This window comes from Solanum verrucosum, unplaced genomic scaffold (assembly GCF_900185275.1).
Source record: "Solanum verrucosum unplaced genomic scaffold, falcon-dt-bn FXZP01000051.1, whole genome shotgun sequence".
Lineage (NCBI taxonomy): Eukaryota > Viridiplantae > Streptophyta > Magnoliopsida > Solanales > Solanaceae > Solanum > Solanum verrucosum.
The window spans coordinates 2719550-2779156 of record NW_026020110.1 but is presented as its reverse complement, the minus strand read 5'-3'; the positions used below and the strand labels follow the sequence as shown (position 1 = coordinate 2779156).

The following is a 59607-nucleotide window of genomic DNA, read 5'->3' as shown; positions in this document are numbered from 1 at the left end:
TGTGTAACCCAATAAATACTTTAGATTCCTCTAATAGACACTAGGTGCAGAAGTTGTTCAATCACTTCTTTCTTTGCTTTATACACTTCAAGACCTTTCTTTGAAATCTTGTGTCCTAACAATATGTTGTTCTTTACTAGAAAGTGGGATTTCTCCCAATTTAGGACCAAATATATCTAGCAATAAACAAATTTAAATTTTGAAGGCATGTTTCAAAGAAACTCCCAAAATCTTAAAAATCTTCCATAAATACCTAAACAAAGTCCTCCGCCATTTTTTAGAAAATAGTCATCATGCACTTTTAAAATGTAGTAATGTGTTAGACAACCCAAATGACATGTGCTTGAAGGCATAGGTGTCACATTCATATGTGAAGGTTGTTTTCTATATCTCTTTCAGAGATATTGCATATTGATTATACCATGAGTATCCGTCAGAGTAACATAATATTTCTATCATCTTAATTTGTCCAGCATATGATCAATGAAGGGATAAGTATCAATCATATTCTAGTGGAGTGTTCAACTTTCTATAGTTAATGTATATGTGCCACCATATAACAATTCTTGTATAAACACACTTATCATTCTCATTAGTTATCACTTCCATCCAACCTTTCTTTAGGACATAGTGAACATGGCTCACCCATTTACTATCTAAGATTAGATATAAGATGTCAGTATATACCCATTTGATCACTTATTTATTCACTATTTCCCTCACAATGGGATTCAATCTCCATTGATGTTAAACATTGGTCTTGTCGTCAACCTCTAAGAAATTTGTGTCCATAGTTGATTTGCATCCAATTTTTTCTTCACGTTCATTGGCCTATGGCCGTATTCATAGAGACTAGTAAGTTAGCCTCCCGCATTCGTGTGTTGTGTATTGTGTTCATAGATAGTTAAGGTCTTGGGTATCACGATCGTGTGTGGCATATGACATTTGCAAATGCCAGTGATGGTTGTCTTCTATGTCCGCATGCTAGGTGCCACATTCAGAAAGGCCAGTGGGGCTGACCCACGATATTTGTGGCCCCTTCCTCCGCATTTGCAAAGGTATGTAGACTGGTCTTTTAATTAAAGACCAATCGAGAATCAGCTCGATCCCATTTAGTGTTCTATCGATTTTAGGAGCTAGAGAGTTCCAAATTGGGAGATTTTGAGTTTTCGGTGTTTGTGTTGATTGTGGCTACGCATTTGAGTGTTTAGGGGAAGTGTGGAAAGCATCATTTTGAGGTAATTCTCACCCCCGAGGGGATGCCTTGTCTCTTTAATAGTGAGTTAAATTGCATGTTCTCATTTAGACTGTTTTGGGCATCAATTTATGTCCCATTTTGGGACACATGACCGGTAAGTAAATTAGGATCTTTTAACATAGTCAATTTTTAGTTTTTTTAGTGTGGGTCCATATTTCAATTTTGATTCAATTATTGGTCCATCTCAAATTATTGTGAATTTGGTGTATAAACGACCATACTGACATTATGATCGATAATTTGTTAGCGTGGAGGTGATCGAAGGTGCTTCAAAAGCAAATAGATCTTGTGCGGTGAATTTAGAGTACGTGTGATCGGCTTTAAGGTAGGCTTTGGGCTACTTTTTAAATTGGGCTTTTAGATAAGGTTTAACATGAATTGCACATGATTTAGGACTATATTTATTGGGTATTAGCTCTCTTACTACTATTCTATCTTTTCGTGAATCCCATATGAGCGTTGGGCCTATTGTGGGTGTCAGGATCCTTAGTTTAGGCTTGTAGTCTTGCTTGTATTATGCCTTAGAATGTTTTTCCTTGTTAGGACTGATACTTGTGGCCTTAGGCTACGGTTGAGCCTTAAATGTCTTAGAGTGTGTTTTATCGCCCTTATAGTTGTGAGTTGCTCCTTATAGGGCTTGTATATAATGTGTTAGTGATTGAGATCTTAGTAGTTCATCGTAGTCATATGTTGGTGTTAGTTGTGCTCAGTCATAGACGGGAGCGGTGTGATTGAGGTAAGGCGTTGTTCCTTGAGTTATTTCTCCCTTTATTTAATTCAAAAGCTCTTCTTGATCCCTTCACGTGTTGTTTAGTGGTAGGCCTATTGTACTTTATAGAGTTGTTGTAATATTATTTGGCTCGAGGCTGTGGTTGAGGACCAGTTGGATTCCATGTTAGTTCTCTACCTTGGCAGCGTGGTAGGGTTGGTTTTATATATGTGATTGCAAGTGCCTTGTTTGAATGTTGGTGATGACATGCATTGAATTGGTTGTTCATTCTCACGTGTTTTGTGGTTCCATCCCAACTCATGCATTGGTGCATCTTTATCATTCATGGAGAAATACAGTTTTCACTTGGCTACTATTCCAAACTAGTTTTAATGGGGCTTGTACCACCTAGATCACTTGTTAAACTGGTTTTTGAGATTTATGGGAGTCAAGGACATAATCATTTCCTACTTGCAACTTAATAGGCATATGGGATGTTTAAAGGAAAAAAATATTTGTCAAAAGAATTATAAAAATAAAAAATATAAAAAACATAAATAAGTAAAAAGAAAAAGTATAACCTAGAAGAATAATTAATTTCCAAGTCCCCAACAACGGTGCGAAAAACTTGTTGCTCTCAATTGCACACGCAAGTGTACGTGGTCGCACAAGTAATATAGTGGCTTTAAAAGAGACAGATTATCGAACCCAAAGGACTTGTCGATTAACTATTTTACTAAATTATCCAGTCTAATTATTTATTTAAGAGTGCCAAAAGTGTTTGATTTTTATTTGTAAACAAAAGAATGCAAGAATTAAATAATAAAATTAACTTACAATGTTTGGGACAATTCCAGAGTTGCAGCATGCATAGGGTTTCATATATCGCATCTCATGTAATGAATTAACTAAGGTTATCAAATTACTGATTTACAAGGTTGATTTTATGATCATCATCTCTCAGCCTCTAATCGCCTACTTCAATTGACTGTCTAACTACATCATTGAGCGGGGATCAACACACTCAATTGGCGAGCATTTGTATTTCATCTTGATTCGTAACCAAGCTTGGTGTTCATCCGACTGTCAATCCTGAACACGAGTCTAAATAAGTGATATGAAAGAGAGATCGAGATCTTTGTATTCTTTGTTCTATCTACCTCTTGGTATCCCAAGTTCAAGAATAGACTATTAAGAACAATCCATAAAATTCATGCTAAAAAGGGACAAATACAAATAATAAATGTGAGGCAAATAATGATTAAAAATATATTTTTTTGGTCTCACATTAGGATGTGCTCAACTTTTACTTAACTAGCTGATACATTGACGTTATTTCTTGCATGGTTTTGGCTACTCATCCTCTAGTACGACAATGGATATGACTTGTTGTAAGACCTGGATTCGGGCTCAGGCAGTGTATACAGACTTTCTGCATCCCCTACGAGTCCCTCTAGCCACGTCTTTCATTGTACAAAATAGGGGAGTTGCATGGGTCCTACTTCGGTGACTAGGACAATTAGGTGTATATACTTGGTTACTGATGGTTACCAATGGTTTTATTGTATATCCTACATTCATATGCATCACCTATCACCAGTATAATTGATTGTTGTTTACACCCTCCGATTTTGTGGGGGCCGATTGTGTTATGTTTGTTGTTTATACCTTTTGGGCTTATGGATGTCTGGTTAGGTTATTGTTTGACTATATTTTGTACTCATATGTTGTTGATCTAATAGTTAATAGGTTGTGATCTTATATTTGTGGATATTAGTCCTCCTGACCTTGGGTAGCTGACTCTTGTATCATAGCTTGCTTGCGAGTAGGTTGTTGGCTTGCATTTCCAGGTACATTCTTGACTCAGTTTCTTATTCTTTGTGTCTGTTTCTGCTCCGTATTTCTTGTCTAGCTTATTATATCTCATGTTTAGTTACTTCTATTGTACTCTCCTTATTGCTTGTTAATTATACTTGTTTTTATCTTGGAGCTCAGTCAGCCGATGCCTACTGAGTACCGCTTATTGGTACTCATACTACACTTCTGCACCCTGCAAATCATAGTATAGGGTTTCGACATTTACTTGAAGTAGTGTGGAGTAGCTTTGGGAGTTGGAGACTTGGGTAAGCTCCTAGCGTCTGAAGTTACCGGTTTCTATTTGTCTTGGCTAGGAAAGTCTTTATGTTGTATTCAAAGACAACATGTACTTGTTTTGTATTTGTAAAAGCTTTGTACTCTTATTTTGATTAGATGCTCGATTTCTGACCGATAACAAGTCTTGGGGATGATTTCTCATAATATTTTTGTTGATCTCTCTTTCTTTTCTTAGTTTTTAGATTTTGATTCTTATTGAGTATCCTCTGTGTGGTAGCCATTGCTTATGCCTCAGATCTAAGGGTTAGACTTACCTACTGGTGGAGTCTAATAGGTGCCATCATGATATGAGAAATCAGATCGTGACAATTTATTGAATATAAAAAAATTGAGATGTTTAAAATGGTTGTTGAAAGTATGATTGAGAAATTTAATATTTTTATCTATTACTCAAATTCATTTAACTTTTATTCTACTTAACCATGAATATAAATTACGTGGCGCACAAGCACTTATTAAGAAGATTTTTGTGAAACTTGTACTATAAAAATAACATTAAACTGCACACTAGATTAATGTATGACACATATATATTTATGGAAACAAATGAACAAATAGGTGTTCTTCAAAGTTCTAAGGCTAAAGAAGATAGTCTTTGTTATTACGTGTGAGCGTATTCTTCAAAGTTCTAAGGCTAAAGAAGATAATCATAATTAGTTATTACATGAGAGGGTATTTAGATCTTGATTCTTCTAACTAATGTGATTTTGAAGAAATGTTTATTAGAGATCTTTATCAGAGATCAAAAAATCTTACGAATGAAGAAGACTACTTTTATCTTTTAGCATGGTGGACGTTCCATGACAGTGCATTTCCAAGACTCAGTAAGATTGTTCGGAACGTACTAGCTAAGCGGATGAAGAAATTTGCGGATCACAAGAGGCGTCCCATAGACTATAGAGTTGGGGACAAGGTCATGGTAAAGTTTAACCCAAGATAGTTCAAGAACTACGAGGCATGCACCACAATCTATTTCGCAAATATGAGGGCCCATTAAAGATCATTTCCAAGGTGGGTAAGATCTCATACAAGCTTGACATGCCTCCATATCCCCATGTTCCATTCCAACATGCTTAAGTCATACCATGAAGACAAAGATGACCCACGCAGAGGATAATCGAGTCGTGCACCCATTACTATCACCCACCACCTCGCATGGTTGAGAGATAAAGAATATCATGGACTATCAGTGTAGGCGAAAACAAGGGCAAAAGGCTACTGCCATGTTTCTATCACTACAAAAAGCCACATGGGAGCGGTATGAAGACCTGTTGCAATTTAAAGATAAGATTCGAGAATTTATGATATATCAATGCGCCACGGTTGTCGCCACATCAGAGGGATAGTGTGATGATCCGCCACATCACCCCGCCACATAGGCGCTAGGTGAAATAAAGTTGTGTATGTGGAAACTTACACGATAAGCATTTATGTGGAGATTTTAGAGCCATGGAGAGTTTCTTGAAAATACTCTAGAATATCTAGGAAGAATTCCTGAAAGACCTTGGAATATTCTATGCATGTAAAGAACTCTAGAACAAGGGCTTGTTTATAAATATGTAGGGGCTTATGTAATAATTATTATTTGCATAATAGCACTTAATTTAGTAGTATAAATAGAGGGACAACCATTTATAAAAGGGGAAAAGGTCTGATATATCCTCAACTTTGTCATTTAAAACTGATATACCCCTCGTTGTGAAAGAAGCTCATATATACCTTATTATTATACAAATGGCTCGCATATACTATTACTGTTACAAAAGGAGTTCACATATATACCTTTCATCTAACAGAAGTGAAAAAATTAGTTTTAAATTTATTTTTTTTACTTTAATTTTTTTTTAAAATCATGTAGGGGTATATATATGATTCTTCTGACAAAGTTCAAGGTATATTTTAATCTTTTTCATACAAAAATTATTTTTTGACTTCTTTGATTATCATTATTTGAGTTACTTCTTCTTTTCTTTTTTTAATTTCATTCTTTAGTGTAAAGAAAAAATTTAAAACTATTTTTTTCTGGCTATATTGTAATTTAGTCTTTGTATTTGTAAAAATAAAATAAAACAATATGACATCTATAATAAATTTACAAGAAAACTAGTGAAACATAAATAAATTTGACCATCAAAATAATAAATTTAAATTAGTCGTTGAAACAAAAAAGTCAACAAAGAAAACATGTGAGGAGGATTAAATATACCCCATATGGATTATATTTTTTTCAAAAAAAATGATTAAAAGATTAAATTAAATTTTTTTTTTCACTTCCGTTGAGGGAAAGGGTATATGTGAGACATTTGTGTAATAGTAGGGGTATATATGAGTCACTTTCATAACGAGGATATATCAGCTTTAAATGACAAAGTTGAGGGGTATATCAAACCTTTTTCCCTTTATAAAATCAACAAGCAAAAGCAAGCAATATTCCAAGCAATATAGAAACCATGTTTTCTTCATTACCTTAGCTATCTAATATTAAAAAGACTTACTTGAGCTTACAAAATCATGAAAGATGGTGTGCTTAGTAAAAGTCTAAAGAGTCATTTGTTGTGATGGATAAAGAAAAATAATCTTGGAATAACTTTTTAGTACCCCTCAATTATTTGTTTGGTTACAAAGTGTGGGATAACTTATCCCAAGATTAATAATTATGACTGGGATAAGTTATCGTACTTGTGGGTGAAATACTAATTCTGGGATAACTTATCCCAGGATAAAAATGTAAAATAATAAAATTACCCCCTTAAAAATAATCTCAACATAACTAATTTCATCATAACTTATCCTAACATAATTTATCTGTCATAATTAATTTCAATATAACTTATCTTCAAACTAAAGGGAAAAGACATAAATTTCCCCTTGAACTTGTCCCGAAAAGTTAGTTACACGCTTAAACTATCATAGTGGCCTATTACACACATATACTATTCAAAAGTGAATTTTCTTACTCCCTAAAACTGACGTGGCAAAAAAGTAAAACAAAAATAAAAAATAGGCGCGTCAGTTTGAAATTAAAGTAAAAAAAAAGTTAGAATCCTCTTTTCCACCCCCACCCCCACACCTCTTCTTCTTCAAACCCCACCCATTGTCCTCTTCTTCTTCATTCTTTATTTTCATCACACTGCTTTATTTTTTATCACAATCTTAAAGCACAATTTTTTTTTATTCACATTTAGATTAATTCTCATAGATTTGTTAGTGAATAATTGTATTTTATCTAGAAAAAATTTGATTGATGGTTTCTATCTTTTTCATTTCTTTTTACTTTGTTAAAGAATTTTTTGTTGTTAATCAATTTTTCGTTTTCGTGGTAGTATCAGCTTTATGGGTTTGGTGGTGATGGGTGGCGGGTGACAAACATTAAAAGAGGTAATTGAAGGTGGTGAAGAAGAAAAAATTGATATTGATAATGGTGGTGGTGATATTTGGTGTTGGGTGACAAAGAGGAAGAAGAATTGAAGGTGATATAGTGGTGGTGAAAAACAAATTCAATAATGAAGGTGGGGTCGGATATGATTTTCCAATGAAATGAGAATTGAAAATGGGTGGAATTAGTGATGATGAAGATATAATTATTAGAGAATTAAAACAATTAATTAAGGATTAGTTAGAGTAAAATATAGTTAACAAAAGAAAAGTTAATTAATAAAGAAAAGAAAACAAAAAATTATAATTTATGGCATGACGCTGACGTAGCGCTGATATGGCAGCGAGTGTAATACACCACATAATGTGAGAGTGGTGTTACAGTTACACGTCTCAGGGTGGTAATAAATTCACTTTTGAGTAATTAAAATGTGTAATAGATCGTCATAATAATTTAAACGTGTAACTGACTTTTTGAGACAAGTTAAAGATATCTTTGTCCCTCAAACCAAACGAGGTTTTTGGTTTACATATACACAATTGATGAAAAGAGTGGGTCCATGTTCAAGGACACGAGTTAGGCACATGTGTGTGTGGGAGGAGAGGAGTTAGGAACATGTGGAGTCTCTATCACTATATATAAATTCAGTGTGTACCCTCTTCCTTGCTCTCTTCTCCTTCCATAAATAATTGTAGATCTTTCCACATTACTGAAGCAGAAGCAGCACAAGGTACATAGGTCAAAAATGGCGGACGGAAGAGGTGGCGATTGCAATAGTGATATAGCAGTTAGGCCGATTCGGAAAGTGCTTCTCATTTCCGCTGGAGCTAGTCACTCCGTTGCTCTTCTCTGTAAGTTCACCCTTCCATTCTCTAACTATATTTTCATTTCTTTCTTTCTTTCTTTCTTTATACAATACAACTTAAAGGAAAGGAAATACTCTTGTATCAAATTAGTTTATATTCCAATTGGTTAGCTTTTTTCACCCTTTGTTCGTCTGTTCTGCAAGTAATGTAGTAGATGCACAGAGAGAGATGAAGAAGAGAGAGAGAGAGGGGGTGGGGGGGAGGTTGAGTGGGTAAGGCGTTTAGAATTTGCATGGACAATAATGGTCCACGTTATTAAATATACTATGGGTAAAATGGTAATCTCTGCTCCCACCGCTTTTATTCATCTACAACTACAATTATTCCTACTACAACACCCATCATGCTAATTTATTTCTAATTTCTAAATCAAAACCTTGTGCTAATTTTTATAATTTAAATGAAAAAATATATTTCCAAAATAGTAACTTACATAAATATACCATAAATAAAAAATATTTATCATTTATAGCAATAACATTTTCTTTTTACTTGATCACGTGTAATACATTTATAATACAGTTTTAATACATATTACAATGAACAATTTACTATTCACATATAATACAAGTTTTATTAATGAATAATACATTTATCACACATTTTAATACACTTATAATACAATGTGTCAACTTCTTACCAAACAAGCATAATATATTTTTAAAAATAATTATAATACATATATATTGCATACTTAATTCACTTTTAATATATATTGCAGATTTAACATAGTATTGTTATGTATTGCTATAAATGGTAATAAATAAAAAGTATCACTAAAATTAGTAATTATTTATTAAAAGGCACTCATCCAAATATTTTTTTTCCTTAAATTAAACTGCTATTTGCTCAAAAAAATTATAGGGGGTCACAATGGACTAACAAAAGGTAAAGTGTTAGAATGTTTTCTTTCAAATAATACGACTTGTTGAAGATTCTTTTTTCTCAATAAACTATGTAGTAATATAAATGGAATAGATTAAAAAAAGGGGCAATTCGCTGCACCACAAGTAAGGTCTTGGAAGGGTCATGCAGATACTCCAAGGGTGTGTGTGATGATCTGGGGAAGACCCACATAGTGTCTTCTGGGTGCTCGAGCACCCATTAACCTCGTCTCGAAATATATATATCTGTGTAGAAACTAAGAGGTATTTGTATAAAATTAACATAGAGCATACAGGGACCAAATGATTGATTTGTCCATTGGCTCTTGGGTGGGTGCTTAAGGCTCTTTGTTGCTGAACCCAAGATTGAATCTCACTTTTAACAAGTCTTTTTTATATTTTTGACTCGAGCACCATAATCTTAAAATCCTAGATCGGCCACCCGTCAGTAAAAGTGCCCACCTTACTATTCAATCTCTTTAGTATTATTCCCTTCTACAACAGTGATCTCACATTTTTTTAGATTGATTTTGAGTTCTGACACAACCGAAGTTAAATAAAATTCTGTCTGAAGTAATCTAGTCAGGAACCTCTGCATCAAGGAAAATCAAAGTATCATCAGTAAATAAGATATGTGTAACCGTCACATTACTATGCCCTCTAAACAAAGCATTGAAAATCAGTTCAATAAACCTCCAATGACCGTCAGATCCATCATTTTGCTGAATCAGATAAAGGATGATGGATCTCCCTATTCTAACCCCTCGAATTCCCAAAAAACCACATGGACTCCCATTCACCAAAGTTGAGAATCTGGCTGTAGAAATGCAAAATTTGATTCATCTCTCCACTTGTGGTATAATTTGCTGCCAGGAGAAGCAACCCAAATTCCTCTAGCCTGAGTTCCCAAATGTCTAGCCTTATTTTTCCCTAAATGAGAATGGTAAAGACAACGTCCTTCAAGAAGGGGTGCAATTGTTATGCTCATGCTGTTATGCACCATTACAAATTTAAGTTGCTAAGGTTGATTAACAATTTTTTTTTTAAATAGCCTCATGGCCCAGTGTAAGTTACAGGAAATTTTTTATTGGACAGTTTCCTCCCTTATGTTTTTGCCCTTCTCAATTGAGAGTTGAGTTTGTTAGTTTTGTTTTTTGTTAGGACAATAGTAGACTAAAGAAAAGGAGAAATAAAAAGATATGTGAAAATTCTAGGTAAAAGAGAGACACGAATTTGAGAAAGTAGTTAATTTTGATTTGATAAGATCCAAGTAACAACATATTGATTATAAAAGGAATCAAACGCCTTTCCTTGATAAACAAATCAAAGCATAGATTTGGATCTTGACTGCTTCTTCAGTAAACATTAGACAACAATTAGGAACGGATACTAACTGCCTTCTAAGAATACCAAAAAGCAATTAGAGATATCAAAGAAGAAATTATCTTACTATCTTGAACTATGAGCTAGTTTAGACTGAAACGATAAATCTCAACGTAAAAGTCACCGAAGGATCAAAAGAACTCTCAAAGTAATATCATTCATCAATTCAAAGTATCTCACAATGAGAGAAATCACTCCTACTTATAGAAGTAAAAGGTGGCTGCCAAGCCTTAAAAAAAGAAGCTAAAGGCTAGAAACTAGGAAGGGCGGCTCAAGCCTTAAGGTGGCCGATTTGAGTCTCAAATACCTAGGTTTTTGAGCTCAATTTGGGCTAAGATTGAGCTGCATAGGGGGGGGGGGGGGGGGGAGTCCACCTCTTTGTGGACTTCAACTTGGACCATGAAGTAATTGTAGCACTTAAGCAACTCATTTCGTTTGAGTTTGTTCTCTTTCTTACTCAACAAGTTGCTTTTTAATCTGTGACTGAAAGTCCATTGTGCTTGTTTTGAGACTCCTTGGTTTGAGATTGTATCATGGGTCTTCTTGGAGCTTCCAAAACTTCATCCTTTTACTTATTGTTAAACTTCCATGAATGCTATCAAAGTGGGTAAGGCATCCAAAAACTTATTTATACACCAGTCTGCCACCTAAAGGTAGATATTGTCTCTTCCAATTGGATAACTTTCTCTCGAATTTCTCCAGAATATTGTTCCAGATGACAATTGACTTGTGTTTGTAGCCCGATGGAAGACGCAAGTATGGGGAAGGCAATGATCCTATATTACAACGAAGAATCTCCACCAAATTGTGGACTATTTATTAGCGAAAACAATTGACTCTTCTGCAGGTTAATGCGAAGCCCTGTGACTGTTTCAAATAGCATCAAAACGAGTTTTAATTACAAAACCTGCTCTGCCTCAGTATCACATAAAATCAATGTGTCATCAGAATAGAGAATGTGCGAGATAAAAGGTCATTCTGGTTTATTACCCTGAATGTGAAGACCCTAATCAAGTTTTGTTCCGTAATGAAATGAAGGATATTGCTGAGCCCTTCCATAACCAGGATGAACAAGAAATGTGAGAGGGGATAAGCTTATGTAAGCACCCTTTGTGTTTGAAATAAACCTTGAGGTGTGCCATTAATTAATACTGAAAGCCCGACTGTAGAGATGCAAAAGTGTATCCAGATTATCCTTTTTTCTCCAAACCCATTTCCCTCAACTGATCTAACAAGAAGTTCCAATGTATGTGATCAAAAGCCTACTCGGTGTTGAAATTGCATAGAATTCCTGCTCTCTTTTGCTTGTGCCTACTGTCTAAGCATTCATTTGCAATGAGCCAATGAGAGCTTTGCGGTTATCTGTCTTCCTTTTATGAATGCCATTTGAGAGCTTCTGACCAACTTATCAATGACTTTCTTGGGCCTCTCCACTAGTAACTTAGATACAATCTAGTAAAAACAACCAATAAGATTTAATCACGGACTGATCATAGTCCAATACTTATGAAAGAATACCATAGTGAATCACCCCAGCGTTTTATCAGATGCACATTGTTGGATCACCTCGAGAACTTCTTCATCCACAAATTCTTTCTGTAAACATTCATTATCATCCCTTGAAATGGCAGGAAGTTTCCCAGTATCCTAGAAAAGCTTGTGCTGAGATGCTTTTGAATATAAGCCTTCATAAAGCTGCAAGATCTCATTGCAAATTCTTTCGTTGTCCTGAATAAGCTCCCCATGGATCATTAGCCTGTCAATGTGATTGTAACGTTTGTGTGCATTGGCCTTTTTGTGAAAAAACTTTGTGTTTTTGTCCCCTTGTTTAAACCAAAGACACCTGGATTTTTGTCTCCAAGAAATTTCTTCTAAATCCATGGACAAATCAGCCTTGTGCAACAGTTCTCTCTCACTGTATTTCCTAGTTTCTGCAATTTTACTTGTTGAATTGATTTTAATGCCTTGGCCTTTCTCTTTTCCAGATTACCATAACAGTTTCTGTTCCATTCTCTCAATTCCTTTAAGCATTTTCAGCTTATTTGCGAAAATAAAATCTGTCTGACCCCGAATCTGGAATGAAATTCACCACCCATGTACCAATTCCACAAAACCTTCTTCTTCCTATCACATGTTTTCAAATTTAAAATAAGACCTGTTATGTTGCCAATGTCCAGCTGAAAGAACACTAGGTGTAAGGTCTAAGAAAGGCTTTGGCAAGACAATGATGCAGATTGAGGTTGAGGAGCATCCAGTACAGGAGATAGAAGGTCATGGGAGGTGTACCTCAGGCTTGCAAAGTGATACATAGCCGTTAAGTCAGTTAAAAGATCATTAGTTAAATAGACAGTTTAGTCCTCTTTACTTTCTTAGCTCAAGTTATGTTATTTACACATTAGACCCCATAATTACTAGAAGGGTCCCTATCCAGTCCTTTTACCTTTTTCTGCAGAATAGTACTTTACCTTCTTTATATCTTAAGGAGGAGCATGGTGAATCATCTAGGGTTGAGAATACTATATATTATAATGGTCTTTGTAATGGATTTCATCTATCAAATATACCCTAGCTGTAATTAGCTAATATTAGCCTAACTTCTTATATTTCCTCTGCCATTGTAGTTGCTGTTCCATTGAATTTCCTGCTCTTTCCTATTCTGCATCAGACAGCTTGTCTGATGGAGCAGATCTGTCATCCCAGTCAGCCGAGAACAGACATCTATCCATCCGTGAAGCAGTGGTGGTGTTTTACTCCATGGACCAAGTGTTAGAGCCTTCGTGAAGTGGCGGATCAATTGATTCAAGTTCCTCTATGAACTCAGAAATTCTTTCATGCTGACTGTAATCCTCTGGTTGTACTTGCGTTCATAAGGAAGTCTTGTGACATCGAAGTCACCTCACACGATCAACAGATCATCTAATAAACCCCTTACTGCTGATAGTTCAAGCCATACATTGCTTGTCTGTTTAAAGGAGCATAAAAACCACACAGTTTCCATTTTAAATCATTGTTAAGGCAGGTGAAGGAAATGGAAACCGAGTCAATTCCTTTAAGAAGTTCCTTGCCTGACAAACAACTCTTGTCCCATAGAACAATGATACCTCCTTGAGTTCCATCAGCCTCCAAAACTGCATAATCTACCCACTTCCGAATCAAAGACCTAAGGACTCTTCTTTTGTTTCTCCATTTAGACCCCTAACATTCCATTATATGAGCTTTCCTCATCTATAAGTAAAAGTCGGTATGTTCCTTTGCCTCTACTACTGGCATGGTCAAAATTCACGAGAATCTCTAAATTTGTTATCTCCATCTTCAATTTGTTTTCCAGACCTGATACAGATTGAATAGCTGGTTGTTTTCTGATTGCAACTTCCCTCTGCTCCATTTTCATCATATATGCAATGGTATCTGCCTCTGTTCTGGCAAACTTGATGCATAAAAGTTTCCCCATCTTCCCACTAATACATGCTGATGACTTGGTGTTTGACTACAGTAGCTAGCTTCAGGTAGCTCTTCTGGAGTACTGATTAACCCAAGCATAACTAATTAACTTAGATTGACTCAAACTGGATCTCAAACATGTCTCTTTTAATTTCAGCTGGTTTCAAAATGTTTGTTATAACAATTCCAATCAATTAATTATGTTTTGTTGCATGACGCCTTATTTTTTAATTTAAACTTGGAGTAGGCTGTATTATTTTGCTGTCATTGTTTCATGCTACCGTGCTTCAAATTCTTCTTTTTTCTTTCGAGCCAAGGGTCTATTGGAAACAGGCTCTCTACCCCCACAAAAGGTAGGGATAAGCTCTGCAATCTGCATACATCCTACCCACTTGTGGGATCACACTGGTATGCTGTTGTTGTAGTAGGCAGTACTGCATAATAGAAGAGCTTGATTCAGTACTTAAGCTGCCAACTCAAATTATCATGCTTTTCTGTGTGATGGGTAGTTGATGTAATCAATGTAATTGCAGCTGGAAATGTTGTTTGCTCATGGGGAAGAGGAGAGGATGGACAGCTTGGCCTTGGGGATGCTGAAGATCGATTTTCTCCAACTCAGGTGAGTGCATTGGATGGGCAGGAAATAGTATCTCTCACTTGTGGAGCTGATCATACAACTGCTTACTCGGAGGCCTTAAAGCAAGTCTATAGCTGGGGATGGTAGGCTTTCTTTCCATCAAATATTTCTATTTAATGTATTATTATGATGAAATGAAATTTAGAATCTGTGTGAAAGTTGATAACTGGTAAATTCTTGGTTTGCTATTAAAAATATGTTGCCTCAGGAATTTGGCTGTTAGAACATACATGACAATTCTTAATACTTTTGTGGTTTGGATATTACTCCCTCCTGTCCATATTATATGGTGTTTTTAGCTTGGACACACCCTTTAAGAAACACTCTCTCTTAGAAAGCAAGAGGTGTTTTCCCTAAATTACCCTTAATTAAATAATACTCCACCAATTTAATATGGTATCTTTGTTCTTTAAAAATCCACTCAACCCTTTTATGCCTTCGGCTATTACCGGCTGGCAAGGCTTGGCCCAACATTGGATTTGTTTGAAAACTACCAAGGTTTTTGCCCAACCTAAATAAGGGTAACTTTGAAATATATTATTAACTTTTTGATCAGGTAAAAAACCATCAACTTTGGATTCAATATAAAAATTAGAAATATCATATAATATGGAGTGGAGGGAGTAAAAGATCTTATCCTAACTACTGCCGTTTTATACACAACTTGAGGAAGCTATTCATGGAACCACCTGTTCTACATATTGCAAATTCTTTTTTGAGCATGCCGAAGAACTTTACCTTCTTAATGTTAATTTAAACATAAAAGTTAGCCAATGTGAGAAAAATCTCTAAATTTGTAGAAACAAGCGAACATGAAAAGATAAAGATTATAACAGCACAAAAGATGCAAATACAAATGCAGATTGCGACAGTTTGATTGGACATCTAAAGATGTGACAATATATATTGACTATTAAACTAATAGAATGAAATAGGAAGAAAAGAGTGGTAGATGTCAGAATTAGACCTCAGGCTTCGAGAATGATGCTTTATTGTGAGAAAAATAGGACAAGAAGAAAAAAATGAGCAAACACTCAGCTTGATTATTTCCTCAAGCGATTGGGGTTTAAATAGCTAAAGTGTACATATTCTAAGAAAGAAAAGAGAATCAAAATACATAGTTACAAGGAGTGAATCAAGCTACTATATTTGCAAAATAGTGGTGACCATGATTTCTAAGCCATTTCAGTTTTATTTTAATGGTGACCATGATGGATGAAAAGAAGTAGAAGCCAAATGGTAATCTAGGAATTTTGATGGATTCAAGAACGATGATGGAAATTTTATGCTGAAGTTTTTAAATAACATTACTCAAGCTGCAGGACCTCGGTACAAAATTTAGTTTGCCATTCATTATCCAATATATGTAGATTCGTGATGAGTGTTTTACCTATGAATAGTGTGTCTTATCTCTGAACTTGCTTTTAGTTTTCCCAGACAACAATCTTAGCAACTCTTCATGGTTTTTACTGAGACAAGCAGAAATGTGAGTACTCTGTTCTGCTCTGATTTGACCATAATATGCGTTTGCATCGTGCCAAGGATAATCTGTGTGATGGAAGTATGAAGAACATTAACCTTGTATGCCGGATGCATGTACATTTTTTAATTGTTATCATGCATTTGGACCAAATCAGCAGACGTTGTTTCTTTTTTATTTGGTAGGGGTGATTTTGGGAGATTGGGTCATGGAAACTCCAGTGATTTGTTCACTCCTCAACCAATTAAAGCACTTCATGGTATACGCATTAAGCAGATTGCATGTGGAGATAGCCATTGTCTTGCTGTTACCATGGAAGGGGAAGTGCAGAGGTTGGTTGCTGCTGCTCTTGAGCTCTAGTTTTGGTGGATCTGATAAACCTTATGCACATTTCTTTTCTCTTTATTTTGATAAAGACTTTATGTTCGTTTTGTTTCCTTAATAGTGTTGCTATTACATTTATCCAATTGACATTAGGTGCTTCAGTGATTTTTACCATCTTCGTCAATCTTCTATCAATACTTGACTCACAGGTTTCTGGTCTCATTTTTTTGTTTATTTTCCTTAAAGTGCATTGGTCGCTCATCAACCCTTCTACTTTCAGATATATCTGCAAACTTGGGGCAATCTTTTATTCTACAAAATTGTGGCTCTCATCTCACCTTTTGCTACTTTAAGTTAAAAATTATTAATTGCCTGCAAGAATTTAGCCATTTCTAGAATGAAAAGAAAGGTGTTTAATTGTTTTCTTAAAGAAAAATTTTGATGGTTAGAACCACTTTTTTAAAAGTTGGAACAGAAGAAACTACATGTAACATACTAGCTAGCAGGCACAAATTTCCAACTTAAGATTTGAATCATAAAAAGTAAAACATGACATTGAAGTTTTGGAGGGAGTCTGAAGCTCTCTTATTTGATGAACATAACAAGTAAGAACTACTAGTTAAAACGGAAGAGTTCTCGTAAAACTTTCAAACAATAAAAAGAGAAAGTTTGAAGTTCTCTATTTTGGCTTATATTATGTTTACTTAGGGAAAGCATACAATTCTTTCTTGCACGTTCTCTTATATTATACCCATTTTTATATTGCCGTCTCGTCTTTTTCGTGACTAGTTTCCGAACACTTCTTATGTATTTTCTGAATATATGATATAGCAATCTAGTTTGCATAACTTTGGACATGCTTTCTTAATATAAGAATTATTTCTAAAGCTGCTTCTTTTCATCTGGAAACTGGAATCCCAAGTATTAATACTATTAGCATTCAATTTCAGTTGGGGGCGAAATCAAAATGGCCAACTAGGCCTTGGCACCACAGAGGACTCTCTTGTGCCTCGAAAAATTGAAGCTTTCAAGGTATTCCTTGCTAATTGTTTGTCAAGTTATGTAGTTAGTATCGTTGTTCTTTCACAAACTTTTTGGTAGCATTTATAGTAACTTAAAAAAGATGGTATAATTCTTTGCCAAGTGTATGGATTCACTTAGCTTATATGTTTGGTATCCTAGTAAATTAATAGCTTTATTCATATAGTGGTAATAAACTTCAAATTGCCCACGTAATGAGAGAATATTTCTCTGAGATTACTTGATTTGAGTTGTCATTTCTTTGTTGCTTTTCATTTTGCAAAGATCACTATGTAACTCCAGCCGAAACCTGATGTAGATGATATGCCTCTTATTTATTAGTGATCCAAGGGTGGACAGTTGATTTTGTAATTGAAATTTTTGGTTTTTCTTGAATGGTAAAACATGAATCATTCTGGATGAATGGATTGATAAGAATTTGATTTTCTTTGGTTGGTGCATCACATTTGATTTGGTACCAGAATATATGAAATTTACTTGACTCACAACACACTTTTGCAGGGAATACCTGTAAAGATGGTTGCTGCTGGTGCGGAACATACAGCTGCTGTTACAGAAGATGGTGAACTTTATGGTTGGGGTTGGGGTCGATATGGTAATCTGGGGTTAGGTGACCGAAATGATCGCTTGGTTCCAGAAAAAGTTTCAGCCAATGTGGTAGGCATCTTGTATGGAATATTTCTGTTGATTACTATCAGGCTATTTATTGATTACTGTGACCACATTGTACTACTGAGCTTAGACTTTGTTTTGTGGTAATCAAGAATCTGTTTAACGTGTATCTGTTATTGCTCAAAAAGATGTATTGCTGGCAGCCAACACAGTTTAATACTTCATTTGTTTCAATTTATTTGTCTTTCTTTCTTTCTTAGTCTGTCTAAAAAAGAATGCCTCTTTCCTAATTTGGCAACTCCTTAATTCCAACGTCCCACATGACATGTTAAAGGGCATTTTGTTACATTATACTTGGTTAGCTTAAGACCACAAGATTCAATAGTTTTTTTTTACTTTCTTCAATTTTGTGTCAAGTCAAACTAAGACAAACAAATTGTAACGGACAGAGTATTTGCTTCCAAAGTTGTTTTTGTATCAGAATTTTTGTTCTGCTCAATGTTCTTCTGGATTTGTGGAGAAAAATATTATCCAATTGAGTATCTACATTATTACATCGAGACCTTATTTATACACTATATTGGACTCCTTTTCCAACTAGGATTCCTATTCCTATTCTAAGTAGGATTGTATATACTTATTTCTAACACTCCTCTCAAGCTAGTGCATACAAATCATATGTACTTAGCTTGTTATAGATGTAATTAATACGAGGACCGGTGAGGGACTTGGTGAAGATATCTGCAAGTTGATCATTAGACTTCACAAATTTCGTAACAATATCTCCTGAGAGTATCTTTTTTCTAATAAAGTGACGATCAATCTCAATGTGCTTATTCGTTTCATGAAACACTGGATTTGATGGGATTTGAAGGGCCGCTTGATTATCACACACAAGTTCCATCAGACCAATTTCGCCAAATTTTAGGTCTCCCAACAACTGTTTGATCCAAACTAGCTCACAAGTTGCAACAGCCATTGCTCGATATCTAGATTTCTGCACTAGATTGAGCAACCACACTTTGTTTCTTACTCTTTCACGACACCAAATTACCTCCTACTAAAACACAATATCTGGATGTCGAACGTCTATCAGAGGGTGATCCTGCTGAATCAGCGTCTATATATCCAGTTATATGCTCATGATCTTGATCCTCGAAGAGTAGTCCTTTACCCGGAGCTGACTTTATATATCGCTTATAGAGCTGAAATATTGAATTTTGCTTATAGATCTTTTTATGTTGAATTTCATAGTGAACTATTCTGTTTGCTTTGATTCTTGAGATAGGTATTCAATAACACTCTGTACAGACTGTTGGATATAACCTTCTGCAGTCTGGTGGCACTCCTTTTTACCCGTCTACTCATCTGATATCTAGATTTACAGGGAGAAAAGATGTTCATTGTTGCATGCGGTTGGCGTCATACTATCTGTGTCTCCTCTTCTGGTGCTTTATATACATATGGCTGGAGCAAATATGGTCAACTAGGACATGGCGATTTTGAGGATCACCTCTTTCCTCACAAGGTTCAAGCTTTGCATGAAAGTTTTACTTCTCAGGTACTTTTTCTTTTATATGAAAACTTTCTGCTCAACATTTTCTGAGATATAGATGGAAAGTTTTTAATGGGAACTGTTTCACTCTATTTTCTGCTTTTCTGGGGAATGCTGTTGTCCCTCTTTACAAGTTATTGTTTTATACTTTATAGCTGCATAATCCAAACAATATACCTGACTGGATATCATTGCAAAATATTTGTATAATGTTCTCAAATCCTGCATTGACTTTGACTGAAATTTGACATCTCCATGGTTAAAAGCGCCTGGCTATAAATTTTGTTAGGGGTCGTTTGGTTTGAATATGAGTTATGATGGGATAAGTTATGTTGGGATAAGTTACGTTGGGATTAGTTATGATGGGATAAGTTGTGTTGGGATTATTTCTTATTGAGTGTTTGGTTTGTTGTATTCAAAATAATATATATTGATAAATTTTAAGAACAAGTTGTTTGTTTACAAATTTACCTTTCACTTTATTTAATTTTTTTTTATATATTTTCTTTGTGAGCTTTAGTTATTCATTTTTTAAAATAAAACTTTTATTTTATTTAACTTAAATATTTTCATTTATGTATTCCCATGTAAGGTAGTGGCAAGGTCTGCGTACAATTTACCCTCCCCAGACCCCACCTAGTGGGATCTCACTGGGCATGTTGTTGTTGTTGTTGTTTGTATTCCCATGTAAGTACCATGCGTATTTTAAAATATAACTTTTTTCTTATTTAGCTTAAAAATAGAATTTCCCTCTTTAAGTTTGTTAAAGAGAAGAAAATTTATGAGAAATCAAAATAAAATAAACATAAGAATTAGTCAAATAAATTTATAAATAAAAATATATTTATATAGTGTCATTTTTTAATAGAAAAATATGAATAATTATCATAAAAATAAGGAGTAGTAAATTTCATTCTCAAAAAATAAAAATAAGGAGTAGTAAATATTATTATACATGGCATTAAAAATAATGTAAATATACGTAAATGTGAAAAATGATGTATAAAAAGGATTTATAGGGATATATTTGTCATTTATCTATTTTATCCCTGGATAAGTTATCCCGAGATTACTATACCACCCAATGTGAGGGATAACTTATCCCGGTACTAATTCATAATCCTGGGATAAGTTATCCCAAGCTTTGCAACCAAACAAGGAAATAAAGGGTACTTAAAATTTATCCTGGGATTAAATCCCCTTATCCATCACACCAAACGACCCCTTAGTTTATCTGCATGGTATTCACCATTTTTGAACTCTGTTTTTTAAAAATACTACTTAGTAAGCTCGGAAGCGTTGCATTATAGTTCCCCAATTTAGCTATTGTGGAAATAATAAATTATAATTGATGCATATGTCCAGTAATAGATTTTAGGTACCCGGAAATTTATAAGAGATGAAAGGCAGATGAAAGTGTACATGTTAATTTCAAGCAAAAATATTTGACAGTCCAATGAAATCATGACCTGCATTCCCAGAAGAGACACTTTGTTGACTACATATACTTGAGGAGTTTACCAATGAAAGACGTGAATAGAAAGATGTGTCCATAATTTGCTTACATAGTAGGATTTTATTTGGTCTTTTCTGTGCATGCTTGAGATGTGGGAGCCAAAATCTGAAAACAGGTGATTTTTGTCATTGCTTACATGCCTAACATGTCCCAATTCGCACTCTGGAACAACTGTTTTAAGGAAAATTATTTTCCATGGATATATTTTGTTGCACTCTCAATGTATTCATAATGTACTCCCCATTATCAGGAAGTACTTGATCTACTCTGGGTTGTGTAAAAATCAAGAGTTAAAAATTTGAAAGACTGTTAAATTGATTAGGTAAGAAGTGCTTAAAATATGACTTCCAAAATATCAATCCCATCATCATTATTGATCTTTTAGAACAAGCCGGTTGACAAAGTAACTTTATGCGTGGAGATGTCCGTTGGTTCTGCATGAAGATGTAAAACATGGACAATACGAACTAGACTAGAAATAGCTTGAATTTTGTTCTCCTTCATTTATTATCCTTATAAGGAATTAGATAACTCACTTTTCCAAATGGAGAATTCTAGAACAACTTTTCTTCATTTTTTTTGGTTGTCAAGATTCCTGCTTTACACTTGTAAGGGACTTTTTTCATTTGATGTTCATGATAAGACTAGATTCTGAAACGTGTTTTCTTTTAATGGTGAGTTTCTTCAGCTCCTTCTTTATGTCACAGATGAATTTTTTATTCAAGTTCTTAATACGTGTCTTTTTTTTTACAAAACAATTTTGAGGTCCATGTCGTCATCCTCTTCTAATTTTCATTTCCTTGAAGGGCAATACTGGCAGTGATGTAACATTCCTTCATCAGTATTCACTAGTTCATATAGTCTTTTAATAGTGACTAGATGTCCTATGCGCTGTCCTCTGTTTGCCTTTTCTGATAAGTAGGGATGGGTGGATGGCAATGGGATGGGTTTTGGGCTTGCTGCATGCGCCTTTTCAACTGTATCATTCTTGAGTTTTATTTAAAATGTTTGGTTTAAGGATCTATATTTCTTTAGAACTTCAACACTTTTGGATATTTCTTACATAACCTGGATTAGCTTTAGGACATAAGTTTTAGGGTAAATTATAACCTAAAATCATTAGTTTATATCTTCTTTTTTTCCAGTGCCATTTAAAAACTAGTATTTGGGTGTGAATATAACCCTTGACCTGAAGCTACGGGCATGACTCACAATAGGCACTTTCAACTTTTTTAAAAAGTTACTGCAATTCATTTCTTCCCTAGTTTCTTTTCTGTCTCTTCTGTGTTCATCTAGCTAGGTTTATATTTTTTCTTTATGTTGAACTTGTGTTTTGATAGTTTGTTTTGTAATAAACTTGAGTAGAGTTTACTTTACGTGATGGTGTAACAGGTTTAAGTTTGGTTCCTTTTTTGTTTCAGATTCTGTAACTTCTTGCTTTAGAGTTTACTCAAACTAGGGGGGACACTAAGACAATAGACTTTTCTTCAGTTTGCCTGGTCAAGGTCTTGTTTGCTTTCTATACAAAATCTAGAAAATTGCTTGGGTATATTAATGGAGAGGAGAAACAACCTACTGCATGTGATATTGGTCAATGAGATTTTGAGAATTCACTTGTTATGACATGACTTTTGAACACTCTGCACCCATGATTTTCCAGATAGCATTTATAGCTTGACACAACTGAAAATCTGGAATTCAACCAAACATACCAACTCTCGCTAGGGAGATGACGCATAAATCTTTGAATGACCATCAGTGATTATTATTCTGAATGAGTGGGTTATAGAAGGAGATATACTATTATCAGTCTCTAAGAGCAGTACTGAGGTCTGAGGATGCACTCCTATTTCAAGAATTAGTTGAATAGCAATGGATGCATGACTTTCTGGCCAGTTTGAACCAAAAGTATGACAAGATGAGGGTTCAAGTTCTTGTTCCTTCCCTTGAGGATACATACTCGTATGTTTAATAGGGAGAGAGTAGATGAGGTGTCATGCTTTATCAGGCTCCAACCAAGAAGTCTGGCTTAACCGCTTAAGTGTCTCTGATGAACAACCAATGGTGATCACTTCTAATATATATCTGTGATTATTGTGGAAAGCCAAGGCATACAAAGGAGACATGCTGGGAACAACATGGCAGACCGGGCGAGGGAATCTTCTTTCTGTTCAAGCTTAGACCTATCTTCCATGAAGAAAGGGGCTGTGAGTCTGGCCAACAAGAGGTCATGGGGGAAAACATGTAGGTCCAGCAAGGGATCTGACTGATATTGCATAAAATGGGGATACACTCAGGGAAACGCCTTCAGGAAAAACCGCTTTCGGATGGAATTCAACATTTTCGCCGACTCCTAATCAAACTTGGCTTACCTTCTGTTGCCACATCTAATTGTTTGTAATCGGGTATTGTCTTTACTGCTCACCTTAGTTCTTGGATTGTTGATTTTAGTGTGAATAGACACATGACAGGATCCTCTAAAGACTTCCAAAATTACCATCCTAGTTTACTAATCAGACATTATCCAATAGAGTTCTTGGAAAAGAAAATTGATAAAATTAGAAGGCAGTTCCTATGAGAAGGTAATGCAGAAAGGAGAAAGTATTATTTAGTAAGATGAAATATTATGACTAAATATAAGAAGGAAGGGGGTAGGAAATTAGAAACTTCAGAGCTCATAATCGGAGCTTGTTATGTCAATGGCTTTGGAGGTTAAATGATGGGACTAAAAAGCAGTGATAAGATGTCAAATTTGGGAGACAAGGTTTCTGTGAACCTAAAGCAGTTAAGACTCCGTATGGAGACAGATTTGCTGCCTTTGGGAGGAATTCAAGAAGTATGTTGGCTTGAGGTTGGGAAATGGGAAAAAGATCAAATTTTTGGATGGATAATTGCGATGGTTCTGGTTTGCTGAAAGACCAATCCCCCAACTTATATTGACTTGACAACAGTTCTGAAGTCCTCCTAGCAGATATATTCTTTGATATTGGATGGAACTTTGAATTTAAAAGGAATTTTCTTGACAGGGAGACGTGGGAAGTTCATGTATTTATTCAAAAGATGCAATCTGTTAAGTTAATTCTAGAAAAAAAAGATTGCCTAATCATGTGAATCGGTGGATTATATTTTTATGCACTGTGATTTTACCTGGCAGGTCTGTTCCATGTTCATGGAAAATTTTGGAATCCAATAGGCAAGTCTAATGAAATTCAGGAATGTAGTGGAAAGTTTGGAATCTGCATGTGCAGAAGCATCCCTACAGAAAATGTGGAGAGCAATCCCTCTATGCGTAGCTTGGACTATATTGAAAGAAGAAACATTTTGAAGGCAAAGGAGAGCAGCTACAATCTGTGAAATATACAACAACATACCCAGTGAAATCTCACTAAGTGGGGTTTGGGGAGGGTATAGTGTACACAGACTTTACCACGAAGTGGGGGTTGTTTACGAAAGACCCTCAGCTTAAGTGCATCAAATTCAAGTAAAAGAAGACGAACACATTGAAGAAAGCATAGCAGTTAATAACCAAAGTAGTGTAAAGTCTACAAGAAATAAACAATCACAACAACAAAATAGTGTGATAATCGAAATTCAATAAGTAACATATGACAAGAACTACAAGAGTACGACTAGTACCACGATAGGCACTAACAAGCCAAAACCTTCGCAAGGCAAGACAACACTCTACCTCTACTTTAGTTTCTACCCTAATACTCGACCTCCACTTCTTCCTATTTAAAATCATGTCATTGGTAATATGAAGTTGCACCATGTCCTCTCTATTCACCTCTCCCCAATACTTTTTTGGCCTACCTCTACCCCTCCGCGCACTCCCTACAACCAGCCTCTCGCACCCCCTCATTGGGGCGTCAGCGTACCTCCTCTTCATGTCCAAACCATCGCAATCTCGTTTCCCTCATCTTGTCTGCCACAAAGGCCACTCCCATCCTCATCTCCGCAACATGTATCTTCTGAACGTGTGAGTTCTTGACTAACCACTACTCTGTTGAACTTATCTATAAGTTGAGGTGGTACCTTCTTATCACACAAGTCACCAGAGGCAAGCCTCCATTTCATCCATGATGCTTTGATGTGTGAAATATAGTTGTCTACATTATCTGTACTGCTGGAAAGATGGAAATTTTGTTATGGATTTCATAATCTATTAGTCCAAGACTCCAGGATTTTAATGTAATCAAGTTAGCTTTTTCATTGTAATCTCTTAGTATCATCTTGATACTGTCTTCAAGAAAATCATATCTTACAAAAAATAATGTGTTGTGGATCTTTTTTTTTTCGGGGGGTGGGGGGTAATTACACTGATGAAGATGATGTGAGTCAACTGTGAATAATTACTGCCTCTTCCGCACTTATAATCCATTTTTAGTAGAAGGGGATACTAAGAGAGCCTTGATAATGTAAGTCGTTTTATATTTATTGGGTGAAGTTGTTCATATCTGAATGTCTTGTGAATCTTTTGTTTTGTTCGGTGTAATTACACTGGTTAAGATGATGTGAGTCAACTGTGCAACAAATAATTATTCCCTCTTCCCTAACTTATAGTCCATTTTGACTTGATGTGGATAGTAAGAGAACATTGATAATGTAAGTTGCTTTATATTTATATTTATCGAGTAAACTTGTTCATATTCTCATCTTACATACTGTTCTAAAAGATATCTTTTATGTTGACATCATTCTAGTACTTACTAGAAGGAAATAGGACATGTTTTGCAACCGAGGGAATACTAAGGATCTAGATAGGTTTTGCATTTAATTATTTAGGCTTTTGGTTATTATTTCCACGGATCCAATTATTAAAGAGATGGGATGAAAATCCCTATAGTATTTCTAAAAGCTTTTTCATTGAGGGGTGATATAACACATGTATTATGTACTCCTATATCTCTAAATATCGTAAGAGTTGTCATTTTCCAGATATCAGGTGGTTGGAGACATACCATGGCACTTACTTCTGATGGAAAACTTTATGGTTGGGGTTGGAACAAGGTTTGGTTCTTGTTTCATTAGCCTTGTAGTTGAAAAACACTCATGTCCAATGCAACTATGTTCAACTTTAATGCACTACCTGCCTGTGTCTGCACTTTGCTGTCTGTTTTCATTCATATCAGAAATGTAGTCATTCTTTCTTACAAGTTGGTCAAAATAATTCACTCAGGGCCTTCGCTTGGTGCATTGTTGGACATATCTTATAGTGTTTGTACACACATCTTCAACATGTAATATTAGTGCTGTCATGCAAATTTTTGGTACAATTTTTTTTATCAGAAGATAATTTTGTAATTTCCTTCATGCCATTTTGGTTCCTTGTGCTTATATGGAATTTTAAGCAACTGTAGCTGGTTAGCCTTTTTATTTAAATGAACTCGACTCACAGCTATGATGTTTTGTAGAGAAACTGTTCTCCACAATTGGCTTGCTGCAGACAGTTGGATAATTGAATGGTAAATGTGTAACTAGGAAGGCACCCAAAGGGGTTTCAACCTATGTAGAAAAATGAATGAGAAAACTCAAAGGGTGTATTTCCAGAATATCAGTGCTCTTAACCTTTGCAATTCTATATCCTTCGTACATTAACATCGCTATTAATTTGGAATCTCATTATCCAATGTCAACACTGCTGTTATAATACTTTATACTGCATTTCAGGCATCTTGATTGCTTTATTTCCTCTGTGGTTTTTCTGCCTTTGGCATGTACCCTTTGTTGCTTCCCTTCAACCAGCTTTATTTGACTATAGCGATAAAGCCTTTGTGTAAGACACCATTTCACATTCAAATCTGTTTTGTCTTATCAGACTTTTATTTGCTAGAGATGGCCAACATAGTTTTACTTGGCCAACATAATTTTACTATTGTCACCGCCTGTTTTCTTATCTGGTAATCAACTTGATTGAATTGAGAAGATCTGTTTATATGCTTCATAATCATTTTCACTTGATCCTCAATTCAGTTTTTCTCTATCATACATATCCTTTGCATAAGGCAGTATTCAGTGGCTTGTTGCTTGATGCAAACATCCTTTTAGTATCAGATAGAGCTTCGTGTTGGTTTATCAATTGAGTTGGTGTCTTGTTTTGCATCATGAACAGTTCGGACAAGTTGGTGTTGATGACAATTGTGATCACTGTTCACCTGTTCAAGTAAAATTTCCACATGACCAGGTACTGGTATGCTAGTTCTCAGCGGAAATGAGCACTAGTCTTTGCCTTCTGTGTTGTCATTAGCGTCTTACTTGAGAGATCTTGGGGGAACAAGCAATTGACATTTTACTTTTACTAAAATGGCAGAAAGTAATTCTGATTTCATGCGGTTGGAGGCACACACTGGCTGTTACAGAAAGGCAGAATGTCTTTTCCTGGGGAAGAGGTACAAATGGTCAGCTAGGTCATGGGGAGTCTGTTGATAGGTAATAACTGCAGACATATCCAGTATTAGAGTCATTGATAGAGATTTAAATCTTGTGGTCTTAAATTAAAGATATGTGAAATGTTCCAAAATACCCTTTAATCTTGTGGTCTTAAACATGCCATGTGAAATGTTGGAATTAAAGTGTTGCCAAAAAGGGGAAGGGACATTCGTTTTGAAACGGACTAAAAAGGAAAGAAAGCAAACATATTGAAATGGAGGAAGTAACATTTAAGGCATTCATTGGTCCTAAACTTCATTAAATCCGGTACATATTGACTTCCATTGCTATTTTTGGATTTTACTTGTAAAATAATTAACTTAGACAATGTAGTTTCTGGGTCAGGTATATTCAAATGTATTCTAGTTTGTGGTTTTTGAGTGCCACAACATTACAAAAAGTACGATTATATTGTGTTTGTAAATGATCCAAACCAAGGACTAAGTTTTCTTTTGTGTTTCAGGGTTGACATAATCACATAAATAATTTTTTTTCTAAATCGTACACCTGGTGTATTGCAAGTTCTTTAGTTGGTAGACGACTATTTTATTTTCCAAGTATTTAGTATCACAAAGTGAAGTCCTCTGAAAAATTTGACACCCTCGTGTCATCTAAATAGTGTAATCTCACCAGCTAGGAATTAAATATAGTAATATTCTATATGTTAAAGTAACACCATGGATGATGGCATCTGTTCTCCATTTTCAACATTCTGCTTTTAGTGAACTAACACATTTTCATGCTACTTTCAAAATTGAACTTAGTGATTTTTTTGAGATGTGAAGGTATGTCCCAAGGATTATAGAAGTGTTAAGTGTTGATGGATCAAGTGGACAACAAATCGGATCTTCAACATTTGACCCATCAACAGGTATTACGTCTGCTCCACCTTCCCTCTCTCTCTGTTTGCCTTTCACTGAGTTTAATGATACCATGTATCTGATATTTTCTTTAAACTATTTTTCAGCTGAAAAATCTTGGGTTTCACCTACGGAGAGATATGCTGTTGTTCCAGATGAAAACGTAAGATCACCATTTAAGCAAGCTTTATTTTCTCTAATGGTCTAAAAGAGTATTAAAGTTGTCCAATTAAAATTATGAGAAAATACTCCAAATCACCCTTGAACTTGCCAGCAAAACTTACTTTAACACTTTAAGTACACCGGCATTTATTTACCTCCTAATCTTATTTGAAGTGAATTTAAATGCACCCTTAAAGGTTGACATGACAAATAAAAATAAAAAAAAAGCTGAGAAAAAATAACTGGGCCTCCTTTTTTCTTTTCAACCAATAAGTTTTCTTCCCTTCTTCCTCATGCACCACCATCCCGCTGCCCTTAGCCACCATCATCCCCACCCCTTCTTCTTCCTCACATTCCACCACCCCATCGCCCTTAGCCACTACCCCCTTCTTCTTCTTCTTCTTCTTCTTCTTCTTCTTCTTAGAACTTCCCACCCTCTTTCTCCTTCTTCGAAATCCCTCATCCCCACCCCCTTTCTCCTTCTTTGAACTTTGCCGCCCTCAGCCACCTCCTGCCTCACCCCTTTCTTCTTCTTCGAACTCTACCACCTTCTTTGTCCTTTTTTGAAACATTGCCATTGCCACCCATATTCCCTTATAATCAGTAAATGAAAGAAGGTTGGGATGACCAGGGAACAAATGGAAAAGCTAAAAGCTAACGGGGAACAACTAATTAGAACATTGATTCCGGAAGCTAACACCTATTATTCCCTTTAAATTCACTAATTATGGCTTTGTTAATTTGTTGATTGGGATGAACTTAAATTATTTGAAAAATCTATAATTTCTTCATCTCAAATTTTAATTTTCACTTGTTATTATTTATTTATTTTGGTAATGTGTCTTGAAATTTGAATGTTTTTTTGTGAGGATGATTTTTGAATGTTTTTTTGTGAGGATGATTTTGTGAATCTTGGATCAATCTTTCAACTAAGGAGTTTGATTCATTTTTTGAGATTTTTTTTAATTTTATAATCTTGGATTAATCCTCATTTTTTTCTATTTATTCTCCTTTCTAAAATTGTGAATAAATAAAAAGAAAAAAAAAATTAAAAAAATCAAAATTTAAATAAACTTTGACATGGATTTGATGTGGTGCGTGTGGATTGCACTTGCCATTATGAGACTTGTATTATAATAATTCACTTGAAATGAGATTAGGGCGGTAAGGAATTATGTAAAGTTAAAGTGCAGACAAGTTTAGGGGTGACTTGGTTTATTTTCTCTAAAACTATCCATTTGTGCAATAGGTGTATCAAAATCTATTTGGTGCAGTGCATGGTTAGATTAACATTTGGTTGATGCAACTGCATATGTTTGTGGGTAGTATAATGATTTCTTAGTTAAGGAATGCCAATTTTGATTCTAGTTGGGAGAAATATTTGAACTTTTGAGTTTGAAATCACATTTTCTTCCCGATGAGTCGGAGGTCAACCATCAGATTTCCTTGTCTTCTGAAATGTAATCCCGAATGTTATGCTGTATGTGCAGGTGCCAAGACAAACAGTTATTCCAGAAAGAGGGACTGGAAACGATGTAAATGTGCCGGAAAATGATGTGAAAAGGATCCGATTATGAGATTACTAGCAGTCTGGTGGACGTTTTGGACTGATATCTTCTATTAAAACAGTAGTTGATACCTCTTATCTAAAGTTGCAAATCTTGTATTTTATTTTTGGGTGTCATAACACTTATCATAATCATGGCTTAGCTTCACGTTGTTGTCGCGAAAGGACTGATTTTGTTTCACTAAAGTTAGAAGGAGAATGACTATTTAGACGTATCTCCAATTGTAACTGATTGTTTTAGAACAATTAAAAATTCAAAGTGCTTACATGAAGTCGCAGTTTTAATCACCAAGGTGGTTAGTTTTTGAAGGCTGATAAATTTTGACCTAGACAAGGAAGGTTTGAGAAATGCACTAATAATTTGGGTTCTTATTTAATGAAAAAGCTCAAATATGTCATCAAACTTTGAGAAAAAGTTCATTTATGTCATCAGTTAAAGTTTGACTCATATATGTCATTTCTATTCGAGAAAAGTTCATCCATGTCATTATTCGTTAATTGAAATGGTATGGATGAGCCTTTTCTTAAAGATTGATGACATATTTGAGTTTTAAAAAAAAATGATTAAATTAATGATGTGGTCGAATCATAATTGATCGTAAAAAATGGTTTTACAAAATTGAAATTTTTTCAGTAAACAAACAATGGCATGGATGAGTCTTTTCTCAAATGGGAATTGTATAGACGAGACAAATTTTAAATGGATGGCATAGATGAATCTTTTCTTTTATTTATAGGAGAAAGTAAAGATTAATATTATCATGAAAATTTGAGATGTAGCTATGTGATAATATGGTAGGTATGCAAGAGCCTATTTGTCCTCATCGACCACAATGCATGTTGGGATTCTGGATCTCAAACAAAGCATCATAAGCAGAGCCGTCAATATGGGCTAGGTCCATTGGTCGGTCTAGCCTAATCCATAATTTGATAAGGTTGGGCTAAGATTTTTGGAGTCCACTTAAGAAAAACGTTTTTTAGCCCGGCCTGAATAAGCCTACAGATTTGGTGGGGCTTGAGAAATATGGGTAGGGTCAGCCCGTGGGCCAAATAAAAATTAATTAAAAAATAAAAATAAAATAGAGTATTAAAAATAACAAAAGTCCAAACTCAAAATCTATTTAAAGTTTTAAATATTAAACTCTAAATACAAATTATGTTGGGAAAATTACACGGAAAAAGCAAACATTTACTAGTTAATTAGCTAATATAGTTATAGTTTGAATTAATTACGGCTCGCAACTTAAATTTAGCTTCGATTACGTCACTTGTCCTCTTTTATACATATACAAATACAAATTATACACATATATAGACTATTATATGGCATATATACAAATATACATGCCGTAGTGTTTGCACTAAAAACTTGGAGACATTACTTGTATAGTGTTGTTGTTGATGTGTTCACAGATCATAAGAGCCTCCAGTATGTGTTCACCCAGAAAGAATTGAATCTTCGTCAGAGGAGATGGCTTGAATTGCTTAAAGACTATGGCATGAATATGCTCTACTATTCGGAAAGACCAATGTAGTAGTTGATGCCCACAGCAGACTATCCATGGGTAGTGTAGCACGTGTTGAGGAAGAGAAGAAAGAATTAGCTAAAGATGTTCACCGGCTTGCTCACTTAGGAGTTTTCCTTATGTACATATCAGATGGTGGTGTAATAGTTCAAAATGGGTCAGAATCTTCATTGGTAGCGGAGGTTATGGAAAAACAGGATAGCGGTCCTATATTACTTCAGTTGAAAGGTACAGTTCATCATCAAAGAGTAGAGGTTTTCTCCCAAGGGGGAGATGGTATACTTTGTAACCAGGGTCGGTTATGTGTTCCAAATGTGAGTGAGTTGAGGTAGCAGATCCTTACAGAAGCCCATAATTCTAGGTATTCTATTAATTCGGGTGCCACTAAGATGTATCGTGATCTACGGGAAGTCTATTAGTGGAACGGTATGAAGAGGGACTTCGCAGATTTTATGGCTAAGTTTCCTAACTGTCAGTAGGTTAAAGTAGAACATCAGAAACCAGGAGGTGTGACTCAAGAGATGAACATTCCCACGTGGAAGTGGGAAGTGATAAACATGGACTTCATTACGAGTTTACCTCGTACTCGCAGACAATATGACTCCATTTGGGTGATAGTGGACAGAGTCATAAGTCAGCTCACTTTTTGGCTATCAAGACTACAGATTCAGCGGAGGACTACGCCGAACTCTACATCAATGAGATAGTCAGGTTGTATGGGTTTCCCTTGTCTATCATCTCAGATAAAGGTTTTCAATTTACATCTCATTTCTAGAAATCATTTCAGAAAGGTCTTGGTACTCAGGTCAATCTCAGTACATCATTTCATCCGCAAATGGATGGTCAAGCAGAGCGTACTATTCAGACCTTGGAGGACATGTTGAGAGCTTGCATGATCGATTTCAAGGATAATTGAGATGATCACCTACCTCTCATAGAGTTTGCCTATAATAATAGCTTCCATTCCAGTATCCAGATTGCCCCGTATGAGGCACTATATGAGTGTAGATACAGGTCTCTGGTTGGTTGGTTTAAAGTAGGTAAATCAGCCTTGATTGGGCTATATTCGCTTCATGAGGCTATGGAAAAAGTTCAGCTCATCAAAGATAGACTAAAGACAGCTCAGAGTCGTTAGAAGTCTCATACAGATGTGAGGAGAAGGAATTTAGGGTTTGAAATCGATGATCGGGTTTTCATGAAGGTGTCACCCATGAAGGGGGTGATGAGATTTTGCAAGAAAGGAAAGCTCAGTCCCAGATATGTAGGTCCTTACAAAATCCTAAAATGGGTTGGTAATATGGCTTATGAGTTAGAGTTGCCAGTAGAACTAGCATCGGTTCATCCAGTCTTCCACATTTCCTTGTTGAAGAAGTGTGTGGGTGATCCGGAATCGATAATACCTTTAAAGAGTGCGGTTGTGAAAGATAGCCACATTTATGAAGAGGTTCCAATTGAAATTCTTGACTGTCAAGTTCGCAGGTTGAGAAATAAGAAAGTCGTTTTAGTAAATGTTTCATGGAGAAGTCAGTCATCATAGGGAGCTACTAAGGAAGTAGAAACAACCATGAGAGCCAAGTACCCTCACCTCTTCCCTTCTGATTCAGTTTCAGCTTGAGGTAATAGTTCCTCTCCAATCTCTCAATCTACTATTGTGTAACTCAGACTCAATATCAGTTCCCTCAATTATCCTTACATTTCAGCATATTTGCATGTTTATGGAACTCAGTTCAATTAGATATCAGTTTCTAGTACTTAGTGGTAGGGATTGCAACTCTTTCCCTCCATATTCAGCTTGTTTAGTCTTCATTCAAGGATGAATGTTCCCAAAGGGAAGATAATGTAACACCTCGGGTCCCGGGGAGATGAGACCTACAACCATGGTCCACGGTCCATAGGTGGGGTCCCGTTATTGGGGTCCAAGATTTAACGGTCTTTAATCCCACCCATAGCCGACCAATACGGTCTGTGGTTAGACTTACGGACCGTAGGTCTGTCCGTTGGTAAGGGTCGACAGTTATTTGGAAAGAAATGTCTTTTGGGTCAACTTCAAATGGTCATATCTTTTAACACAAAATGAATTAGATGGCCCATGACCTATCAAATTAAAGATAATTGAGTCCTCTTTCCAACGCCATCGAGTTTGCTAAAATCCAAGCTCGTAGTAAAAAGTTATGCTCATTTTAGTAGAGCCCTATTGGGAAGGGCCACAACCACGACCCAATTGACGGGCAGTGGTTCAAACGACGGCCTGTCAGTTCCCTTATGAGTGGAACTTCGTCAGCTTTAAGTCAGGGTTGTTTTTGTATTTTCCCATATGCGTTGGGCACTTAACTACGTCGTTTGATGCTTAATCTACGTCGTTTTACTCAATATAAGCCTAATAACCTAGTCATACATACCCAGAACCCTCATTCTTCAAAAATCACTCAACTTAGAGCAAAAAGAAGAGGAAAAGTCGTCAGTTTCTTCCAAGAACAAGCAGAGGTGCTCTTCGAAGTACAGCCCCGGAATCTAAAGGACTTCTCCGTAGATTTCGTCACTAGGTATGTAGGATTTCACTAGTGAGTTCCTTTCACCCATTAGATCCCTAGAATTCAGTTAGTTCTTCATATTCTCATAAACTGCTCAGACATAGGGTTTCTAGATTTTCAAGATTTATTGTGATTATGGTTCCTTTGATCTAAATAATTTGTTTCTTGATAATTTAGTATAATTCCATGCATAGCACTCAGAACCCTAGCTTGTGTAAATTTATCCTAGTTCATGAATTATACTTGCTAGGTCAACTAGACAGAAATTCATGCTTGAGATTTCGAATGTTATATTCTCAGTATATAAATGTTGCATTCTTAGTTAGCATGTCAATTTTGAGCTATTCAGTATTTAGTGCATTTTAGCTTTGTGAATATTCAGTTGGGAGTAGACTTAGCATCGAGTTGGACTAGGGTTCAGCGTACCCTTAAAGTCCTAGAACTACGTGCAACGTAGGTTCAGAAGCTTTCTCTGCTGGGCATCAATTTTAGTGATCACGCCACAGTCATGCCTTTATACCCATGGCAAGATATATTGGGTCCTCTCGATGGGGCGTATACATCGGACTTCACGTTTAGCTCACATGGTTTATGTCGATTAATAGTAGCTCTCACAGTCAGACTCTTATTGCATTGACCAGGTTGTCAACATTTACTTCAGTATACAGTTCAATATGTTATCTGGATGATTAGTACTTGGTCATTGCATCCAGTTTATCTTTCAGTTATACTTTAGTAAATATATGTATCCTTGTTCAGATTATATCATTGCTTAGTTATGCATTGTTCAACTTATATACTTTGTTCAGCTTAGCATATCTATATCTTGCATGCTTAGTACATTCCAAGTACTGACGCATACTTTGCGCTACATCATTTCATGATGTAGGTTCGGTCACTTAGCATCTAGATCACCCTTAGATCGATTCTCGATTCAACTCCAGCAGCTTCAGTGGTGAGTCCTCATACTTCGAGGCCAATAGATGCTTTCTATTTTAGTCTTTATTTATTTCCAGTTTTGTTAGAGTTAGTTGGGGCATGCCCAGCAACTCGACTCAGTTAGAGGCTTTTCAGACATAGTAGTAGATTCAGCTCGAGTTGTTAAGTGTTGTTTCAATCAGTATTAAACTCTTATTTTATTTTATATTCAGACTAGTTGGGTTTTCCCCACTTTCAGATATCCAATGCTTTAGCTTCCGCATAATACATGTTTTACTTAGTTATTCTCAATATGCTTGATATATGCCAGACTCAGGGTTAGCTTAGGGTCACTCGTGATCCTAGGTATCGTGTTACGTTTAGGGGGTAGCCATGGGGCGTGACATATCTTAACTCGACAGATACATGTATTCAAGAAATTGACAAAGAAAGATACATGTTTAATTAAGGAATGTAACTAAAATGATTAATTTAAGGAGGAAATCACTCATTTAACAGTTTTTAAGTATATCTAGTCTAATATAGAACCCACATCCTCTTTTAACACAAAACCAGTCAACTATTTTGTCTTCTTTACTACTAACTCCGGTGAATTGGAGAAGCGAAAGATACACCATAACTTTTTCCCTCTTCATATCTCAAGATCTTATTCTCTTATCCTTTTCTTCCGGGCTAAATATACATAACTAAATTTTCCTCTTCTAAGAGGCTTTCTAATATTAAAATCGTTGAGATTTCAGCTCTTTTTATTCACCACCACCATACCTTCCGATGAACCCTACAAATATTGTAATCCTAATCAATCCAATTTACAGAACTGAAAATGTAAGCAAAAGATAAAAATACACATGTTTTTATTGAATAAACTTCAAGCATAAAATTTTTAGAATCTTATAATTATGGTCATTATATCAAAAATTAAATAACAAAGTGTATCAAAGTCAATCAATCCATTTTGTTCTATAATATGCAAAAAAAAATAAAAATCGTCTGAATACCTTAGTTCATAGTCATAAATCCTTCTTTAATACTCATTAATTAATGTTTCACCTAAAAACTTACACACGTCTGTTTTGAATGCCTATTAATTAAATTGAAATGGGGGGGGGGGGGGGGGAGAGTATCACAACGATAATAAAAAAAACAAAATTTTAAAAAAAATGAGAGCTAGAGAGATGAAGAGGGGAAAGGGTTGTATTGAATCACTAGTTGCTCTCGGGTCCAGCGAAGCTAGAAGCTCCTTGATGGAGTAGTGAAAAAGATAAAGAGCAACTTTCACATATAGCAATTTAAAAATCATGTTTGTATGTTATAATTATAATTTGCATAATTGCGCTCCATAGCAAATTTTATATTTGCTATGGAGCTTTTGATTTGTATAATTCGCTAGAAACATTCAATTTTATACAAATTGTTCAATTTTGTATAAATTCATTTATACATTGTAATTTGTATATAAGATCTGTATTTGTATAATTGTAAGTGTATAGAACAAAAATATATGTATTTGTATTTGTATATACACTTTTCTCTCGCTTTATACAAACACAAACACATTTTATACCGAAATGTATAAAATGACTAATTGTATACTGAAAATGGTTAATTGTATACCGAATCAGATGGCAAAAAAAAGGGATGTACGAATTACAATCAAAATAAACTATGGCTATAGCAGTTTATTTGAATTAATAGTTTGCTATTTCATACAATTTTCCCAAAAGGGCTGACTAATTTTGAGTTAAAAGGGGATGCGGATTTTAATTCGGGTGTTTTTTTTTTAAATTTGGATGAGTTTCACATTGAGTAGTTTAATTAATGGAGTGATCATATCATAATTAATTACCTGTAAAAAGTGGTATATCAAAATCAGTTATATTTTCCGTTAATAAATAATGACATGAATGAATACTTTGTCTTCTTGCAAGAGGTATAGATAAATCCAACTTTAAAAGAATGAGATAGATGAATTTTTTTCTCAAAGTTCGATAACATTTTTTAGTGTTTTCTGATTCCTCAAAAGTAGTAATGATATCTCTCTTCTCTATAATTGTCATAATCTGTGTAGTCAAATGCACACATTCATGAAGCCATTAGAGAGAATAGAAAGCTTGAAGAAGAAGATATTTTGTGGAATGATTTATGTTACTTCATTCAGCTCAACTGAGCATTATTTATACATGAACGAAAGTAGCATTTTCTCTAACCGACTAACTACTTTGTAACAACTAATATGACAACTAGAATTACTAAATTAATACTAACTAATTTAGTTGGCTAACTAACTATCAGTAACAACTCACTTTATACAGCATGCCTATCTACAACTACCATTGATCAACATATATTTCAATACTCCCCCTCAAGCTGGAGGGTCAAGAATGTTATACACTCCAAGCTTGCCAAGCATGTGTATGTTGAATGCTAGTGAGACTCTTAGTTAGTAAGTCAGCCTGATGTTCCTTAGTATTCACATAGACAACCTTGACTGGGCTTTCTTTGATCTTGTCCCTAATAAAATGACAGTCAATCTCAATGTGCTTCGTCCTCTCATGAAAGATAGGGTTCTCAGCAATTTGAATTGCTGATTTGCTGTCACTGAAAATATAGATTGGTGTATTAATCTGCACACTTAATTCTTGAAACAACCCCTTTAGCCAAGTCAGTTCTGCCACAGTTGCAACTAGACTTCTATACTCGGTTTTTGCTGAGTTTCTAGTTACTGTTTGTTGTTTCTTAGATTTCCAGGAGACAATAAGTTTCCAAATTTGACAGCAAAACCAGTAACAGACCTTCTGGTGTTTGGACAAGAAGCCCAATCAGAATCACACCAACAAGTGAGTTGTTGAGTGACTCCAGATTGTAATAGTATGCCCTGTCCTGGTGAATTCTTCAGATACTTTATTGTCCTCAATGCAGCCTCCCAGTGTGATCTCTTTGGCATCTGCATAAATTGCCATAAGGTTTGAACTGAGAAACAAATATCAAGTCTTGTTATAGTCACATAAAGTAACTTTTCAATCAGCCTCTGATATGCATTGGCATCAGACAGTAGTTCATCTCTTGTGCTATTGGTTGCCTCATCAAACTCCCTTGTTGTGAGTTTTCGATTGACTTCTAAAAGAGTAATTGTTGGCTTTGATCCACTCAGTCCCATTTCAGAACTGAGTTCCAACACATACTTCCTTTGATTCAATAGTACACCTCTTGTAGACTTCATGATTTCAATTCCAAGGAAATATTTCAGCTCTCCTAAGTCCTTCATCTTGAACTTGTGATTTAGAATCTGTTTTGCCTTCTCAATCAGAGTGATGTTACTACCAGTGATCAGTAAGTCATCAACATATACAAGCACAATGACAATATCAGTTTGTTCCTTCATAATGAATAAGGAATAATCATGATTGCTTTGTGAAAAACCTGCATGCACCAGTGCTTCTGTTAGTTTAATATTCCACTGTCTTGAGGCTTGTTTCAAGCCATACAATGACTTCAGCAGTTTACACACTCTTGTCTCCCCTGCCTTCTAAATCCTTCTGGCATCTTCATGTATACCTCTTCTTCAAGATCACCTTGAAGGAAGGCATTATGTGCATCCATCTGAAACATATTCCAACCTTTAGAAGCAGCTAAGGCTATAATAGATCTCACTGTTACCATTTTTGCTATAGGAGAGAAAGTGTCATGGTAATCTAATCATTCTCTTTGACTGTAACCTTTTGCCACCAGCCTTGCCTTAAATCTTTCCACATCACCACTTGCTTTATATTTGATTTTGTAAATCCACTTAGATCCCACTGTGTTCTTTCCTGCTAGCTGTGTTACAATTTCTCATGTTTTGTTTTCTTTTAAGGCTAGTACCTCTTGCTTCATGGCCTCTATCCACCTTAGGTCTTTTGCAGCCTCTTGAAATCTCTGTGGTTCTACTAATTTAGAGACTTTGGTTAAGTAGCACTGGTATTTAGGGGATGTTTTCTCATAAGAGATATAATTTCCCATAGGGTACAAACTGATGCTTCCCTTTTTCCAGACAGCATAGTCTTTCATCCATATGGGCTCCTTCATAAGTCTATGGGATTTTCTGATGTATGGTGCAGTTGGTTGCTCAACAGGATGAGCATCAACAGTCACCTAAGCTTGAGCTTCAATCATAGCATTGTCATATGTATCATCATCCACAAACACATGCTCAACTGTCATAACATCAGTATCTTGTGTGTTATTAGCCACAAGTTCTTGACTAGCTATGCCATGTATAGCAACATCTTGAGTTTCTAGGATTACAGCTCCACCAGACTCAATAGGCTCTGCAGGTTCTACACTTACATGATCATTGGGAACAGTTGTTAGAGGAGAAAATTGTACCAACTCATGTTCAACCAGCATGTGATTCTCTTGTGTGACTGCAGATATTTTGTTCCTGAAAGGAAATGTGGTTTCTCTGAATTGAACATCCCTGCTAACAAAGAAAAAATTAGTATTGAGGTCCAACAATAAATATCCTTTTATGTCTCAGAGTATCCCATAAAAATGACCTCCCTTGCTCTTTCTGCAAACTTGTCATGCTTGACTAAGTTTGTAGCATAGCAGAGGCAACCAAATACTCTTAGATGATCAATGTGATTCTTCATCTTGTACAGAACTTCATAGGGAGTATGGCCTTGCAACACAATGGATGGAAGTCTATTTATGAGATACACTGTAGCCTTCACACATAGACCCCAGTATCTTATGGGAATATCAGCTTGGAACCTCAAAGCTCTAGCTGTGTCCAAGATCTGTTTGTGTTTTCTTTCAACCCTGCCATTTTGTTGTGGTGTATGTACACAACTACTTTGGTGCACAATCCCATGTTGGTTCAACAACTCATTACATTTGGAATTAAAAAATTCAGTGCCATTAGCTGACCTTATGACTTTGATAGCAGCATCAAATTGAGTTTTTATCATAGACAAAAAATCTTGTAATACTACTATGACATCTGACTTGAATTGCAACAAGAATACCCAAGTAAATCTGCTATGATCATCAACAATAGTAAGGAAATAAGATTTCTTATTAAGAGTAGCAGTTTTATAAGGTCCCCAAAGGTCTAAATGTACAAGTTGGAATGGAAATTCATTACATGAGTCACTAGTTGAGAACTTCAATCTAGATTGTTTAGCCGTTGGACATATTGAACAATTTTCATGTACTAGCCTATTACATTTGCCTTTTATTACTGCTGTATGTATCCATTTCATGACTGACAAAGATGGATGCCCAAGTATGATAGCTTCCAGAAGTAGTATCCATTGTTGCTGTCATATTTATTCCTGTAGAGTACTTGTTTATTTGTTTCATGTGTCTCTCACCTCCTGATCTGAAGATGTACAAGCCACATTTCTCCTTACCAATCCCCCTCACCTTGCCACTGAATAGATCCTGAAATACACAGAAATCAGGAAAGAAGGAAACAGAACATGATAGTTTCTTGGTAAACCTAGAAACTAACAATAGGTTGAATCTAAAGTCAGGTACAAATAGGAATTCCTTATAACTGACTCATCAAACACATTTGTCTCTCCTATGTGTGTGATATCAACCTTACCACCTATAGGCAAGTATATTTTGTCATTGCTGGAGTTTTCTACTTCCTCATATTTCAACAGGTTTTCTAAACTAGCTGTAATGTGGTGAGTAGCCCCAGAGTCAACTATCCATTCACTATGTGGAATGTATGAATGAAAACATGTGATAGTACCTGATGAATTTGTTGCCTGTTGGCCATCTGCAAAATCCTTGCTCAACATATGCAAGATTTGTTGATACTGTGTTTCAGTGAAGTATTGGCCATTTGCATCTCCTGAGGCCTTTCCTCTAGTGAAGTGACTATCATGGATGCTTGTTCCAGCAGAGTGCCTACACCATATGCATTATTCACATGTGCAAAAGGTTGAGTGTTATATTTACCATTGACAAAAAGTTGATTCTAAGGATGTGACTGGTTGTTAGCATTTTGATTTCCACTTCCTCCTCTAGAGTTGTATCGGCCTCTAGGTTTGAAAGCATCAGGATAACCAATTATCTTCCAGCATTGCTCCTTTGTATGACCTCTCATATGACAATGTTCACATCTCAGAATAGGCCTCTTTCCTCTGTACCCTGGATCTCTACCAGCTTGTAATATAGTAGGATCATGAAGTCTATCCTAACCAGTTACGACCTGATGACAACTGATTGTCCTTTCACTTTCATCCTCATAAATCATAGCATATGCATGCTTGGCTTACAGTGGGAGCTATAGATTTCATAAGAATTTGCCTTCGAGTTTGATCAAAAGAGTCATTCAAACCATTCAAAAATTGAAGTAACCTCTGGTCTTGTAGATGATCATCATATTCTTTGGATTTTGGGCAGTCACATTTAGGAGTTGAAATTATAGTGTTGTATTCATCCCAGAGCTCTTTGTGTTTCGAGTAATAAGTAGAAACAGAGTTCGTACCTTGTGTATGATTGGTGATTTCTCGATGCAATTGGAAAACTCTTACTCGATTGATTTTGTTGAATCGTTCCTTCAGATCCTCCCAAACAGCACTGGCACTTGATCCGTATACGATTCCACTTAACAAATGCTTCGAAACAGAATTCATGATCCATGAGTGCACTATTGCATCACATTTCTCCCACGCATCAGCCAAAGTATCCTGAAACTTCTCCATGCTGCAGGTTCCATTGACAAATCCCAATTTGCCTTTTCAAATGAGAGCAATCCTCATCGATCTGCTCCAAAAGTTGTAGTTCTCAGTTCCAGTTAGCTAGATAGGAATAAGCATTGAACCAGGAGTGTTTGATGGCTGTAAGAAAAACGGGTGTTTGTGATCGATGTGTTCTTCAAGGTCTCCCATGTCAGCTTCAAATTCCCAGATATGAATAAAGGATCGAGTTTGCGAAAGCGAATTAGAGCTCAAGGCTCTGATACCATGTCATAATATGTGTAGTCGAATGCACACATTCATGAAGCCATTAGAGAGAATAGAAAGCTTGAAGAAGAAGATATTTTGTGGAATGATTTCTGTTACTTCATTCAGCTCAACTGAGCATTATTTATACATGAACGAAAGTAACATTTTCTCTAACCGACTAACTACTTTGTAACAACTAATATGACAGCTGGAATTACTAAATTAGTACTAACTAATTTAGTTGGCTAACTAGCTATCAGTAACAACTCACTTTATACAGCATGCCTATCTACAAGTACCATTGATCAACATATATTTCAATAATAATCTTTGTCAATACTAATATTTTTCTTCTAACTTTATTATTTTAATAACAATATTATTCTTTTTTAAAAAATATTCTTTTGAGAAAGTTGAAAATAAAATAGGAATTAAATAAAAGAGAGAAGAGTTTTTTGACATTGCACTAGGGTAGGAAAATTAATGTAACCATACAAATTTCTTGAGAAAAAGGATATTTCTCATAAGATGTTTTAACGCAACCCAATAACTGCGGCGGCACAGCGTTGAATCTATCACGATCACCGCCACTCTAAGGCAACGATTGACCCTTTTCTTCTCCGTTAGGAACATCACAACCTCTGTCGATCTGGGGAAAGGGATTCTCCGATTTTACAGTAAGTTCGTTTTTTTCTCTACTGTTTCGTTTTTTAATTCAATTTGCTTGATGAATTGATATTTATATTTTGTTTGTGATTTTGGAGATGGATGGTAACAAAGATGAGGCTTTGAAATGCTTAAAAATAGCGCAAACTTCGATTGAATCTGGAAATCGTGAACGGGCGTTGAAATTCTTGAACAAAGCTCGTCGTTTAGATCCATCGCTTGAAATTGATGATTTATTGTCTCAAGCTGATGCTTTTCAATCGAAAAATAGTGTATCCAACTCTCCCTCTAGCTCATCTATACCCTCCGAGTCCGAAAGTAGTTGTACTCGTCGGAGAGTTTCTTCGTATACCGAGGAGCAAGTTACAATTGTTAGGGAGATCAAGAGGAAGAAGGATTATTACGATATCTTAGGGTTGGAGAAAAGATCTAGTGTTGAGGATGTGAGGAAATCTTATAGGAAGCTGTCTTTAAAAGTTCATCCTGATAAGAACAAGGCTCCGGGGGCGGAAGAGGCGTTTAAGATGGTGTCTAAGGCGTTTCAGTGTTTGAGTGATGAGGAGAGAAGGAGAACATATGACTCTGTTGGCTCTGAGGAGCCTGTTTATACGAGGCGTCCTACTACACATCATCATGCTACTGGATTTCGATTTAGTGATGACGTTGATGCTGAAGAGATATTTAGGAATTTCTTCTTTGGCGGTATGAATCCGGCAACAACTACTCATTTTAGCTTTGGCACTGGAATGGGAATGGGAGGAAATCAGGGATCAAAGTCCTTATTCAAGACTTTGATTCAATTGTTGCCTGTCATATTGATCTTGTTGGTCAACTTTCTACCTTCATCAGACCCAGTTTATTTATTTTCAAGGTCTTATCCATATGATCTTCGCCTGGCTACGCAAAGGGGTGTCAACTACTATGTCAAGTCTGGGAAATTTGAACAGGAGTATCCTGTTAATACCCCAATGCGTTCCGCCCTTGAAGAAAAAATCGACAATGATTATTTCTCAATTCTATCTCACAACTGCAGGCTTGAGCGACAACAACTTCATTGGGGTTATCAACGACAAACACCAAATTGTGATACACTGAAGCAGTTCCAAGCTGCAGCTTGATTTACTGATGAAAGGGTGCAGTTTCCTCCTTGTGATATCTTACTCCCAAAATAAATTTAGTATTGGATTTTAGATTGACAATCATATGCAGTTTGGTCCCTTTTATTTAATTCCTCTCCACACGAGGACATATTTATAGATGACTTAGTGAACTTGCCAATCTTGTTTGCATTGTTTGATAATTGCTGTGTTATAATTGCAGAACATATGCTAGTTTATGTCACATTCTGTTATAAACTCTACTGGATAGTAATTCACTTTCAGACCACTGGTGCTTCGTTTGCTGTATTAAATTACTACTACAATCATGATTGGAGATCCACTTCTTCTTTTATTTGGATAAATATGATTGAAGGTTGAGTTATTTAAGTTCAGGAATGAATGTCATATCTTTGTGGACAACTAGCTCAACTCATTTTAAAGTTTTTTGGTATATTGTCGATAAGGTAGTTAACAGATTCGGTATGGTGTATGGTGCCTGCTGCTATCTTTTGGTGCGTCTGGAATGAAAGGAATCTTTTGATGGGATTTCAATTCCTAACCACATTCTTAAATCCAACTGTTTAGTCTTCTTATATAGCTGGTTCAACCAGGCCCCTGTAACCACTGTTGATCTTTTTTTGGACTATGTCTGCTCTTTAGTTATTCAGTAAATTCTTGTACAGGAGCAGACCCCTCCGTAAATATTTGCCTTGCATCTTCATGATGCCTTGTAATGAAATCTCCTTTTTTCATCAAAAAAATTAGTTAACAGATTCCAGGTTGCAGTACTCACTAGATTGTTTTATTTATGAGTTTGGGCAAGGTCCAGCCGATGAGCGGTACAGCACTGTTTCTGTTAGATAATACAAGCTGTTTGATCGCAATGCTGTGGTAATTACTTGACAATGGCATAGGTTTTGTGGAATATTAGATTGAATTCAGTTGAATTTTGTGACCTTTATGTTCCTCCCGTCCTCAGAAGACTTGTTGAGTTCAGCCTTTTCTTGTATTAAAATTTAACAAGCAGGATTTTGTCTTTTCATTTCTTTCCTTCTTCCTTGCTGTAGTAATTTACAAAATCCCATAAACATGTATTCATTCATAAGTTCCTACTGGCTAGCATACATCGTGGTTCAGTAGGCAGTTAAGTTTGTGACGAGCTTAGACAAAACCCAGTATATGCATTTACCAGGTACATAATGAGCTATTTGAGCAATTGCTGAGTCAAGTAGGACCATTGATTTATATTGGTTCTGAGTAAAATGTTCCCCTCTTCTCTTGGTGAACAGGTGAAGTACTCCTAAAGTCTGCTAATGACGTGGGTTTTTGGCCAGTGATAAAGATCAACTGGTTACTGTGTGGCACAGTATAGATTGAGCTGACTGATTGTTTCCTTCTCAATAATATATTTAGACTTTTTTCAACGACTTCAAAGGTAATAAGTAAAGGAGTTTCTACTTGTTCTTCCTACATTTTGCCATGTACAAGGGTATACCCTATATTTGATTCTTTTTGACAAGCAGAGTGTGTATTTCTAGTATAATTTACATAAATCTCATAGTGTTAAGAGTTAATTACATTATTTCCCTACTCTTTTTCAAATTACAAAAGTCCCTTAAAATTTATGGATTTTGGATATATCACTAGACTTTTGATACACAGGCGAGCAAAGAGGGGAGGGATGTATCAGAGAAGGAATAAGACATTTGGATACATAGGGGAGGGTTGTATCCGAGGGGATAGGATCCAGATACACAGGGGGGGATGTATTGAGAGGGGGATATGTATGTATCCGAGAGGGATAGGGATGTATCAACGAGAGGAAAGTGATGTAGCCGAGAGGGTATTTTTGAAAAATTTTAAATGGTAGGAAATTTTAGAGATTATGGTAAAATAAAATGTGTAATGATAAATTATTGTATTTAAAAAATGGCCCTTGACGACTTCCTTGGAAATAGGGATGACAACGTGGTGGTGTTGGGTGGGGTGGGTTGAGATAATTTTTTTCTGATATGTGGGCCAGTTTGCGGGTTTAAACAAAAATAGAAGAAATACTAAAATTTAAAATTATTCTAGCGGTGCTGATGGGATTGTCCAGCCGGTTATTTTTAAAAAACTATATCATCCCAATTTTTTAGGCATTTTATAAGTATAATCAAAATTAGGTTCGTTTAGACCGTATCAATTATATCAGTGTTTCTTTGGTGTTGGTATGGTTTCGTTTTTATTTTTTATTTATAATGTATCACCTCAAAATACATCATTGTTAAAACATTTCTTTCATAAGTGTGTTCTTGAAAAAAACACTTCAATTCTTCAATAATTTGGTGTCGGTACGGTTAACTTAATTTTCGTTTTTATTTTTATTTTTAATGTATCACATCAAAATACACCACTGTTAAAACATTTCTTTTATTAGTGTGTTCTTGAAGAAACACTTCAATTCTTCAACAAGAAGCTAAAAACGTAAAACCTTGTTGCTATATTGTTTGACTTAAGACTTTCAATTAGATTGTTTGACAGGGATTTATGATAATATCTTTTGATTTTTAAATCTAATTGATTTAAAGCTAATTAAAGGGCAAAGATTCAGAGTCATTCAGTCACCATAAGCCTGGGATCTATGTTATATTTATATTTAAAATTTATATATTAAATTTAACATATTTGTAACGTATAAAATATATTTGCTGTAAGGTTATTTCGTTGCGTTCGAAAAAAAATCGATTTTTTTTATGAATTAAGAAAACCAATAGGAATGGGTGGAGCAAAGCCTTCTTCACCAACTCCATTAGAGAGTAATGTCAGATTGACCAACACAAAATTTGATGAAGCTACAGGAAGTCAGAGTGATTCATTATTAGCATATGCTAATGCTTATCAAAGATTAATAGGAAAATTGTTGTATGTGACCATAACTAGACCAGATATTAATAATATTATTTTGACACTAAGGGTGTATTTGGTACGAAGGAAAATATTTTTCATGGAAATGTTTTCTTGGAAAATAAGTGAATTACTAACTTATTTTCTCATGTTTGGTTGTTAGTAGAAATTATTTACTAGAAAATATTTTTTAATGTTTGGTTGTTGAATCAAAAATATTTTTCAGAAAATACCTTTTATTTTTGGCTTGAGACTAAAAAAATACTCTTTAGAAAAATAATTTCTGATCCGAAAATCAATCACGATAATTGATCTAGAATCCGACCCCAACACCCAAACTAGGACAAGATTCCGATGATCTTTCCAAAATTCAACCATGAGATTTGACAAAAATTCAAAAATATTTTTCTTAAAAAAATAAAAAATTGACGGGGTTTCGGGGGGGGGGGGGGGGAGATAGGGGTGGGAGTGACATAAAAAATGAATTTCTTTTAAAATTTGAAATATTTTTCAAAAACAGTTTTTAATTTTTTTTTTTGATGGGGGTGGCGCGGATGGGGGCGTAAACAATAATTTTTTTTTAAATTTGAAATATTTCCCAAAATATTTTAATTTTTTTTTTGATGAGAATAGTCTGGTTGGGGGTGGCGGGGGTAGGGGGTAGGGTAAAAATGAAAAAAAAATTGAAATATTTTTCAAAAACATTTTTTAAAAAAGAAAAATTGACGGGGATGGCCTGGGTGGGGGTGCTAGGGGGTGGCATAAAAATGACTTTTTTAAAATTTGAAACTTTTTTCATAAATAATTCTTAAATTTTGTTTTTTGTTTGGGGGGGGGGGGGGGGGAATCTAATTTTTATTTTTATTTTTTTTTGAATGGGGAGAGTCGGGTACGAGGTATAGGTAGGGTGAGAAAAAAATTAAAGGATGAAGTGGAGTTTTCGAAAACATTTTCCTTAATTTTGGAAGGGAAGTCATTTTCCTTAAATTTGAGGAAAATGAGTTGATTTGAAAAACATTTAAGCCAACCAAACTTGAAAAAATTGGAAAACATTTCATACCAAACACACCCTAAGCCAATTCATGCAAACACCAAAACAACCACATTGGGAATCATCTATAATAGTAGTAATTATTTGAAACTTGCACCTGGGCATGGTATCCTTATGAGTTCATCCTCTAGTCAGGAGCTCACATGTTGGTGTGATTTGGATTGGGCAGCATGTTCAAATACCAGAAGATATGTAACATGATATATGATCAAGTTTGGAAATTCGTTGGTATCTTAGAAGTTCAAAAAGCAACAAATAGTGTCAAGGAGCTTTGCAGAGGCAAAATATAGGAGTATGGCTTCAACAGTAGTTGAGATTACATGATTGATAGGTCTATTTCAGGATATTGGGATGAATGTGACATATCCAGTAATTGTTATGAGCAGGGGTGTAGGCACATGGTGGTCAGGTGTCTAATTTGACACTCTTCGTCAGAAAAAAATATTGTATATACAAGTAAAATGATATATGAAATGATTAAATAACAAATTTTGAACACCCTTGACACTATAGGTTGTTGTAGCCTAGTGGTTTTAGATCTTTTTAATGGGTTTCAAACACCTTGAGTGAGTTAGTGGTCGTGTGTTCGAATCTCACTAGCAACGTTTTCCCTTTTTAAAAAGACCTTTTGTTGTGCAATTTTTGAACACCCTTCGTGAAATTTCTGGTTCTGCCACTGGTTATGAGTGATAGTAAGACAACAATACAAATTTCCTCAAATCCTACTTTTTATGAATGCACTAAGCACATAAAAATGGACTACCACTTTATTCGTATCAAGATTAAAGGACTTGTTGAGACAACTTTTGTGGAGACTAAAGAACATCATGTAGATATATTGACCAAAGGGCTAAGCAAGGCAAAACATTCCTATCTAATGAGCAAGCTAGAAGTGTTCAACATTTTGCACCCTCCTTGCGGGAGAGTATTAGAGTTAGGGCTCGTTTGGTGTGAGGGATTAGAAATAATAGTGATGGGATAAGGAAATAGTGATGGGATAAAAAAAAATTATGTTGTTTGGTTGGCAAGTCCGGGATAACTTATCTCGGGATTAATAATTAGTACCGGGATAAGTTATCCCTCCCCATGGGTGGTATAGTAATCCCGGGATAACTTATCCCGAGATAGAATAGGTAAATGACAAATATGTCTCTTTAAATCCTTTTTATATATCATTTTTTACATTTATGTATATTTACATTTTTATTAATACCATGTATAATAATATTTACTACTCCTTATTTTTATGATAATTATACATATTTTTCTATTAAAAAATTATACTATATAAATATAATTTTTATTTATGAATTTATTTGACTAATTCTTATGTTTATTTTATTTTGATTTCTCATAAATTTTCTTCTCTTTAATAAACTTAAGAGGAAAGTTCTATTTTTAAGCTAAACAAGAAAAAAGTTATATTTTTAAATACTCATGGTACTTATCATGGGAATACATAAACAAAAATATTTAAGTTAAAAAAAATAAAAGTTTTATTTTAAAAAATGAATAACTAAAGCTCACAAAGAAAAATTTAAAAAGTTTAAATAAAGTGAAGGGTAATTTTGTAAACAAACAACTTGTTCTTAAAATTTATCAATATATATTATTTTTAATATAACAAACCAAACACTCAATAAGAAATAATCCCAGGACAACTTATCCCATCATAACTAATCCCAACATAACTTATCCCAAGATAACTTGTCCCATCATAACTCATATTCAAACCAAACGACCCCTTAGAGTCATCATGTGGAATAATCCGTTAGTTAGTTAGTTAGACTAATGATTGTTAGAATAGTGGTTATATACACAATTGTCAAGTCTAAGACAGATGGCAAAGTAGGTAATTAGAATTTCTAATCTGTATATTGCATGATGTACAAGCATGATGTACAACCGTGGATGGTTTAGATCAATGAAATTGTAATTCACAGTACTGTCTTCTTCACATCTCTTTCTCTGAATCAGCTAGTCATTAGCGAACTATTGGAGCTAGGCTCATTGTCTAATTTTTAATACTAATACTTAGGAACATATATCACTATACTATTATGATTTATGGGAAAAGATGCAGGGTTAAGCTACATATTTTTACTTGTTGAACTTATTCGAAAGGATTAACCTTCAAACATTCTGTACAATTAGGTATATGATCGATGGACTCTTACTATTTCTATTCACTCTTAGTACTAGACCAGATTCTTAAACAACTTGAATAATGTCGATTAAAGGCTGGATGATGCTATTTTATCATATCAATATGTTATATAATAGTAATAAAGTTGAATGATGTCGATTAAAGATTGGATGATATGATCTTATCATATCCACTTTTTATAATATTAGAGAGTATTAGGAGTTTTACGTTTATTTCGAGCTCTTTTTTGGTGTTTTACATTTTCTTTTCAAGGAACTGTTTAGCTAGTGCTTTATTCTTGTTTAGTTTGAATCTTAGTTATTCTTTTGGTATTTATATATATAAAAAATACTCCTTCCGATTTATTTTATATTAATTAGTTTGATTCAACATAAAATTTAAGAAAAAAGGAAAACTTTTGAAATTTGTTTGTTTAAAATAAGTTATAGATATTTGTGTGGATATAAATTATTTTATAATGAATATTTTAAAATTAAGTTGTCATTTTATATAGAAATATGTCACGAATTAAAACAAAAAAAAAATAAACCATGAGTAATTAAATAACCACTAGACAATTTTTTGTACACTGTTTTTTAAAACAATTTAAGATTGTTAATTTTGAAATTCTCATTTATAAATTAGGAACGTGGGTGGGTGTTCAATTAGTGTGGCAATCGGAAATGTCGAACGTTGTAGTTTTGGACAACGGTGCCGGCGTAATCAAGGCTGGTATCGGCGGCGAAAGAGATCCAACTGCTATTGTCCCCAATAGCATGGGCCGTCCACTTTCTTCCAAGAAATGGCTTATGGCTGACCAGCTTCTTTCCCCAGACGTCGACCTCACTTCAGCCACCGCCCGCCGCCCTTTCGACCGCGGTTATCTTATCAACCCTGATCTCCAATCTTCCATTTGGTCTCACATCTTCTCAAACCTTCTCAAAATTACTCCTTCGCACTCTTCTCTACTTCTTACTGAACCCCTTTTCAATCTCCCTTCCATACAGCGCTCAATTGACGAAATTGTATTCGAAGATTTTAATTTTAAGGCCCTTTATGTATCTGATTCCCCTTCTTTGGTTCATCTTTATGAGGCATCTCGTCGCCCTTATGGCCTTGTTTCTAAAGCCCAGTGTAGCTTAGTTGTTGACTGTGGATTTTCTTTTACTCATGCTTCCCCGGTCTTTCAGAATTTTACATTGAATTATGCTGTTAAAAGGCTTGATCTTGGTGGTAAAGCTTTGAGTAATTACTTAAAGGAGTTGGTTAGTTATAGAAGTGTTAATTTGATGGATGAAAGTTTCCTTATGGACCATGTTAAGGAGGAACTTTGTTTTGTCTCTTTGGATCTTCCCAGGGACTTGCAAATTGCTAGGTAATGCTCATTAATTTTCAATTTACTTTCATATTTCCAATGACTTTGAATATTTGTTGTGTCATTGTTATCATTCTGTGGATATCAAAGTTCATGCCATTCCGAATTAAGTGACAAACTCTGTGGATATCAAACTTCATGGGCTGCACCTTATGGGGTCTGTTTGCTCTTATTTTACTTAAATAACTAGTTCAAAAGGATGGGGGCATTAACGCAGGATGGGTCGTGTACTGGACTACCCTTAATTAGTTCAAAGGGGTCTCTAATTATTTGAAGTCAATTATATGTTTTGGCCCCTCTGAAACAAATGTAGAATTAGGATCCTTCAATGCCATGACGTTTGAACCGTTTTCTAAACCTAAAACAACTTAAAACTTAGATTAAACCAGCAGAAAATCCACATTAAAGTAAGATGATCTTTGAGTGCCAAACATGCTGGGATCTCCCTTATTCATAACTACTGCATCAATCTCCCAGGAAACCGGGGAAGGACAATTTGTTTAGGTGCACGTATGTGCTTCCTGACGGTATTACACATACCAAGGGTTTTCTAAAAGACCCTGAAGAACCAAAGAGATATCTTCCTTTGTATGATGAAGCTCTGCAGCAAGTAGCAGAGGAACAAATTGATATGGATCGGCTTGAGAACACTGACAATTCCGAGGACAGGAACAGAAGAAATGGATCAAAAATTGATCTGACAAAAAATGTACTTTTTCCAAGCCCTTATAAATAGCTCGTCATCCTCTTTTCTTTTATTCTAATTTATTTGTATGAACAGGAATTTGGCTTGACAAATGAGCGGTTCCTTGTCCCAGAGATGATGTTTCGTCCAGCTGACTTGGGTCCGTATCACAGTGTATCTTTGACTTTTATTTCAGTTTTGTGTTCAATTGAAGAACCTGCTTCAATTATTCAGCATTTTTTCCCTTCCATGTGAATTAGAGTGTCTGGAAGTGTAGCTCTATGAATTTGTTTATTCCTAAGTATGAATTTGGTTGTCAGCATCTCAGTTATTGGTGGCTTACAGGACTGAATCAGGCTGGACTTGCAGAGTGCATTCATCGAGCTATCAGTTCCTGCCATTCTCATCTTCACCCTGTTCTATATGAGAGGTAGTGCAAAAGCCTCGGTGCATCTCAAAAGCTTATCTACTAATATTGGTTTATGCTTATCTTCCTTTTTCTAATGTCAATGTATTGAATTTGGACGAGGAAGCATTATTCTGACGGGAGGCAGTACTCTATTTCCTCATTTTGCCAAAAGACTGTAAGATGCAGCCTTTATTGCCCATTGCTTACGAAAAGCTGGATGTTCTATTTGCTTATGTATTGAAAATTCATCTCAATGCAGAGAAATGGACCTTTGGCCTCTTGTCCCAGATAAATATCGTTTAAAGATCACGACTCAAGAAGAGTAATATACTGTCCTTTTGGAGGAACTGTTCAAAGTGTTTGTACTTCTCTAACATGTCTTTTGTTACTGTTTGCAGTCCTATTCTAGGTGTTTGGCGTGGAGGATCACTCTTGGCATCAAGTCCCGACTTTGATGCGATGTGTATCACAAAAGCTGAATATGAGGAGCTGGGATCAGCAAGATGTCGAAAGAGATTCTTCCACTAACTTTTCTAGTGTTATGGAGAGGAGAAATTCAGATTTTAGGATGATCGTCGGCCTCTGCAGTTGCAAATGAGCTAAATATGGATGTGTTTTCCCGAGAAAAAAAAATCAGATTTGTTCTGAATGATTCTTTTTCTAGTCTGTTTCTTTTAAATATTGCAGAACTCCTTGGTTGGTCTAACTTATCTGCAATGAAATGTTGTTGGCATCTTCAATGTCAATCCTTTTTCTCGTCTCGTGTCGCTTGTCCTTGATTGTAGTATGGGTGTTATGCTGCAACTTGTTAAGGACAAGATGAAATTACGCATATCATTGGTTTGTACGACTACGACATGTGGATCAAGACTGATGGAACAACTTTGGTGAATATTTGTTTGATCTTATTGGACAATGATGATAGGATCAAATGGACTAAGACAAGTTTCTGAGTCGGTCAAACAAATGAAACTGCTTCTGGTGATTGCCTAACATTGTTAGCATGATGGACAACTGTATGATTGTGTATATATTAATGTAATTATATAGTGCTATAAATTAGTATTATTATATAGATTTATTGTAGAATCGAAGAAATAAATATTGTGATGGAATAGCTGATTCGGAGGGATAGCAAAACAAATTTAGAGGGATAGAATAGCTGATTCGGAGGGATAGCAAAATAAATTTAGAGGGATTGAATAGCAGATTTATAGCGATAGAATAACTGATCTTTAGGGATAGGAATGCTGGATCTTTAGGAATGTGTAATCCTTATATTCTCTATTTAATAGAAAAACTCACTTTGAGAGGCATTCATCAAAAGTTGACATGGTATTAGAATCTTCTCTTGGTTGTCTTGTTTCATAGACTCATTGGGGTTCCTTCTAATTTTTTTTTGAAAATCTTGGTTTTTGTTGACTGTTCCTCGACAATCAGTCCTACCACCTAGACTTTTGTTCTTGGTCATTCTAATTGCTTTCTTGAGTCTTTCTAGTTTTCATAGCTATTCAAAAGCATGAATTCACACCACTTTGAATCCATATTTTTGTTTTTATCACCAAAATTCTAACTATAGTGATTTTCATACATTTAGTTGTGTTTGTTATTTGTCTCCTTCCCAGCATAATAAATTTTCTATACAATCTACTAAATGTGATTTTATGGGCTATAGTACTTCACAAAAAGGTTTTATTTTCTATGATCCATGTTCTCACAAATTTCGTGTTTCATTTTCTTTGAGAATCAATAATTCTTTCCTATTATTGTTGATTCATCTTCTATTTCTCCTCTTCTTCCTACTTTTGAAGATTTATCATCTTCTTTTAACAGGTTCAAATCTGGATTTGTGTATGAACGACGTCAGCCGACTTTACTCCATCCTGACACTAATCCATCACCTGAAGCTGCACCACTACTAGAATCTGAGAATTCTTCAAGATATGGTCCTCTTAAGCCTACTCGACGATCTACCAGAGTATCTCGTACCCCCAATTGATATGACTTTTCCTCTATGTTATCCAACATTTTTTTTAACTTGTTACTCACAAGCTTCCAAGTATGAATGTTGACGAAAAACAATGGAGGAACAACTTTTGGCTCTTAAAGAAATGACACATGGGACATTGTTTCATGTCCTTCAAATGTCCGCCCAATTAGATATAAATGGGTTTATTCAATTAAACTTCATTATGATGGAACTCTTGCTCGGTACAAAGCTTGATAGGTTGTTCTTGGTAACAGACAAGAGTATGAGGTGGACTATGAGGAAACTTTTGCACCCGCAGAAAAAATGACTACGGTGTGAACTATTATTGTCATTGCTACTTCACAAAACTGGTTTCTTTATCAAGTGGATGTCAAAAATATTTTTCTCCATGGTGATCTTAAAGAAGATATTTATATGAAACATCCACCTGATTTGTTCTCATCACTTACATCAGATGTATGCAAGTTGAAGCGGTCTTCGTATGGATTAAAAGAAGCTCCTAGAGCTTGGTTTGACAAGTTTCGATCTATTTTGCTATAGTTTTCTTTTGAGCAGAGAAAATATAACTCATCTTTGTTTCTTCGGAAAACGTCTACATGCTCTGTTCTTCTTTTGATGTATGTAGATGACATTATTATCACAAGAACCGAAATTTCATTAATCATTAACCTCCAACAATAACTTACAAATTCTTTTCATATGAAAGATCTTGGTACTCTTACATATTTCTTGGGTTTGGAAGTTCATAAAGATGCTTCAGATGTATTTCTAAGCCAACACAAATATACTCAAGATCTGATTTCTTTGGTTGGTTTTCAAGACTCCTCCTTCGTAGATACTCCATTGGAATTGAATGTGAAGTATCGTCGCGAGAAAGGTGATCTTCTTCCTGATACAACTATATTTTGACAATTAGTTGAGAGTTTAAATTACCTTACTATTACTCGGCCTGATATCTTTTTTGCAGTTCAATAAGTTAGTTAATTTATGCAAGCTCCCCGTCATCTCCACTTGGTGTCTGTTCGTTGCATCATTCGGAATCTTCTAGGAACATCTACTCATGAATTGTTCTTTCCTTGTGGTTCTCCTATTTGTCTTAATGATTTTAGTGATTTTGATTGGGCGGGATTGCGTGTTTTTTGGAGAGTCATTGATAGCTTGGAAGAGTAAGAAGTAAGTTCATGTGTCAAAATCTTCAATAGAGGCTAAATATCGATCCATGTCTAGTGCTTGCTCCAAGGTTGTATGGCTTCATGGATTACTTGTTGAGATTGAATTTCTTCAATCTCATCCTTCTCCTCTCAACACTGACAATACAAGTGTTATTCATATTGCTACTAATTCGAATTTTCATGAGAGGACCAAACACATCGAAGTAGATTCTCTTTATATACGAGAAATTGTAGATAAATGAGTCATTACTATTCCACATGTGTCTAGTGATCTTCAAATAGCTGATGCATTTACAAAATTCATGGCACGACAACGTTATCAGTTTCTAATAGGCAAATTGATGCTTCTTGATCCACCAACATCAATTTGAGGGGGGATGTTAGCATGATAGTAAACTGAATGATTGTATATATTAATAAAATTATATAGTTCTATAAATTAATATTATTATATGGATTTGTTGTAGAATCAAAAAAATAAATATTGTGATAGAATATTTGATTCAAAGGGATGGCAAAGCAGATTTAGAGGGATTGAATAGCAGATTTATAGAGATAGAAATAGTTGATCTTTAGGGATAGGAATGATGGATCTTTAGGGATGTGTAATCTTTATACTCTCTATTTAATGGAAAGACTTTCTCACTTTGAGAGGCATTCAACAAAAAAATGATAAATATGACCAAATATCATTCTTCCTATCTTACATAGCTTGAGCTATTGTCACAAATCCTTGTTTTAAGTAAATATCCAATTGTTGTACATAGAAAACTTCTAATTTTGAAACGGTGTGGATGGATTACCAGAGCCTTGATACATTAATGATATGCATATTAGTTTTTACTCACGTTTGATTGAGCATGAACTTTAAAGATGAAAGCAAAAGTTTCATGACATTTGTGAGTACAATCACATTATGGAGGATTTCTTTTTGAATTTAAATTGGGCTGTGACTTGTTTTTACTCGAGAAATTAGACAATGTATCCCTCAAATGCAGTGCTCCTGATTTTTTTTCTCCCATAAGAAAGTCTTCACAACTATCTCCAACCCATCTCTATTTTACTCTCTATTCTCAATATTTGGAGAGTAAAATATAGAATGAACTCTTCAACCACACTCTAAATTGTTCTCTATTCTCTATTTGTAGAGAGGTTGGAGAACTACTATTCATCTTCCATGTTCCACTTTTTAAATATTTTAATTTATTTATATTATATAATATTTATAATTAACTTATATAAATCATATAATACGATTAGTTGAGTCTCTAATATTCGTAATTATTTTCTAATGTAATTTTAACATCTAAAAATATATTATTGACAAGTATACTATTTTCATCCCAAATTGACAATTTTTCAATTTTTTAATTTTTTTTATCACTTTAAATATGTAATTTATAATTATAATTATTTTTCACTATGAAGAATGCAAAAAAAAATTAAATGATGATTCAAACAATGTACTTGTATATTATATTGATAAATTATTAAACTACACTTTTTAATGAGCATGAAAATACTTGATGCAAAAATTGAATAGGGAAAGTAAATTAGTACACAAAATAATTTGATACAAGATGAGATTTTTATTTAAAAAATACAATACATACATAATAGCTTAAATACAAGATAAAAATACATTATATAGCATAATAATTTTAATAATTACAACAATAATTTAGTAATCCGATAGGTCATTTCCAAACTATTTGTGATCCACGTTCCCAAAAGAAGAAATAGTTTGCGATGAAACTCGAATCGTGCCAAAAAAATGTTAAATGTGCATTTAGAGTTTTGCAATCACATTTTGCAATTATCGCAGGACTGTCTGATTTTTGGAAAAGGAAGTGTTGCTATAAAGACTAAGTGAATTATACTGCAAAACATGATAATCGAGGATGAGCGTGATCTTAATGTACCAATTTAAGATACTTTAGAAGCACTAAATGCAACGACATACATTGTGGTAGATGATAATCTTCGATGTGAACAATTTTTAGCTTGCATAAAAAAGAAACAAAAAAGCTCATTTTGAACTCCGTAATGCATGAATAGACTTTATGGGAAAAATCTTAAAAGTTCAATATTTATGTAATTGTATTTCATCAATGATTTTACTTTTATTCGAGTTTGTAACATCTCGAAAGTAGAAAAGTTAAGTTAAAAAAGAAGAGTTGCAAAAAATTTATTGATGCAAGTTTGTACGAAGCCAAGTACAAACTTTACATATATCCATGGTCCGTAGATGACTGACGTGGATGGTATCCTAAAATTTGGAAAAAATGGTAAGTCTTAGATGAGCTTTCACAAGTCAACAACACGACTTGTGGAGTTTTGCACGAGTCGTGGTTGCCTGTCATAGAGTGAGTTACAGACTTTGTGAAATTTAAGTACCTGGAATCTATGGGAAAAGTCTACGGGTTGTACTAGGAAAGATGGCTCATGGCCAATGTTCGTGGTTGGTGTCCTTGACTTGGGAGAAATTCCAGGCTAACATTTTACGAAATAGGTTGACGGTCGGTAGACTCTGGCTTGTGGTCTGACATCAGAGATTTGGATTTTCAGTACTTGATTTTGCGAAGGACCAGTACGGTCCATAGAAGGGAGTACAGACCATACATGGTGTTCGTAGATGCGATTCGATAATTATTTCTCAGGTTATTTGGGTCTTTTCCTATCTTTTAATTCCTTAAATATGTCATTTCTAGACTATTCGTAAGACCTACAACCATTTCTAAGGCCAAAATCCTCGTAATTCACTCTCAAAGCTTTCAAGTCTTCTTCTCCAAGGTTCCCTCAAGGTGATTCTCGGGTTCTTCAAGCTCCAAGTCTCCTTTCCAAATTTCTAGCTAGGGTTTCATCAAGGTATGTGGGAAGTTCATAAATGGGTCCTTTTCACCCATTGGGTCCCACAAGAAACCTAATTCTTACTTATGATTTCAACCCAATTTCTAGGGTTTCCATGATTCTTCCATGGGTTAGCAAAGTTTTCTCTCCTTGAATGATCTTTATTATTCATGATTTGAATATATTTGAATATTTTCAATGACTTTTTTTTACATGAACCCCTTCTATACAAGTGATTTGATATGAAATCAAGATTTGAAGATATGCATGCATTATGAATCGAAGTACTTATTAATGAAAGATGCTTTTAGATAAAGCATCAAGCATGTTTATGAAAATGAATGATTCTGATTGAAGTAATTCTTTTTATGAAAGATTATCATGATTTAGATGTTTTAGATAAGTGTCTCTTATGAATTGCTTATATTATAAAATCATGATATTTTGAAGGAGCTATTCTTATGATTATGAGTTTTCATGATTGATTTGGTATTACTAGATTTTTACCATTTCAAAGACTATGAATATGAATATTATATGATTGTGCATGTTTTGTGTTAGGAGTTTACTTAGCACTGAGTGGACCTTGGAATGAAGGCTTACCCGTTAGTAGAGGTATGAGATCATTAGTAGAAATCCTCTTGTCCCAAAACTACATGCTACGATAGGATGAGACGAGTCACCCGTTAGTAGAGGTTTTACTCCTTATTATGTCACTTGTTAGTAGAGGATTTGACTTTCGCTAGTGGATTCACCTAAGCTTAAGATTAGGGTCCTTACCTTGTTAAGTTGGACATTCTCTTTTTGGTGTGAGAGCAGTACACTGAACTCCATGTTATATCTCACATGATTTATGTTGGTTAACAGTATCTCCTATAAAAGATTATGATTCCAACATATGATATGACTATAATTATGACTTTACTTATTACATGATTTTTTTAGAATATTGCATTAACTGTGTACTATGTTTTGTGAACTCAGGTTATCAGATTATGTCATATTTACTTGGTCACACATTATCATGTTCTCATATTTATCACATTATTATGCTTATACTCATGCATCTTTCCTCATATTCAG

At 35.0% G+C, this 59607-nt stretch overlaps 5 protein-coding genes across 5 annotated transcripts; 3 read left to right on the top strand and 2 right to left on the bottom strand.

Annotated features, from left to right (window-relative positions):
- The first annotated feature begins 8134 nt into the window (after positions 1-8134).
- Positions 8135-30542, top strand: LOC125825328 (ultraviolet-B receptor UVR8). The gene is made up of 12 exons (XM_049504673.1): positions 8135-8348; positions 14605-14791; positions 16374-16520; positions 17463-17544; positions 18055-18210; positions 19553-19726; positions 26175-26246; positions 27349-27420; positions 27547-27665; positions 28451-28536; positions 28633-28688; positions 30178-30542. The coding sequence occupies exons 1-12, from the start codon at positions 8243-8245 to the stop codon at positions 30262-30264; spliced, it is 1344 nt and encodes a 447-aa protein (XP_049360630.1). The 5' UTR covers positions 8135-8242; the 3' UTR covers positions 30265-30542.
- Positions 30543-37969: 7427 nt separating this feature from the next.
- Positions 37970-38910, bottom strand: LOC125825371 (uncharacterized mitochondrial protein AtMg00810-like). Its single transcript, XM_049504711.1, has 2 exons — positions 38806-38910; positions 37970-38626 (listed from the first exon to the last, which is right to left on the bottom strand). Exons 1-2 carry the CDS (start codon positions 38908-38910, stop codon positions 37970-37972), a joined length of 762 nt encoding a protein of 253 aa, XP_049360668.1.
- A 471-nt stretch (positions 38911-39381) lies between these two features.
- LOC125825370 (uncharacterized) lies at positions 39382-41951 on the bottom strand. The gene is made up of 6 exons (XM_049504710.1): positions 41523-41951; positions 41235-41440; positions 40836-41151; positions 40473-40674; positions 39808-40342; positions 39382-39706 (listed from the first exon to the last, which is right to left on the bottom strand). The coding sequence occupies exons 1-6, from the start codon at positions 41949-41951 to the stop codon at positions 39382-39384; spliced, it is 2013 nt and encodes a 670-aa protein (XP_049360667.1).
- A 700-nt stretch (positions 41952-42651) lies between these two features.
- LOC125825332 (chaperone protein dnaJ 49-like) lies at positions 42652-44322 on the top strand. The gene is made up of 2 exons (XM_049504678.1): positions 42652-42871; positions 42959-44322. The coding sequence occupies exon 2, from the start codon at positions 42959-42961 to the stop codon at positions 43976-43978; it is 1020 nt and encodes a 339-aa protein (XP_049360635.1). The 5' UTR covers positions 42652-42871; the 3' UTR covers positions 43979-44322.
- A 6381-nt stretch (positions 44323-50703) lies between these two features.
- On the top strand, positions 50704-53355 carry LOC125825329 (actin-related protein 6). The gene is made up of 7 exons (XM_049504675.1): positions 50704-51418; positions 51896-52127; positions 52200-52263; positions 52449-52533; positions 52637-52687; positions 52772-52834; positions 52911-53355. The coding sequence occupies exons 1-7, from the start codon at positions 50727-50729 to the stop codon at positions 53038-53040; spliced, it is 1317 nt and encodes a 438-aa protein (XP_049360632.1). The 5' UTR covers positions 50704-50726; the 3' UTR covers positions 53041-53355.
- Positions 53356-59607: the final 6252 nt, after the last annotated feature.

Excerpts from the sequence above, each read along its gene's own strand:
- LOC125825328 (XM_049504673.1), top strand. The coding sequence starts at position 8,243 with ATGGCGGACGGAAGAGGTGGCGATTGCAATAGTGATATAGCAGTTAGG. Across the intron at positions 16,521-17,462 it reads ATGGAAGGGGAAGTGCAGAG|TTGGGGGCGAAATCAAAATG; the intron begins GTTGGTTGCTGC and ends ATTCAATTTCAG. Across the intron at positions 19,727-26,174 it reads ATGAAAGTTTTACTTCTCAG|ATATCAGGTGGTTGGAGACA; the intron begins GTACTTTTTCTT and ends GTCATTTTCCAG.
- LOC125825371 (XM_049504711.1), bottom strand. The coding sequence starts at position 38,910 with ATGGTAACAGTGAGATCTATTATAGCCTTAGCTGCTTCTAAAGGTTGG. Across the intron at positions 38,627-38,805 it reads AAGGTGATCTTGAAGAAGAG|GAACAAACTGATATTGTCAT; the intron begins GTATACATGAAG and ends TTCATTATGAAG.
- LOC125825370 (XM_049504710.1), bottom strand. The coding sequence starts at position 41,951 with ATGGAGAAGTTTCAGGATACTTTGGCTGATGCGTGGGAGAAATGTGAT. Across the intron at positions 40,675-40,835 it reads ACTTGCCTATAGGTGGTAAG|GATCTATTCAGTGGCAAGGT; the intron begins GTTGATATCACA and ends TGTGTATTTCAG. Across the intron at positions 39,707-39,807 it reads AACTTAGTCAAGCATGACAA|GGATGTTCAATTCAGAGAAA; the intron begins GTTTGCAGAAAG and ends CTTTGTTAGCAG.
- LOC125825332 (XM_049504678.1), top strand. The coding sequence starts at position 42,959 with ATGGATGGTAACAAAGATGAGGCTTTGAAATGCTTAAAAATAGCGCAA.
- LOC125825329 (XM_049504675.1), top strand. The coding sequence starts at position 50,727 with ATGTCGAACGTTGTAGTTTTGGACAACGGTGCCGGCGTAATCAAGGCT. Across the intron at positions 52,534-52,636 it reads CACCCTGTTCTATATGAGAG|CATTATTCTGACGGGAGGCA; the intron begins GTAGTGCAAAAG and ends TGGACGAGGAAG. Across the intron at positions 52,688-52,771 it reads CCTCATTTTGCCAAAAGACT|AGAAATGGACCTTTGGCCTC; the intron begins GTAAGATGCAGC and ends ATCTCAATGCAG.